At 37.5% G+C, this 72,089-nt stretch overlaps 3 protein-coding genes and 1 pseudogene across 3 annotated transcripts; 2 read left to right on the plus strand and 2 right to left on the minus strand.

Moving 5' to 3' along the window:
- The first annotated feature begins 19,479 nt into the window (after positions 1–19,479).
- Positions 19,480–20,477, plus strand: DEFB113 (defensin beta 113). Its single transcript, XM_036318425.1, has 2 exons — positions 19,480–19,537; positions 20,245–20,477. The coding sequence occupies exons 1-2, from the start codon at positions 19,480–19,482 to the stop codon at positions 20,475–20,477; spliced, it is 291 nt and encodes a 96-aa protein (XP_036174318.1).
- Positions 20,478–24,927: 4,450 nt separating this feature from the next.
- DEFB114 (defensin beta 114) lies at positions 24,928–31,112 on the plus strand. Its single transcript, XM_036317369.1, has 2 exons — positions 24,928–24,985; positions 30,967–31,112. The coding sequence occupies exons 1-2, from the start codon at positions 24,928–24,930 to the stop codon at positions 31,110–31,112; spliced, it is 204 nt and encodes a 67-aa protein (XP_036173262.1).
- A 12,216-nt stretch (positions 31,113–43,328) lies between these two features.
- LOC118660757 (chromobox protein homolog 1-like) lies at positions 43,329–59,081 on the minus strand. Its single transcript, XM_036318426.1, is given in 4 exon segments — positions 43,329–43,699; positions 43,702–43,725; positions 43,728–43,873; positions 59,050–59,081. Coding segments are annotated over 4 exon segments (573 nt in total).
- A 3,502-nt stretch (positions 59,082–62,583) lies between these two features.
- On the minus strand, positions 62,584–63,450 carry LOC118660758 (annotated as a pseudogene).
- Positions 63,451–72,089: the final 8,639 nt, after the last annotated feature.

Genomic DNA, 72,089 nt, shown 5'->3' on the forward strand with positions numbered 1-72,089 from the left:
CTTAATATGTGTGGTCCCCTACTTATTGCTATGTATTTTAACCAAGGTCACCTCTCTGAGAAAGGTTGTTTCCCCAGGTGGGGATTTTTCCCTGGAGTTAGGGATTAACAGGACTGAGGAAGGGAATATATCAGTAAAACCGCTTAACTAAGTGCCAGGCAGGTAGTTTATCACTTTAACTATGAACAATCACGCTTAAGCTGCATAATCCTTATTTAGGATAATCTCCTTCAGTTACTTCCTTGTAGCTTAACAGAACAATACAGTAGTGACCTTGGAATGGAGATAACAAACGCCCTAACCGTTGGAATGGAATGGATAGGATTAAAATCAACTGGTATAAATACAGATGTAACAGGAGAATAAAGACAGAACCTGGCTGGAGAACCTGACTAGAGAACCTGGCTATGCTGCTGATCAACTGAACGCTGTCTCTGTGTCATTTCTTCTTCACTGACTCCATCCACACCTTTGGGAACCCCTGGACCTGCTGGGGCAGGACCCCAACATGTAGCCCTGATATTTGGAAGGCTAGCAATTGGAATCCATGCCAGCAAGCTCAGTGTACATTCGCCATAACCTATAATTAAGTCATTACCTCCTTCCCAGAAACTGTTCTTACAGAACTTGTAATAGAGGCCATAAAACTCTGAACAGCTCACTGCCCCTGGAGGGAGAGCTATTAAGGCTGGCGCCAGGCCAAATCATCAGATATGGCCTGGAGACCTCCAACACCTGAGGGCCTTCTTGCAAGGCTTTCAAAAAGAACCGGAAGCATAATCCATATTTGCAGGACAAAGACAATAGGGAGATATAAAAAGAAGGCCCCTGCATGTCGCAGTACTCGGATTTGGAAAGCTATTCCCTGAGTCCGCAGGCGTAATTAAACAGCGTCCCTCCACTTCTTTAAAGCGTCACTTGGTTTTTCATGGGTCTTCAGCAACACTTTAATCCATGCAATCTTTTATTCAAATGAAATTTCACAGGAAAACACCAATTATAGGTGTGCTTATCCCAGCAATTTAGAACTTGCACAACCATTATTATTTATTGTATTTTTATGTATTAAAAATTTATGGAAATTGTTTCCTCTCTTCTATTTAAGTCTGTATATAACATCTTTAATTTTGTCTCTTGGTCAGGTAAAGGCTGAAATATTTGCCTTGTACAAAAAACATTTGCTAGAAACCAAGATGGCGGCATAGATAAACACTGGAAATTGCTGCCTCTCACAACCACTTCAAAAATACAACTAAAAGACAAAATGGACATCATTCAGAACCACAGGAAGGCTGGCTGAGTGGAAATTCTACAACTAGAAGGAAAGAGAAAAACACACTGAGACTCAGAGGAGCTGCAGAAGTAAAGTGCAGAGGTACGGAGGTGCACATGGAAAGGGCTGGCAACTGAGGATGAGGTTGACTTTTTCAATTGGGAGGGAGTCTTAAGCTCCCAACTGCTCTGAACTCCAGTTCCAGGTGAGTCTCTGGGGACCCAGACTCATATGGGGAGAAACTGCACTGTCTGGCATCCGGCAGACCTCAAGGGTGGCTTTCTCTCAGAGGTGTTGCAGCAATTACCGCCGGACACTGAGACCCGGGGCCTCTTAGGGCAGGGCTGAGGATCAGCCATAGCTCTTTGCTCCGCCCTGTTGATTCCCTGAGACCCTGCCCCACCCAAGCTGTGGGCAGAGGCTTTTGCATATGAATGGCCTGACCCTTTAGGTAATCTAAAATTACCTAACAGCCGAAACTGGTTTGGCTCAGTAGATAGAGCGTTGGCCTATGGACTGAAGGGTCCTGGGTTCAATTCCGGTCAAGGGCATGTACCTGGGTTGCGGGCACATCCCCAGTGGGAGATGTGCAGGAGGCAGCTGATCGATATTTCTCTCTCATAGATGTTTCTGACTCTCTATCTCTCTCCCTTCCTTTCTGTAAAAAATCAATAAAATATAAAATTACCTAACAGACTGTAGCTGGGTCAGAGACCCAGAATTTCCCAAAGACGGCCCAAGGCCCCACAGCAGCTTGCATTGCTTCATAGCTGGGCCTAATCTGGGCTCCTCCAAACCTTAAACAAAGAAGAGGAATTTGAAGATCTCTCCATAGCTCCTGCTGGGTAGCCTCAGGCAGAGGCTAAATTAGCACCTCCTTAGAGATCCAAGAGCCAGTGTACTCAGTGGTCAGAGTGGGACCATCCAGATTACAACTCCTCAGATCCATAAGGGACACACTCAGGGGGCAGACACAGTGAGCACCAAAGCCCCATTGAAGCAAGTCTTGCCCCATAAGGTCTCCAGCACAGAAGTTCTCCCATTGTAGATACACCTGATTCTCACAGCCAGTTGGCCTGGAGGTCAATTCCTCCCAGTGATACCTACAACAATCAAGGCTTAACTACTAACAAGACTGTGTACAAAGCCCACAAAGGGATGCACCGAGAGTGTCCACCTCAGGTAATTGGGGAGGCTGAGCCACTGGGCCCTATAGGACACCTAGCACACAAAGCCACTCTATCAACACAGGGAAGCAGCCAAAATTCAGAGACAAAGAAACAGGTCACAAATGACAGAAATGGAGGAAAGTAAAATACTGGATATAGAGTTCAAAACCAAACTTATAAGGTTTTTCAAGAATTTTCTAGAAACCGCCGATAAATTTAGTGAGACCCTCAAGAAATCTAGTGAGACCCTCGAGGTTACGAAAAAGGACCAACTAGAAATTAAGCATACAGTGACTGAAATAAAGAATATTATACAGAGATCCAACAGCAAACAAGAGGATTGCAAGAATCAAGTCAAAGATTTGAAATACGAAGAAGCAAAAAACACCCAACCAGAAAAACAAAAAGAAAAAATAATCCAAAAATATGAATATAGTGTAAGGAGCCTCTGGGACAACTTCAAGTGTACCAACATCCGAATTATGGGGGTGCCAGAAGAAGAGAGAGAGCAAGATATTGAAAACGTATTTGAAGAAATAATGACAGAAAACTTCCCCTACCTGGTGAAAGAAATAGACTTACAAGTCCAGGAAGCGCAGAGAACCCCAAACAAAAGGAATCCAAAGAGGACCACACCAAGACACATCATAATTAAAATGCCAAGAGCAAAAGACAAAGAGAGAATCTTAAAAGCAGCAAGAGAAAGACAGTCAGTTACCTACAAGGGAGTACCCATACGACTGTCAGCTGATTTCTCAACAGAAACTATGCAGGCCAGAAGGAAGTGGCAAGAAATATCCAAAGTGATGAATAGCAAGAACCTACAACCAAGATTACTTTACCCAGCAAAGCTATCATTCAGAATTGAAGGTCAGATAAAGAGCTTCACAGATAAGAAAAAGCTAAAGGAATTCATCACCACCAAACCAGTATTATATAAAATGCTGAAAGGTATCCTTTAAGAAGAGGGAGAAGAAGAAAAAGGTAAAGATAAAAATTATGAACAACAAATACATATCTATCAAAAAGTGAATCTAAAAATCAAGTGAATACATAATCTGATGAACAGAATAAACTGGTGAATATAATAGAATCAGGGGCATAGAAAGGGAGTGGACTGACAATACTCGGAGGGAAAGGGGCATGGGGGTGCGGGAAGAGAATGGAAAAAAATCGTACACCTATGGATGAGGACAGTGGGGATAGTAAGGGCAGATGGTGGGGTGGAAATGGGTGGAGAGGAGCTATGGGGGGGGAAAGAGGAACAACTGTAATAATCTGAACAATAAAAATTTAACTAAAAACAAACAAAAAACAAACAAAAACATTTGCTGACCCTTATATAAAAAGAGTCAATACAGTTTCCAGGAGGAAGCTATGTTTCCTGAAACATCAGTCTTTGCAACACCTGAGAACTTGTAGAAATGCAAATTCTTGGGGTTCAGACCTACTCAATCAATAACTTTCCTTGGTGGTGCTCTCCATGTGATTACAATGCACTGAAAACTATGCTAACCACCGCCTCAGAATGTGCTGAACTACTGAATTCTGAAGCAAAATGTGTTAGTGAACTTGTACAAACTTTTAGAGACCCCTTTCATTAATCACAAAACATACTCAAGTAGGAGAAAAAGATGCCAGGTAATATTTCTCTTTCTTTGGAGAAGATCTGGGCAAAAGAAAAACATAAAAAGAATCTTTTAGATAAAGAAATTAGAATTTGTTCTTGCCTATTGGTTTGTCAATAGGTGTTGTTTGACCTGTTTGTTTGAACAAAAGCTCATATTTATCTCACCAGGAGAGTTATATGAAATAAAGGCAGCTGTAAAACTGTTTTTAACATTTCTCTTTGTGGAAATTTTCATACAAATAATGCTCTGCCTTCCTCTTCTCCCCAGTCCCTTCCCTCCCCCTTCACTCTCCCTCTACTTTCTCATAGGAATTTTAAGATTCAAAAGATTGAGAAGTGGTAAAAAGACAAGTGCTAATAATTTGTTTAATGCTCACACATAATTTGGGCACCAAATATTGCCATGTTGTATTGAAATGGCAGTATTGATTTTCTTGCTGATTCCATGAATATATAAGTCAACTGAAGAAATATGAGTAAGACAGCCTCAATGTTCCCCTTAGCTTTGATTGAACTTCAGATAGATTTCTTCCTGAATATAGGCCCCTGACCTCATCTTTCTTATTGAATTTACTTTAGAAAACTTGCAATTGTCAATTCTTTCTCTGTTCCTTTGAAATATATGTAAGTCTTCTCCCATACTCTTGTCAGTTTTACAACACAAGAAATGTTTTTCTCAAGGACATGAGAACCATCCCTTTTAAATGTACATTTCAAAGAACACAGCACTCTTATCTCTCAGTCTTTGTGGGAGGTTGAGAGCCTCCCTTTAATGGGTGCCAATTATCAAACACCTAATCACAGAAATGTATTTGTAAACTCAGGGATAAGTCAAAGTGCTCAAGGTAACCCACTGATTAACTTCCTCCCCCTATTATCCTTCAGTGTTTTTGCATTTGCCCACACCAGAGTTTAAAAATCCTCCCACTTTTTATTTCATTGGAATTGAGCTCAGTCTCTATTCCCTATTGCAATAGTCTTGAATAAAGCCTTCTATGACTGTTTAATTCCGTCTGATGCAACTTTGACAAATAAAAGGACAGAAATTGGAATTGTGGGCTTGAAGCATTTATTTAAGTAGAATTCTCCCCAATATGGTTCTGACATCAATCAGACTGAGGATATTATTTAGAGAAATTCCCCTTTATGGCAGAATGCTGAAAATGCCTTATGAGTTGCATATACATGTTGTGAGAAGGCAATGGAGTTTATGATAATTTTCTTAGAATGACCAGGCAAGATATTAGGCAGAAGAAGATATTTTAGGGCAGAGACAACTGTATAGGTTTAGATTACCAGATATTCCTAAAACCTGGCACAGAGATTGACAAAGAAAGACCCTTGATAAATTTTAATGAATGAGTGAATGGATAAGTGGATGCCTACATAAATAATGAAGAGCCAAAGACCCTACCTTAAGAAATACATTTAATTTAGAACAGAAGAAAGGATAAGAAACACATAGTAAAGAGCTAGAACTTTACTTTGTTAAGATAAAGGTTACAATCATTATTCATGTTGTGCCCAGATTTCAAGGTTCCCAGGACCCCCAGGGAGCCCGTCAGTCCGATGCAAAAGCAAAGAGTCCTTCATTTCGAACTAGTTCGGCTCCCCGACCACACTCACCGATACAACAATGGTAAGCCCAGTGGCCGAGAGAGAGCGAGGCCTGATGGGATTGTGGGTTTTATAGTAAGGGCAGGGGAGGGGACTGTGGGCCCCGCCGATTGGCCAGGTGCGAGTCAGAAATCCTGGGCGTGGCCAGCAGGGGCCTGGGCTTCCGGGAAGAAGGCACTCTCCTGAGCACATGGCAGCCGCCCCAAAACTGGAGGACCCAGGGCAAGATGGAGGGCGCAGTCCTAGCCCCCCCTCCAGGGCGAGCTGAGCCCGGGCTCCAGGGGCCAGTCCGGTTGCTGGGGGTCCAGCAGATCGACCAGTTCCAGCCCAGACAGGAAGTCCATGTCCTCCATCTCGTTCCCGGGGGCGCCGGCGATCGCCTCCTCCTCCATCTCCTCGGGCGAAGGCACACGCCCCGCCCTGCCACTGCTGCTGCCGCGGGGTGGGTGGCAGCCTGCATCAGGCTCCCGCCGTGGGCTGGGGAGTTGGTGCCCAAGGCCGCCAGCAGCATGGTCAGGCCCCGCAACGACTCGCCCTTTCAATTCATCTTTCACACACAACTTTAAAAACCAAGGATATTTCTTTTGACTCAGTCTACATTCTCTCTGCCTTTAAGCAAATTATGTGAAAATAAAAAAATTAATAGGAAATTACTGAAAGTAATGCAACGGTAGAAAAAGCTGACGTATGGAAAGGTTCATGAGTATCCATTTTTCTCTTCCCTGCATTTTCAAAATGAGGACAATGATACCTTCCTATTGGATATAGATAGACACAAGATTACTTACCTATTAAATGTACAAGTTCTGTGCTGCCATGTCCATGTTATATTTTCCCTTTTAGGGGCATTTCTCTCATCCTTCTAGTCTCAGGTTTTAATTAGGGGTGTTAACGTAAAACAACATTCAAATCTAAATAATTTTTATGAGTTGCCCTAGCTGGTTTGGCTCTGTCGATAGAGTGTCTACCTGCGGACTGAAGGGCCCCAAGTTCGATTCCAGCAAAGGGCACATGCCCAGGTATGGGCTCGATCCCCAGTAGGGGGTGTGCAGGAGGCAGCCAATCAATGATTCACTCTCATCATTGATGTTTCTATCTCTCCCTTTCCCTTCCTCTCTGAAATCTTTTTTTTTTAAAGTATATTTTTTAAAAAAGAAAGAATTTTGTGAGATTATTTGAGCCAAACTATTGACAATTGCCGGAAGCAGAATCTCAAGGTATTGAGATAGTGCTCTGCAGAAGGGCAGTTTTTCACCTTGTTTCATAAATTACAATCAAAGGAGGAGACATAAGTGGGTTACCTGAAATCCACTGGTGATTGATTAGGGAGGTGGGAGAAAGCAAGGGGTGGGGGACCTCTGGGATTGGATAAAAAGTAAAATGATAGACACATGTTTCTTTTACACAGGTGGGTATAGCATAGTTAACAGTCAACAATTAACACGATAATGAGGGACTCTGACATCTAGCCCGGAAGCCCTGAGGGGTCCAGAAAAAGGGAAGTTGCAAGTTACCTTGACATTTCACAAGCATGTTATCTTAGATGCAAAAAGACAATAGGCTCAGTAAAGGTTGAAGTTGATTTTTGTCAGGGGAGATACTGGCCTAGGACATGACAACCCACTATAAAGTGCTTTTTAATGAAAAGGTTTTAATGTCAGACCATTCTTTGGGTTACTTTAGGTCTATGAGTTTGTAAGGCCACCATGCAGGCCTTCCCTCAGTTAGTCAGGTTAACATGTGGTTCCTTTTTGTCCACAGGGGTCAACATTTTCTTGCAATTCTTGCTTTCTGAGCACAGTAACATGAAAAGTTCAGTTTCTGACAACTGTGGTTAAAAAAAAAAAACCCACAGTTTTAACACTGCCATTTAAAGTTGGTTTGGTGCTTTTATCAATCAAACAAACTTCCCCATTCCTTGACTCTCTGATAGGTTAGGTTCTATGAAGTTAATACACAAATAAATATTTATATACATGAGAACTACTGGAAAATAATATTATTGGGAAGGAGTTCTATCTCAGTCTTTCTTTTTTTTATTTTATTTTATTTATTTATTTATTTTTTAAATATATTTTATTGATTTTTTACAGAGAGGATGGGAAAGGGATAGAGAGTTAGAAACGTCGATGAGGGAGAAACATCGATCAGCTGCCTCCTGCACACTCCCCACTGGGGATGTGTCCACAATGAAGGTACATGCCCTTGACCGGAATCGAACCTGGGACCCTTAAGTCCGCAGGCCGACGCTCTATCCACTGAGCCACATCAGCTAGGGCTGTAGTCTTTCTTAATGCAAATCCCACGATTAACTTCTTCTTTCATTTGGTTCAGTTTGGTTTCATATGAGATCCATTAAAGTTCATTTTTATACATTAACACTTAATCACCTGTATGACTCAGAGATTCCATCTGAAGGATGCTGGAGAATCACATGAAGGTGTGTAACAATTAAAAATACTTTTGAGTAATTACTATTTTAATCATGGTAATGTGGAAAAAGTATTTTTATATTCTCTGGGCTTTAGTTTTCTCATTTTTATAATAGGGGCAGAAATAATAATTTACAACTATAAATTGTTTTAACTAACTAGAGGCCCGGTACATGGATTCATGCATCAGTGGGGTCCCTCAGCCTGGCCTGTGGGGATTGGGCAGAAACCATCTGTTGCTCGGCAGCTCTTGCGTTGAGCATCTGCTCCCTGGTGGTCAGTGTGCCTCATAGCTACCTGCTGGCTGGACAGTCACTTAGGCTTTTATATACATAGATGTTTACTTGTGATTCCATTTTTAATCAAAATTTACTTTTTAGATCTTTTTTTAGGTTTACAGAAAACTTGAACAAAAATACAGAAAGTTCCCATATACTCCTTGATCCTGTCTGCACATGCATAGTAACCCCAATGAAAGTGAACATGGCGGTACATGGGAATGCTTAATAGCCATCTCAGACAGTTTAAGGAAATTTATTTATTTCCTTAAATACATTGAATTTATTTAAGGAAAAGGGAATGGGGGATGGGATACCTAAAGGGAAGGGTGGCACAGCACCAAGCCACAGGGACATTGGGTCAATGATGGCAGCAACCAGGAGCTGGAGTTTCATCCTTATATGAAGTCATTGGTGATGTAACAGGACAAACAATGGGTCCATGCTGACTCACTACTTGAGCCAATTAAGCAAAGACACGGTTGAATCATATATGAGCATTTATTCCAATACTTCCAGCAATATGGGAGAGCAGAGGTCATTCACAAAAATCTGCCCTGCACCCCACCATAAGCCAGCTGCAAATATTGGTAGAAGTGCAAAGATTACATGGGAAAATAGGCAAAGGGGCAAATGGGCAGTTTACAGATATGCAAAAAGGGCTGGGGGTCTTCAAAGGGCTGGTGATTCTGGTTTCTGCTGCAATGTTGTTCATCTTTCCATGATAACAGGCAACTTAAAATGGAGAGGGTGGGCTGCACTTCCAGGTGAGCGTCCAGGTTTGGAGTGCGGCTGGCAGCCAGGTTAGACTGTGCCTTCTTTAATCAGAATAAAACAATCACGCTTAACAGAGCATGATTCATATTCCTTACAATTCTAGCTGGTTCCCCAACACTTTATTTCTGCCCCTATCCATGGGAAACTTTTGTCATCGGGGTTTGGGCACTGAGGTGATGGGCTTAGAATGTGGATGGAATGCAGGTGTGTGATGAGGTGCCTTTAGGACAGTCTCAGTTCCTTATAAGGCCTGACTCCTGGCTTGCAGCAAGTTTATCCTGGTCTTTTGTTCTCTTGTGGCAGCAAGCTTACAAATGGCCTTTAAGGATTATATTGCCCTGCAGTCCTAGCACCCATTATCAACATCCCTCACCACATTGCTACAATCTATGAACCTATACTGACACATTATTAAGTCCATAGTTTACATTAGGGTTTGGTCTTGGTGTTGTGCATTCTGTGATTTTGACAAATGTATAATGACATGTATCTGCATTATAATATTATACAGAATGGTTCTACTGTCCTAAAAATCAGTCATCTGTGCTCTGCCTATTCATCCCTCCTTCCCATGGCAACGACTAAACCTTTTACTGTCTCCATAGTTTTGCCTTTCTCAGATTTTAAAAATCATTTCTAAAGGAAACATCAGCACTTTTACTTCTAAGTTATCTAGTTTAGGGACTTGGGGCCTAGTTTATAAAGAGTAAAGAAGGAAGAGGTTGGATTAGGTTCTCTAAAGGATACAGCATGAGCCAATATATATATTAGTGAAATTCGTGCACATTAAAAAGGAATTAATTGCCCTTTATTTTATTTATTTATTTATTTTTAAAGAAGCTCTTTTTTTTTTTTAATATATTTTTTTGATTTTTTACAGAGAGGAAGGGAGAGGGATAGAGAGCCAGAAACATCAATGAGCGAGAAACATTGATCAGCTGCCTCCTGCACGCCCCCCACTGGGGATGTGCCCGCAACCAAGGTACATGCCCTTGACTGGAATCAAACCCGGGACCCTTCAGTCCGCAGGCCGATGCTCTATCCACTGAGCCAAACTGGTTCTGGCCTATTTACCCTTTATAATAGAAGTGTCAGAGATGAAAGAAAATTAGTAAAATGTATATGAAAGTCTTCCTCAGAAGATTTTCAAAGTCTGGGACATACCACAGTAACCAGAGTCAAGTCCCCGCCCACCCACAGAGGCCTCGAAATCATGCAAGACCCAGACCCAGCTGGCCCCACCTCCGTCAAGCCCTGCTGGGCAGGGGGTGCAGCCTGAGGTCGCTCGTCAAGCCCTGCTGGGTGGGGGGTACGTTCTGTCAAGCCCCGCCAGGTAGTGAGCACAGCCTCAGGTCCCACAGCCCAGGACCAGGGCATGGGGCACAGCCTCAGGTCCCCTGGCCTGGTGCCAGGTGGCAGGCAAGGCCTGAGGTCCCCTGGCCTGGCGCTGGGGCGAGGGGTGCGGCCTGAGGTCCCCCATCAAGTTCTGCCAGGCTGGGGGCACAGCCTGAGGTTCCCCAGCCTGGCACTGGGGTGGGGGGCACTGTCTGAGGTCCCCTGTCAAGCCTCACCAGGCAGGGAGGCGCAGCCTCACGTCCCCTGCCCTGGCCCAGCGCCACACAGCCTCAGGTCCCTGCTGATTGCTTGTTAAGGCTCGGTTACGGGAACTCAGCCTCCACTGTGGGTGCAGCCATCTTGACCATTACGGTGTGATGTTTAATTTGCATATTCCCTCTTCATTGAATAAGATATTTGTATGTCAGGCAAAATGAAAATGTTCCCATTCTCATAATAAGGGTGTAGGGTGACAAAAAGCACATACTTCTACCCTTCCACTCCTCTACATTCATACACAACTGTAAATACACAGGACTGCATAGGTTCAGGTCAAATTTTGGTAAATATGAAGTTTATTAAATGTTGTAAAAGAAAGAGTAAACTTTAATTGAAAAATAAGTTTTCTTTCAAAGAAAAGAAAAACAATATCTCTTTTTCTTCCTGATAGCAACTCTGTGGCCATGACTCTCAAAAATGTCTCTCTTTTTATGTCTATTTTCTCCTCCCCTACACTTGATTTTTCCTAATGATGCTCTGGGCAACTTGCATAGTGACCAAAACTATCACTGCCCCAGAAGGCGAAGCACAGACCCACACCAAGTATTTTAGTAGTGCGCTGCCTTTGTCTGCCAAGCTGGAACTGTTGTCATGAGGCCTGCAGGTTCATTCCATAGAGATCTTCAGAAGCAGCCATTGCCTTACACAGCTTCACCATGGCTCTCTCTGAACTGCTGGTTTACCACAAAGTGTATGATTTCAGAGTCCTAAGATGCACCCGATGTAGATACTCATTGTCAATTTGAGCCTCCATCATTTAATACAGGAAACCAATGCAATAATTACCATAAGACATTACAGTCATAGGCATATTATGTATTGGCCTGACACGGGCATATTTTCCCTGTGGGCAATTGACATGGGAAGTCAAGTTAGAAGAAGTTTCCTTCTGAGCAAAGAATAAGAACAGTGGGAATTAGAGGAGGAGTTTGAATGTTAAGGAGCGTCAAAATGAAGGCCTGATACTTTCATATCTAAAATAAGTTTACTGGTAGGAGCAATATTCATATCAACATACACATACTCTTAGAGAACTACTTTTCCCAGAAAAGTTATTTGACAGGCATGATTAGTTTTGGTCTCAGGTGGCTTTGCTTCTTCTATACTTTCACTTCCAAGTATACATGTTTTGATTAACTCTGTCTTGTTTTAGATATATTGGTACAGAGAGATACTAAACAAAGTGCTTCAGACATAGGTCTTAATGTCATAGTCTCTAGAGTCAGATGGCCCAAGGCTAGTTAAGTCATATTTTTTGCTATCTGTGTAAACTTGAGCAGTTACTCAATTTGTCTAAAGTTTTGGTTTCCTTAAAATGTAATGGAGGTAGTAACATCTAGTTTTCTAGTTTGTAGCACAGTGCCTGGCGTATATTAATCAATTAGTGTAAACTGCAATACTTATGTGATAGCATATTTTAATAATCTACTTGTCATTGGACACATTTGTTTCTTTAATGCAATGGCATATCTTTAATTCAACAAAGAAGGACGATGTTATACTATATATTTCAGGGAAAAGAAAGCTATTTTAACCAGTGTTGAACATATGAGTTGAAAGTTTATGTCAAATCACGTTGGGATGATGTGATCCTACATGAGCACTGAGATTGTAGGGAGCTGGTTGTGAGACAGAGGGCAATGGACCAAATGACCTAGCACAGTGGTTCTCAACCTGTGAGTCGCGACCCCTTTGGCAGTCGAATGACCCTTTCACAGGGGTCGCCTAAGACCATGCTGCATATCAGATATTTACATTAAATTCATAACAGTAGCAACATTAGTTATGAAGTAGCAACGAAAATAAATTTATGGTTGGGTCACAACATGAGGAACTGTATTTAAAGGGCCAGAAGGTTGAGAACCACTGACCTAGCAGAAGCAAGCAGCCTGAGAAAGGAAACAGCTGAGGTAAGTTACAGTACAACATTACAGCTGCCTCTTCTCAAAATCAGCTTTTGTTGAATTTATATTTGACATTTGTTTAGCCATAAAAGAAATTATTTCTTTTTCTTGAATCATATTGAATGATTCACTATTTATTGGAAATAGTAATTTAGACCAGAATAGAGAACAACTTTTGATGCCATTGATTCATGTTTATGTGTGTTTGTGTATATATGTGTGCCTTGGCAGACAGCCTATACACATTAGATGTTGCATCAAATTCCAGTTAATCAACAGCAGATATCATATACTCAGAGCTGAAAGACACCAATTCAAAGGCCAAGTAACATAATCTTTCAAGGTTTGGGCACAAATTATTCAGATGATAACATTTAGTTATTTAAAAAAACAAATTCAGAAAAGGATATTGATTATTACTGTTTTGACTTCTGGTTAAAGATGGTAAGAAAATTCCAAATTTACACCCCTTTTCTTATCTCTTTCAGAACTGTTTTGTGTATATATCCTGTTTTTTAAATATATATCTTTTCCACATTCATGGTTGATACTTCATATCGCTAGGCAAAATCATACTTCAAAAACAAAAACAAAATTTTTAGAGATATCTGGTTCTGTAATGTAGTAGAGAGAAAGACAATAAAGGTCCGTTATTGCTGTAAATATCAGACTTTTTAGATAAAAAGCAATTTTAATTGTTAATTATTTAGTTGTGTTTTTAGAATGAGATAGCTTTACATACTAGATGAAAGAAGAAACCAAAAGTTAGAGTGGTGTTATAAGGAAGAGGTGAGGCAGACCAGTGTGGGTAGAGGTAGGGAAAGTACAACCAAAACCCAGCAAAAGTCTTAAGTTTGACACCTAGGCTGCCAGAGACATAGTCATAGTTCTATGCAAGGCAGAGAATTAGAAATAACACTGTTCATGAGAGTGACATGGAGAGTAGTTGTCACCCTGGGAGTGTATAGGATGCTAAGAGAACATTGATAGTCCAGTTGGGAACCTTGAAAAATGAGTCACTAAATTGGAAAGAGGAGCCCAGACTTCAGTTGGAGCAACAATGATAGCAGTAGAAGCACGGGAGAGAATGATCCCCTGCTAAGAGAAGATGAGAAGTGCAAAATCACTAAGATAGTCATGGAGAGCAGAGCCATGAACAAACAGCGGAGTTGTAAGTAAATTCCAGGCAGTGAACATTGGCCACTTCAAAGGAGAACATACGGGCCATCAAGCAGAACACAGAAGCCACAGCAGGACCCAGCAGGAGACAAGAGAGACTTGTGGGCTGTGAGTTTGAAAGTAGAATGCCTGTGGTTCAGAGACAAATTGTTCAATAACTTTCACCCACATACTTTTTATTATGTTTCCACAATTAACTGTGCAACCTGGAGCAGTAGTTTAAAAACCAAGGGTAATAAAGTTTTTAAAATGAAAACCGGAGATTCGGAGATCAAAAGCTTGAAACCACTGCCCAGTAGAATGCCAGGGAAATATTATGAACAAAACAGCCTTAGATAGCAGCATGAAGGTTGTCTTTCTTTTTTCATTGAGGTTTGTTGGTGAAGTGTTTCAGCTGTAGTCCTGCTCAATAAACCATAGGTTCAGTGGTCTTCTAAAATTGGGTAAACTAAACTCTGAACCACACAGGTGAACTATAAATATAGATATGTCTTTTATCTAAAAGTCTAGAGGGCTTCATACATATATTTTCATTGTTTCTTGCTTTAAAAAATCTTACTAAACATGGGAATTGTTATTTTAATGTTTTCCTTCTTTTGGGCACATGTAGCTGCAAATAACACATTTATTGGAATTTTTTCTTGCAAATTCATTCTTGAAAGTTTTGTCCAGATTGCTGTGTATAATCCAAGGAAATAGTAAAGTAGTATGGATTAAAAAATCGAGGATCAATTCAGTAGGACATGGCTAAACTTGTGACGAAGAACATTAAGATTGAAAAGAGTTTGGGTTGTGGCTGGGTAGCTCAGTTGATTAGAGTGTTTTCCCCATACACCAGCGGTTCTCAACCTGTGGGTCGCGACCCCTTTGGGGGTCGAATGACCCTTTCACAGGGGTCGCCTAAGACCATCAGAAAACACATATATCATTACATATTGTTTTTTGTGATTAATCACTATGCTTTAATTATGTTCAATTTGTAACAATGAAATTAGGGGTCACCACAACATGAGGAACTGTATTAAAGGGTCACGGCATTAGGAAGGTTGAGAACCACTGCCATACACCAAGGTTGCTGGTTTGATCCCCGGTCAGATCACATACAAGAATCAACCAATGAATGCACAAATAAGTGGAAGAACATCTCTCTCTCTCTCTCTCTCTCTCTCTCTCTCTCTCTCTCTCTCTCTCTCTCTCTCCCTTTTGCTCTCTGTATTAAAAAAATCGATTTTTAGAGAAGAAAGAACGTGGAAGAAGTTACAGCTAGCCTTCAGATTATGGGTGAAATAGTAATTTGTTTTGTTCTTATATCTTTATTTTACATGGCTGCTTTATTTTTACTGATAATATCTCTTCCTTAATACATATTCTTTTAAAGTATTTTCCTTTGCATATTATAGGGAAACAACATTGAAGAGATCTGTATCTTTTCCTAATTGATTTTTTCTCCCCTTCTGAATTGCTACTCACCTCAGAGACTAGAAGAGAGAGAATAAGTGAAGAGTTTCATTTTCCTCACAATTGTGTAACCAAAACCCATGTTTAAATTCCAGCCCTTTATCCCAACTTTCGCCACAACAAAAGCATACATTGGTAATTGGTGAAAGAATAACTGTTATTACAATGCTGCACCTATACTAGTAATCTATTGTTAGCACCACGTTCTTGGAGATACTCCTCTTCATATGATGACATGGTGAGAGGACAACACAGATGCAGTAAATGTGATGTACTCCAGGGCCCCGGTCCTCACAGTGGTCCCCAGGTGATTCACATGCACATCAGAGTTCAAGAAACAATGTTTTAGCAACACATCAGAGCTGCATCCATCTACTAATCAATGTGGTTCTTTTCCCTCCCTCCCTCTTCCTCTTTTCTTCTCCTCCTTTCCTTTCTCAAACATTTATATTCATCTCTCAACTAACCTGAAATTTCCTCTGTGGGAGTTTCTGCTTTAATTTTTTGGGCATTAGATGGCAACATTATTGGGAGATGCAGAATGTCTCCTAAAGTGCACATGTCTCATGAGTTAAAAGAAACACTCTGCTGTAAACTCCCATATGGCACAGTAGGCATATTATCTGATTGTTCCTTAAGAAAGCACAGAGAGTCCAACCCAAGGCTGACAGGAAGCAGGGAGGAGAGGACACACATATCAATGAGTCATAACATCAGGAACAGGCTCTCCTCATTTGGGGTCAGACCTGAGACGTAGGAGTTTAGGCTGGTTCAGTGTAAGAACTAGCAAAACCACGGGGAGAGTAAACAACAAGGAGGACAATCGATAGGCAGCTCAGAGAGACGCCTTAGCTAAGTTACTACCTGTCCCCTCAGAGGCCACTGTAGTAGTCTCTGAAATTACTTCCCTCCAGGACTCTGATCTTTCTACTCGCTTCCAAGCCGTCCTACCAGGAGCCAAAGGGAATTCATAAACTCTTAAATAGCTCCCATCAAACATATAATCAAATCCACCACTTCACCATGACATATAAAGCCCAAAGAGATGGAGCCCCTGCCGCACCCTGACCTCCCTCTACCACTGCGTCAGCTCACGGGCCTAGTCTTTGTTCCTTACACACATTATTGTTCAAGACAGCCATTCTAGGTGATTTGGGTATTTAGTAATAATAGTGGTTAAGAATGTGGGCTCTGACAATAGACCACATTCAATTCCAGTTTTACCACTTAGCAGCTACCTGGTTGACTTCAGGAAAATTACTTCAATTTCTGTGTGTCAGTTTCCTCCTACGTGAAATGGGGCTCAACATTATACTTACCTCCTAGGGCTTTCATGAGGTTTAAATGTGTAAGTTACATAAGAGCCTTTCACATAATAAGTATTAAATAGGTGTTTTTAAGGTGCAACAGATTAGGCATAGGGAGAGGCTGAGCCTCTCAGACTCATGGTTTCTAAAAATCCTATATAATAAGAAAGGAATATGCTAATTAGCCATTGCGCTATAATGCGGAGAGCTACAGGAGGGGGCAGGGCAGCAAGCTATGAGGCAAGGGAAGGGAAGGGAAGGGGGAACTACAGGAGGGCGGCAACGACCTACTGGTGCATGGATTTGTGCACAAGGCTACTAGTATAAATATATATATGAACCATCAGTAACTATTGGCGTTTGCATGAGAGCTTTTCATAACTGAAAGAAGTAAAAATTTTTGCAGAAGATTCAGCCATGGACATCTAGGTAATTTTTGTTTTCTCAGTAACTATATCTTCATTAAAATTTTTTTATTATTCTTATCAATTTCAAAATATCCAAAAGTACCAATTAATCTGTCATAGGTAGGTAATGGATTCTTTAAAAATATTTCTTTAATTTTTTAAAATATATTTTCATTGATTTCAGAGAGAAGGAGAGGGAGAGAGAGGTAGAAACATCAACAATGAGAGAAAAACATTGATTGGCTGCCTCCTGCGTGCCCCCCTCCTGGGGATCAAGCCTGCAACCCTGGCATGTGCCCTGACCAAGAACCGAACCTTGAGCTCCTGGTTCTGGTTCATAGGTCGATGTTCAACCACTGAGCCACACCAGGTAGGCTTATAATGGAGTCTTAATCTTTACATGTAAAGCTTTGCAGTCATTAGTAATTGAAATATACACATTTTTTGAGGGTTGGGGCATGAAATAATGCCTGGTGTGTGGTAGAGAAGAGCTAAGAATGGAAATGCATCCTGGGTTTTGCAAGTCAAACAGATCATAATATTGTTTTAGGCTCTTGTTTCTGGAATGTGAAGGCTAAGACCCAGTGCCAGAGCAACAAACCAAGATTTTATGCAGAAAAGTGGTTAAAAGAATCAAGTTTTTATTGAAAATTCTTGTAAGGGAACAGCATTACATTTGATATTTTCTTTTGGCCTTCTCTCTCCTTAGAATCTGATATCACTAGTCCCAATTTCACATTTAAGCTAAGAAGGAAAAGCCTTGTAATTAACAAGAGTTTAGATGATATTCCAACTTGATAGGAGTGGCTTATTTTAATTCCTTTAACACTTTAAAAGTATTTTAATTGATTTTTTAGAGAGAAAGGAAAAAAGAGAGAGAGATAGAAACATTGATGAGAAACATCACTAGCTGTTCCCAGCACACCCCCTAGAGGGATCCAGTCTGCAACTTGGGTATGTGCCGTGACTGGGAACTGAACCAGTGACCTCTTGGTGCATCGGACGATGCTCAACCAACTGAACCACATTGGCTGGGAAGGAGTGGCTTATTTTAAACAGCTGAAATGGACACAATTAAATGAAGCAAAATGGACAATTTTGCCCTACATCACCTTCTTATCCATGACGTCACCATAAATGTGCCCAGCTTTTTACTTTTCTATTTTATTTTTCATACTTGCTGTTTTGCTCTGCAAATGTAAATAGGTCTTATTAAATGTCCAGCAGATTTTTCATGGTTTGGCTATAAATATACAGACAACTTTTGGATAAGGAACGAAGCAGAGAAGTAACAAAAAGATAGACTATTGCTTTTAAAACTCAGACTATAGAATATCCTTATAATTTGTTTGTCCCCAACGACAGAGGGAGTTAGAACATAAATTATTAACTTGTAAAGATACATCTTTTTGGATTTTTCACACTCAGCCTAATTGTTTATGTCTATATGTCAATCACATATCAATAATTTTTCATAAATGTCTACTTATTCCTTACCATAAACTGAATCTTGAGGCTCAGCTAGTAAATATGTATCCCAAATATATAGCTACTAAACAGAAGAACCATAGCTCAAGTTTCGTTTTCTGCATCTAAATCCAGTGTTCTTTCAGGTTTTAGCACACTGCTTTCCCCTAAGAATGAGGTAATTCTATAACTGATTCATTTCATGGTATGTAAGGAATTATACTGATTATTCTTACAGCATAACTATGATAATTTTTAATATAGCAGTACTAAAACTATGTTCTAGAAATAGGCTTTATTTGTAGAAAAATTAAATTTCAGTAACAATGTCTGGCTCAGGCCATGAGTAGAGAGAATAACATCGCCTGATAAACACCCATTACTCAGTTGTGAGTGAAGAAGGAGAAGGTTTAGCATATGGACTCTGGCATCACATTACATTAGAGCCCATCCCAGCTCTACCAATCACTACATAGAGGATTTAAGGCAATTATATAATTCCTCTATGCCACAATTACCTCAACTGAAAAATTAAAAAAAAATTCCTATGTTATAGAAATTGTCATGAGGATTAAACTAGTTAACATATGTAAAGTGCTTAGAACACTGCCTGGCCCATAATATATGCTTGAAAAAACATGTGGTCAAAAATGTTAACGATGCTGATTGTGCGCTTTTAGTTAAAGAATTTAGAAAGGCTTTAACCCCGCTCTGCTTGCAAATTGAAAATGAGTTCACATTTGTCTCATTGAGGTCAGAACAGAAGCAAATCCTGTAAACTGCCTGTTGCTATTTCACAATAGTTACCTGAGTTTGTGTTCAATCTTGAAAGGTGACATTAATCAGAATATTAATTACCCCGAGGAGGCTATAAAAACAAGAGTTCATCTTTCTTTTACCAAAGAATAGCACACCTCTCAGATATTTTGAGCTCTGCCTCAACTTCACTGTAGTAACTTTATCAGCAATGAAGATACTTGGTATTTTCCTGACCTTTGTCTTCACTGTGTCTTGTGGTCCATCAGGTAATGATTATTAATATAGAAAAAGAGGGAAGGGCAAAATTTTTGTTATAACTGCTTTGCTCTAAAAAAATAAAACAAATAAATGATTGTTAGGAAACTGCATATACGTTTGTAATAAAGTTCACTGTATTTTGCATGGGAGAAGGAAAGAGTGAAACTGATAGTTGATAATATAATCGGGGGGGGGGGGTTGTCCTCCCAAGATATATAATTAAACCTGTTTGCTGTGTTCTTTGATGAGACTATGATTCCTATGTCTTTCCCACTGCCTTCTCTTTTTAAACACAATATAATGCACTGATACTGATTGTAGCTTTCTATAATTATCTAGCCCCGCAATTTGTACTGGGGAGAAGGATGTTGGAGGTAGATGGCTCTTTAGAGCATAAAACATGCAGACTATTTTTTCCACATCCTTTTTTCTCTTGAGGAAGTATGCACAGATTAGATATTTAAGGCTATTCTATTTACAAAAAAAAATTGCTAGTGGCAAAAGAAAAATTGTTAGATAATAAGAATTTATACCAATTTACTGGGGATAAAATCACAAATTTTAATACAGTTGCATGGGCATAATTTCAGAAATGAAATTTTTTAACTCTATACTTTAAACAACTTTATTTACTTATCTATTTATCATCTGTCTGTCCATCTATCCATTCAAGTAGATCAAACTTGGATTTGTGACCATGGCTACTTTTTCTTAGCTTCACAGAAGAAAACAAGAGAAAAAACAAGAGAAATTACAGAGAGAAAAACAGAATGTTACCTTGTCCGTGGTGCTTGCAAGACTTCATGCAACACCTGGGAATACATATATAATTACTGCAATAATGAGCCCTGCTGTGTTGTACGGGAATATATAAGGCCAGCCACTGAACCCAGCACTACTACAGCTTATACCTCTGATTCTACTACACCACACAACGCTACTTTGTAACAATATTGTTATTAATAAAGAACTTTGTACTCTCTTTAAATCTATTTTCCCATGGGTGTCCTCTGACCTCTTGGATTGCACAATGATAGCATGGCAAATAATTTGGCAGTTCTCCTCCATGCACTTTTCAAATACCCTCCTCCTTAATATGTCCCTTCATATTTGTTTATTTGCCCTGACAGTAGGCTAATTATTTTCATATGATTGTTTAGGTTATCAACCATCAATCGTGGTTTATGCCACCTTTCCATATTTTTAGTAAAAATGTGCATGGGTTTTGGACACAAAGTCATATACATCCCAATCACATAACAGGATAATATTGATAATGTGAGAAAGAATTAATTAAACAAAGCTCAACAAGGAGTAAAATGTGATAAGAAAAAAAAGGAAGTTAAAACATTTTAAAGGTATTTTTTTATGATAAAAAAGTAAGAAAATTCAGAATAATACAGAAATGTCCAAAAATAAAAAGAAAAGTCATTTCTAATTCTACCATCCAGAATTTTTATCATAATCAACTCTGAATATAGGCAACCAATCTAAGGGTCTTCTCTCCTGGTCCTTAAGAAATTTATTTAATTCCTTCATCTTATAATTCAGTATTTGATGCTTCTGTTCTTGAATCTGTATTCAATGAACTCATTGTGTTTCCAGCTTTTCACATTCCACATTAATTCTGTTATAATATTGAATTAATGTTAATATAAAATTTCTTATGAATTATAAAGATTTCCTTCAGTAAATGCTTGATATTCAGAATTTAAAATCTCCAGTGAGTGTTTTGTTGTTGTTGTTGTTTTTTACCTATAGCTATTGCATAGATCTGGATAATATAAAACTTAGGACCAAATTACAATTTAGAGGAAATGAAAAAAAGTTTAGTGCTTTGGGGGAGAGGGGTGTAAGAGGAAAGAATAATTCCCAATTTAGTTTTCTTACTTGAAAAACATTACTGAACAATGTAATCATTCTTAGAAAATATCACAAAAGGTGCAGATTTGAAAGACACAATAAAATAAAATAAAATAAAATAAAATAAAATAAAATAAAATTCATTAAATATAAAATGAACAAACAAAAAACAATCAACAAAAAAAGCTGGTTCTTTTAAAAGGTTAAAAAAAAATGTTTTTTAGAAATCTCCAAACAGATGGCTAAAAAAATAATCAGAGAAAGCACAAGCGACCGATATCAGGAATGGAATAAGAGAAAGTACAGATGCAACAGATACTACAAGAACAAGAAGAGAATATAATAAACAATACTTGATCAGTACTTTGGTTAATTATTATAAAAAGACCAAAATCCACAAATGATGTAAACTACCAAGATTCACTCAGGAAAACAATTTACAACTTGAATAATTTTATATCTTTATTTTAAAATATTATATGTTTACAAATCTTCCCACATAGAAAATACCAGGTATTGATTGCTACACTATTGAATTCTTTCAAATATCTATATATATAAAAAAGGCTAATATGCTAAGTGTCTGACCAATCAGTCAACCATTTGGTCCACCACTCAACCAGTCACTATGATGCACACTGACCACCAGGGGGCAGACACTCTGACCAGTAGGTTAGCTTGCTGCTGGGGTCAAGGCAATTGGGACTGGGTGAGATTGGCTGGACACGCCCTAGAGCCAACCTCCCTCCTGTGGTCCCTCCCTGGCCTCTAAAATATTTCTTCTAATTAATTTCCTTTCAATGTGCACGAATCCATGCACCAGGTCTATAGTTTAAAAATAAAAGCATACACATTATACATAAATACTTCTGTACAATATAATGAGAGACTATTTCCCAAGTCATATCAGTAAAATAAGTCAGATGGAGAAAGCAAAATAGCATGTGACTTCACTGTATATAAAATCTAAAAAACAAAGTACATTAACAAACAAAACAGAAACAAACTCGTAGATATAGAGAACAAACTGATGATTGCCAGGTGGGAGGGGGTTGAAGGACTGGGGGGGAAAGGTGAAGGGATTAAGAAGTAGAAATTGGTAGTGACAAAGTAGGCATGGATATGTAAAGTACAGCATAAGGAATATAGTCAATAATACTGTAATAACTATGTATGGTATCAGGGGGTACTAGACTTATCATGGGATCACTTCCTAAGTTATGTAAATTTCTAAGCACAATGCTGTACAGCTGAAACTAATATAATAGTGAATGTCAACTGTAATTTAAAAATTTTAAAAATGTTTTAAAAACAACATTTGAAGGCAACAAGATGGACTATATACTGAATCCAAAGAATTTAAAAATTAAGATAATACAACTAATAATTGAATTTAGCAAGGTTGCTGATGCAAGACTGTGGCAACCATGCCAAATGAGAGCACAGAGGCCTTGTTAGTCACACACCAGGGTGTTCAAGGAGGTTTTGGCATGAGCCTCAATGGGATGTCAAGGACTCTGAGCCTGAGAATCATAATCAGGCTAAGATACCATGAGCAGGTGCAAGAACACATTTGTCTAAAAGAAATCCCAAGAGAGTAAGCAAGCATATAAACAAATAAGAAAAGACTTTATCAGAAAAAAAAGTATAAAAAAAGAAAATTTTCCTGATTTGAAGAAAGATACAAAGCTCACCTATGCCAGGCATAACTTATAAAAAAGAAATTCAGACCAGGAAACGTATGACTCCTAATATTCAGGATATGAAACATAAAGAGAATATCCTAAAAGTGCCTGAAGAGAAACATATCAAACCCTTTAAAGGGAGCTTGCCTAGCATTAAGTTTCTCATCATGATGCTAGAAGTTAGTGGAGCAATAATTTCAAATGATTTTACACCTAGAACTTACATCCAAACAATCAAATATGTGGGCACAATAAAAATGTTTTCCAGGAAGGAAATGCCACTTTAAAAAAATCTTTTCTGAGAACAAGAAAAAGAAGGGGGGGGGGAGGGGACGGGGGTGGGGGTGGGGGAGGAAAAAACAAACAATCAAAAATACCCGAGATCTAGATAACAGTAGATCTTTGCAGGAAGGCAGGTTCAGAAAAATCTTAGAATGAAATAGGAGTGGGAATAGCCTATGATACTAAGAGAAGCAAAATAATAAGGAATGACTATTATTTATATTGTTGCCCATTATTATAAGAAAACAACAGGGAAAAAATACTTTTCAAAAATATCATTATCAAAAATAAAACAATTAAAACTAAAAGACTTGAAAACATTTGAGAAAAAAAAAGAGAAGGAAACAATATTAAAAGAAAATAATAATAATAAAATAATAGAATAATACACTTGAGTTTGAAACCAAGAACATTTGTCTTTGACTAGCACAGTGTTGTCATATGAGACATTAAAAGGCAATATAGTTTATACTGCTTATTGTATTACAATCTTTAAATATCAAGTATGAATGTTTCAATTCTGGTTATACAGAGAGTGCAAATATCCTAGGCAAGATGAAAGCAAGTATGAAGCAAGAAGTGAATGAGAAGTGGAAAGTGGGGAGGAATTTTGGAGTGAATGGCAAGGGGAATAATATCTTCATTTTAAATAGAGACGTACTTAAAAGTTTGATGATAAGTTAGAGAAATCTTCAAAAATTAATATAACTTGCAGCAAATATTTAAGAACAGCACAGTAGAGAGTGTAAGTGATCTAAATCTGCATTTTTCATATTGAAAACCAAAAGACATACTCTGTGGTTGCCAAGCAAAAACAAAATATAAGCTAAATTCTCATTCATATGTTCATAGTAACCAGAAACTTGAAAATAGGGAAATTGAGATGGGAAATTATTTCTATTCATTACAAGTATTTTTCCCCCAATAATTATTGTGTGCATATATTACTATGATAAAATTTAAAATAAATGAAGATTAATTGGGCTTTTCTAGGTTAAAAAGCAGAGCTCCATAAATATTCAAGTTCCATCTGAAAAAAAAAATAAGGCTTAATATCTAGACTTTGGTCAATGAGTAATTTGGAGAAATTGACTACATAAGTAAGGATTTAGATGAATGGACATACTGGTAAATTTACACACCAAATTAGTAACTAGAATATATTTTGAAAAGTAGCTATAAGTTTAACTGACATGGTAATGTTCAGTTGTTTTGCATCTAAAACGATAAGTAAATATTTCTCTTAAACCCATTTTATGCAAGACCCTTTGTGTTGATGTTTTATTGATCACCATTGAGAGAAAGATGTCATATTTACAGCCGTTTCTACATAGAGATTTCTCTCTAAAGATTGCAAGTTAATTGCAAGTGTTTTCAATTTGGGTAATTCTGCCCACTGGCCTAGTCAGTGGAGCAGAGATAAGTGCACAAAAAAATAAAACAATTTCCGGATAAAGAGAAACTTTCTTTCATTCAAAACTATAAATAGTAAATGTCTCTTACCTTTTAGAAAGAGCTCTGGTATCTAGAGTTTGTTACCAAATCTTTCAGGAGCTTCTTTCTTCAGAATGAAGATCTATTATTACCTCCTCCATTTTCTGTGTTTTGTGAGCTTCATCCTACCAGGTAAAAGGTGCTTTGGTGTGTTCATATGTAGCATTCAGATTCTAGCTGGAAATACTAGATTATGAATTAGAAAAATGCAGGTTCTTAACACAATCTTTTCAATGAAAAACATCTTTTGATTATGTTGAACCTTGGTTTTCTCATTTGGAACAGTGTTATATAAATGTACTTTAATTATTTGATTTTGAAAATTAATATGCAGATAAAATGAGATGATCTTTTGCCTTACAAAGACCTTAATTTCTTTAGATATTCAAATTATTAAGAAAATACTAATTTATTAAATTTATTTTTGAGATTCAGAAGTAAAGTCTTCATAATAAATTTGCCACAGGGAAGATGAATGGACTGAGAACAACAGTATATATCTTTTGGAATATCAGTAATAGAGTATAAGATGATTTAGGATATAGCCTCAGAATATGTTGGACAATAAGGTACAATAGGAATAAAGTAAAGAAATAATTTCTCAAAAAACCTTGTTGAATTAGTTAATGCATATAGTAATATAGCAATGGTTTTGTCAATCAATCAAAAATAAGTTATAGAAAAATATATTGTAATGAAGCCTTTGGTGATGATTATATGATAATATGATATTCTCAATAGCTATAGCCTCTAGGCAACAGTTCTCAACCTGTGGGTCGAGACCCCTTTGGGGGTCAAACGACCCTTTCACATGGGGTCGCCTAAGACCGTCGGAAAACACATATATAATTACATATTGTTTTTGTGATTAATCACTATGCTTTAAGTATGCTCAATTTGTAACAATGAAAATACATCCTGCATATCAGATATTTAATTACGATTCATAACAGTAGCAAAATTACAGTTATGGAGTAGCAACAAAAATAATTTTATGGTTGGGGGTCACCACAACATGAGGAGCTGTATTAATGGGTCATGGCATTAGGAAGGTTGAGAACCACTGCTCTAAGGCAATACAAACATAACAATGGAGATGTAAATGTACATCTGGAGGTGTCCTAATTTGGCCCTAGAGTTGAAAATTCAAGAGATACATTATGTATTAGAAAAAGAACTGAATTCAAACTTAGAAGATCTACTACTAGCTGCCTACTTAATAGCTTGTGAAACCTGCCACTCAGATTTTAAATGAATTGTCAATGTCCATAACAAAAGAGAGAGAGAGAGAGAGAAGAGAATACAGAGTATAAGGAGAATCAATAATAACCACAATTTTAAAAATAAAACATCTAATATAAAATACTGTGCATGTTAATTACACTCACCTCAAACTGCAGTTAAGATTTAGCAAAACAATGTATTGGAAAGTAGCCCAACAAACTGCAAATGAGACTATCAACTTAGATAGTATTATTGTTATCACAGTCATTGCTATTATTAATAATGAAAGGGACCTGATTAAGTGAGGAACTCAAATCTGACTAGGGAAGGTGTTGGGGCCCATGGTGCTAGTGTGTCAAGCGATCAATAACCCTCTAACCTAGAGTGCCTAGTGATCTCCTGAGCAAAATGCTAGACACTGAGAAAACAGAAATAAAAGCCAGTAATGCTTTGGGCATACTTATAAGCTCCTTAAAAGAATCAAGTAAATTAATGGATTTGCTTTATTTCAAAGGTTTATATAAGTGTGCTTTAAGTAGTAGGGATGGTGAAATTATGGCAATTGTGGAGGTTTGGGAAAATGTCCCAAATTTTCTGATGAAAAGCTTTAAAATTGGGAATAAGACACTTGTATTTAGAACTTGGAAAGTGAAGGAAAAAAATAAAAGAAGTAAATATTAGTGTCCAGTATGTGCCAAACACTATGTTATAACTTTTCATGTAGACATCTCATTGGACCTTCTAGATAACATTCTCAAGTGACTGCTATTGCCTCTTTTTTTAGAAGAGAAAAATGACATCCCAGGGGATAATTTTTCAAGGTCACACCTAGATGACTGTGTGTGATATGTTTAATACGAATTCAAGCTTTTCAGATCCCAGCATATTTGTTCTTTCTTCTTCATCATACTTTCTATAAAAGGCACTGAGATTAAAGAAAAGACTGACTAAATAATTTGGTCAAAGGCAGCGAGGTCACGTGGGAAGAGAGCTGCACGTCAGAGTATCAGGTCTGTACCATCAAACTGTTTTTCCTCAGTATTGCAGAAACCTATAAGATAAGAAACTAAAACATGACCACAAGCTTCCCTTTACCTTTTGATCATTCAAACAGATATAAGTTATAATGCCTACTGGAATGGATAGAATGCTCCTATTTGGTCTAGAGCAAGTTGTTCTAGAACAATTTATAACATCATGACCTTTACATGATGGTACTAATTGATATAAAATTTCTTCAGTACTAGAGATCCAGTTACCCAGTCAAAGGATAAGAGACAAGTATAACCTTTGACAAATTCATGATGATGCCTCAGGAATAGGAAAAAAAAAAAAAAAAAAAAGGCTTAATTCTAAGATAAGAATAAGAGGTGGATAAGAGATGGGAAACTGAATGTGACATTTAATTCTCAGTTATCATCCAACTTTAAGACATATCCAAGTCAAGAAAATTGACAAATAATTCCAAATAGAGGGAATAGAATTATGTTATTTAAATTTTCCCAAAGTAAATTATTTCTTACATTCAGGTTGCAGCTTGGAACATCATTTATTAAACATATAGAGATTACGTTATCAAAATGGTATTACTAATAATTCTTTATCTATGTAAACATATTCATTTTAATAGAATTCTATCTTAAAAATTGCCACTCAACTTTCAATTTTCACATTACTCTGTAGTTACAAAATAATTAAGGCTCCTAGACACACCTAGATCTACTGTAAGCAGCATCTAATTTGAGCTAATATTCAGACACCTATTGAGTACTTTTCATGTCTCACTGTCCAACTTTTTCATTGTAGAGACCATAGATTAAATATTTAAAGTGTGGATTCTGTACTTGGAACAATGTAAGATTAAATCCTGAATTAAGCATGTATTAGTTTTGCAAACTTGGGCAAATTATTTGGTCAATTAAAGCCTCATATTTTTATTTTAACAACATCTAACTCAAAGTTTTATAATAGTTAAATGAGATATTTATGCAAAATATTTACAATACTTGACATATAGGTTTTCAACAAATGAAAACTATTTTCATTAGTATTTGTTTTTTGAGCTAGACTATCAGGTTCTATTTCTACTCAAGGACAAAACTCATACAACATTTTTTTGCCTTGTTCATGTTCTTTTTGCATAATTATGATGAATGCAATGAAAAAAAATTAAGAAAATGGAGAGAAATTTTATGTCCATTAATAGGAAGACAATATTTTCAAGAGGTTGATTTTTCTTATCTTTATCTATAAATTCAATGCAACCTCTAAAAACAGTAGTAATTTCTTTGGTGGATATTGACAAACTTACTCTACAATTTATATGGAGAGGCAAAAGACACAGAATAGCAAACTCATTATGAATGAAGAACAGCCCTGGCTATGTGGCTCAGGGGATAGAGTGTCAGCCCATGTTGTTCAGTGAATAGAGTATCTTGGTGGTAGGTGACCTCGACCTACCTAGGTTGCAGGTTCAATCCCCAGCCCAGTCAGGGTATGTGTGGGAAGCAACCAATTAATGTGTCTCTCTCAGACCAATGTTTCTCTCTCTCTCTCTCTCTTCCTCTCTCTCTCTCTCTTTCTCTCCTTCTCTCCCCGCTTCCTTTCACTATCTCTAAAAATAAATATCCTCTGGTAAGGAATAACAAAAAATAAAATAAAATAAATAAATACAATGGTAAGAAAAAAAAAGAGAGAAGAACAAATTTGGGGTACTGATATTACCTTATTATACTTAACTTATTATAAAGCTACAGTCATCAAGACAGTGTGGTATTGATAAAAGAATAAACAAATAGATCACTGGAACAGGTTAGAGAAATCAGAAATAGACCCTCATAAATATATTCAACTGATCTTTGACAAAAGAGCAAAGGTAATACAGTGTATGAAAGGCAGTCTCTTCAACAAGTGAAGTTAAAACAAGTAGACATCCACATGCAAAAAAAAAAAAATCTAGACACAGACATTGTATTCTTCACCAAAAAATGACTCAAAATCAATTATAGCCCTAAATGTAAAATGCAAAACTCTAAAACTCCTGTATGATAACAGAAGAAACTTAGATGTCCTTGGATATAGCAGTGGCTTTCTAGGTACAACACCAAAGGCATAAATCATGAAAGAAAAAATTAATAAATTGGACTTCATAAAAATTAAAAACTTCTGCTCTGCAAAAGACAGTGACAAGATGATGAAATGACAATTACAAACTGGGAGAAATAGTTGCAATAGACACATGATAAAGGACTATCATTCAAAATATATAAAAGACTCTTAAAATTCAACAATAAGAAAATGGAAAACCCACTTTTAAAAAAATGGACCAAAATTCTTGAAAGTCACCTCACAAACAAGTTATACAAATGGTAAATAAGCATATAAAAGGATGATCCACATATATGTCATCAGGAAAATGCAAATTAAGACCACAGTAAGACATCATTTCACACCTATGACCGTGGCCAAAATCCAGAATACTGATAACACCAAATGATGCTGAGGCTATGGAGCAACAGGAATTCTCATGCACTGCTGGTGGAATGGCAAAATGGTACAGCCAATGTGGAATGCAGTTTGGTAGCTTCTTACAAAATTAACTGTTACCATATGATCCAGCAATTGTGCTTCTTGGTATTTACCCCAAAGAGTTGAAAACTTATGTCTGGACAAAAACCTACAAATGGCTGTTTACAGAAGCTTTATTTATAGTTTCCAAAACTTAGAAGCATCTAAGATGTCCTTTAGTAGGTGAATGGATAAATAATATTCCATCTAGACAATGGAATATTATTCATTGTCAAAAAGAAAGGAGTTAAGAAGCCATGAAAGACACATGGAAACCTTAAATGCATATAACTAAGTGAGAAAAATCCAATCTGAAAAGGCTATGTACTGTATTATTCCAACTACATGACATTTTAGAGAAGGCAAAACTATGAAGGTAATTTTAAAAAGTCAATGATTGCCAGAGTGTTAGGGGGAGAGAAGAAGTAGAGCCCAGAGATTTTTAGAGAAGCACAAGTACTCTGTATTAGATATATAATCAATTTGCCTGAAAGCATAGAATGTAAACTATGAACTTTGGATAATTATAACCTGTGAATGTAGGTTCATCCTTGGTACCTGGGTAAAAAAAAAAAAAAAGTGTGATGTTGGTGAATAATGTTGATAATGGGGAAAGCTATGTATGTGTGGATGTAGGGGCTATATAGGGAATCTCTGCATCTTCCTCTCATATTTTTGTAAACCTAAAACTATTCTAAAAAAGAAAATCTTTAAAAAATAAAAAACATAAAAGAGCTATTATTAATTAATGAACAATGAAAACATATACTAATAACATAATAAGCAAACTATGTGAACAATTAAATAGAGAAATAAATGAGAAAAAACTGTTCAAAACAGAAACCAAAGGCATAAAAATTAAAATTGCAATTTATTTTGGGGCAAAAGTTACATACATTGTTAGTGATAATATATAAGTAAAAAACTCCGAACTCTCTCTCTTTTACAGCTATCTCAATATGTGTCATGTAAATATTAAAATATGCAATGCCAATTTGTTTATCACAATGCTAAAATGTTAAAACTTTCAGTATGACCTAGTTGAAAGATTGAATAAATTCTCTTGTAATTAATTTCAAGGGAGTGTATTTTGAAGCTCTAAAACATCTTTAATCTTTGTTAAGAAGAGTAATATATGACAAAATTTAATTATGTGTTAATTAAAACAAATTTCAACCTTATGGGGATATGTAATATTTTAATGTCTTATTTTTTGATATTTTCCAAATTTGTTACAATGTACACATAGTATTTTTGGTAATCAGAAATAATATATTTGAAATAAGAGATCAGTAATTTCGGTTATTCTTCTTTTACTATAGCTACTTGTACCTTGGTGGATCCTGAGAAGTGTTCAAAATCTTTTGGTTTCTGTAGGAGACGCTGTTTTAAAACAGAAAAGCAAATTGATATATGTTTGTCACCAAGTAAGATTTGCTGCTTTGAGAGGGATTTTGAAGATGATTAATCTGGAAAGGAAGATGGACCTCTAACCAAAGAAATCATGTGTTCACCAATGCAGAGAGAGATAGAAACATAAGTAAATAAACACATAAACCAATGTTGATATCTTCCTTTGTAGGCACTATTTATGTCTTCAATGAAATGAGATAGCATCTTTTTTATTGTGTCTACACTAGAGGTTTTGGTAGAGGCATATTATGGATAACATGTTTGCTTCAATTTAGGACCACTTTTGACATGTTATGGTTCAACTAAACTTAAACAATTAAACATTTCCCAACTTAACTATGATCTCATTAGAAATTTGATTCATAAAAATTAACAACCATAGGCTTATCAATTATCTAGCTGTCATCAACATGTTAGTGATGTTAAATGACAGGACACCTAAGTAATGTTATGAATACATAAGTAACAGCAGAGCATAGAGATACCCATTGGCCTTTCCTCTCTTCTCTCAAGTTTCTGCTCATTCAAAAAGGCATGCTAATTGAACACTATCTGATTCTAGTATTATTAATCTGGGTTTAAATACAATCTGAACTTTGGCTAAAGAATTTAGACTCAAAATATTAGCTCAGAATTTTCTTAATTAGTTCTGGATAGCATAGGAAATGCATAAGGTCTGTTATTTCAGCCTCAATATAAGCAATAGACAACCTAAATAGCTCTGTAATGCTGAAGTTAGGGAAGAAACATGGAGACTGAAATTTTTCCAGCTAAAAACAAGGGCTGAAACAACCCTTTATTAATAGTCTACCAGCTTCCCAAAAATATTTGTTAATTATCATGTCCTTTTAAACTATCTGAACTACTGGTCCAAGATTATTGCTTCCCCCCCGCCCCCCCAATTAGAAATCTGGTGAAACTAGTGGGAATTTCCAACTTAAACAGCTTGTAACTGGTCAGGCATCATTTTTAGCCACCAGGAATTTAGATGATGTGTATCTTTAAAAAATGTTTAATTCATGTAGAATGTACAAGTTAGAGGCAAGGAGGATAACCCAAACCTACACAATCACAAATCAGATACCATGAGGATTAAATTTAAGTGTTTCTGAAGAGAATAAAGAAAAAGCTCTAGGGGCAAGGAACAAGTTAAAAAAGTTAAGTGCAATAACACATAAGGCAAAAATAATTCAAACTTTACATTAAAACTGTGAAAAAAGAGATTTTGGATAGTGGTGATGGCACCATAGTAGTTTAAAATAGAGCAACTAAATGGTGAAGTGAAAATTCATGAAAAAATTTACAACAAACTAGGTGACAAGATATGAGGACTTACATTATCATATAGATAGGAAGAGAGAAAAAAATCAAGAGCTTAATGGCCTTTGTGGAATCTATATCTGTGTGGGAGAAGTTCGATGAAGAAAAGCAACCTTTTGATGGTTCTGAGAATGGAAGATCCCCAGAGTGCCAACAACATTCACAGGAAGGATAGCATGCCAGTTTGATTCCAGCAGCTATAACTGGGAGGAATTTTCCAGTCTAATGGTGGGTAAGTGAAGCAATAACAGGCAATGACTGCCAGGGCTGGAGAAATCTATTCCTCTGAACTGAAACTGACAAGACAGGACTTATATTAGAAAAACAAAACAAACAAACAAGAACAACAAAACTCCTGGGAGTGTGTGTGTGTGTGTGTGTGGGAGTGGGGGTGGGAGGGTGGGGAAGAAGTGTCCAGGACTAGGAAAATCGCAAAGGGAAACTGAATTTTTGCCCATGCCCACTGTCAGTGGCAGATCCATGTCCAGAATGAGCATTTCTCAATATCCCAATTTAGGGTGTCAATGACTGACAAAGAATGATGTAAAAAATACACAGTCCTACAGCTCTAACCGAGGTATTGGCTGCATCATGTACTTGCTCATTATATTATATTTCATTGTGTTGTGACATTTGTAGATGCTCCTTCCACAATTAGCTTTCAAGTAAATTATAAGCATTAGGAAATATTAGATCATTTTCCTTTAGCTCTCCTCAAATCTATAATAGGCTATAACCATAATAGATATTAATCAATAAATGTGAGAAATTAATAAAACATGTATTCAAGATATTATGTCTAAAATAGACAACATTTTTTATTTGAAATTTTATGGTTTTGGATTCATTTTAATGTTGAGCTGTAAAACTCAGAGATTTCTGGAAGAAGGCATTACTAGTATCAATATTAGAGGATTTACTATTGACTTAGCATTTTCTTAACTCCTGGACAAGTCACTAAACTAGTTGTCAGTTTGCTCATTTAAAAATAGTCATACAAATATATTATCATTAAATAAGTACAAAATAAGCTATGAACCTGCTGGAAGCCGGTCCATCCTTGCTGCTTGACACAGTCACTGCAGGAAAGAAACATCTGCACAGCATATGTTTCAAGGGACCTGGCGTATATAGCATACTGTTCTTAATATGTTTGCTCCCCTTAGTGCTATCTGTTTTAACCAAGGTCACCTCTTCGAGAAAGGTTGTTTCCCCAGGTAGGGATTTTCCCCTGAAGTTAGGGATGGGATAAAATCCCTTAACTAAGTGCCAGGCGGGTAGTTAATCACTTTAACTACAAACAATCACGCTTAAGCTACATAATCTTTACTCCCTGGAATGGAGATAAGAAACGCCCTAACCTTTGCAATAGAAATTGACAGGATTAAAATCAACTGGTATAAATACAGATGTAACAAGACAATAAACACCAGAACTTGGCTAGAGATCCTGGCTAGGCTGCTGATCAACTGAACGCTGTCTCCGTCCACACCTTTGGGGACCCCTGGACCTGCTGGGGCAGGACCCCAGCATGCACCTATATTATTTCAGTCCTCCAAATGGGAATTTTAATCTTTATCTATATACCTCCCAACTTTTTAAGATGGTCCTTATATGCACATCATACACAACATTACAATTTTTTTCTTAGTTTCTATCATTCTGATACAACAAGATGACTTCCCGTGCATGGTAGTAAGAGTGGGTATGATGAAAATTAATTAAATTTTTGATTCATTTTGAAAGTAGAGACAAAGGAATTGCTGGGGACAGAATGTAAGAATGTGACTTGCAACCTTGCAAGCCAAGGGTGATCTTAGTTGTGGTTTTTTTGTTGTTGTTGTTCAGGTAATTGTAAAAATAGAGTTGCCATTAAATGAGTAGAGAAACTGTGGGAAGTATAAGTTTAGCAAGAGTGTGCATGTCAGGAGTTCAGTTTGGGCATGTTAGGTTAGATATTTAATAGGAAATGTCAAATAGGCAGTTGGATATTTGTCTAAAGTTTAAACGAAAGGCTTCAGGATGGTGATTAAAAGCTTAGAATTGCCAATGTCTAGATGTCATTTAAAGTCATGAGATTGACCTGAGATCTCATGGGAATGAGTACAGATAAAATTTCCGAAATTAAATCCTATATTTTTGGTGTAGCAAAATTCAAAGATTGATGAGATGAGAAACCAATATAAAAGACTAATATGAAGTAACCAGAAAGTTAGGAGACAACTAAGTAATGTGATATCCTGAAACTCCACTTAAAAGCATGAATCTATTATTGATAATAAGCCAAGTAAAAGAAAGACAATAAAATGACCAATAAATTAGTATTTGAAAGTGTTAGAAGACCATTACTAGAACAATTTCAGCGGGGTGAAAGAGGCAAAAACCCTGTTCATGAGAAATTGAGAGGATGGAAATTTAATAAAAAATATAGAAAACTATTTTGAAGAGGTTGGCAATAAATGGAACAAAAGAATTGATGTAGTAGCTTGAGGTCAAAATGATGTTGAGAAAATTTTTTTCAACACTTATAACTGGAAAATTTAAAACATTAAAAGATTTGTGGAGAAGAGAAAATAGATCATTAACTAGGCAAAAAGTTTGGATCCAAATAAAAAACGAAGATGTCATCCTTTGCTGGACTCATGGGATCTCAGAGAATTCATCCAGAGCATAGAATTGAGGTAAGTCCCACTGGTAAAACTGGGGAACAGTGATTTTGGAAGTTGATAAAGTTTTCTAATGATTGCCAAAATCTCTCAGCAACATAGAAAGCCAGGTCTTGAGCTAAAACTTAGAAAATGGGAGAAGGTTCTGGTAGCTTCAGAGGTGAGGAGAGAGTATAAAATAATTTTGTAAAAGAAAAGTGTGACAGGAACCAGGAAATGTAATATGACTGCCAGAGAGCACTAATTAATTACTGGCAGTAAATTTATTGTGAAAATAGTCAGTGTGTTTTTGTTCTCTCATCATGTGGGAGTACAGACATGGTGTAAACTGAAAAAGGACTTGTTCATTAGATCTGGAAGTCGGTCACTGATTGTTGGATCTCTTGACTCAGCAGAAATAAAAAAAAAATATATTGATACTAGAGGCCCAGTGCATGAAAATTTGTGCCCTTGGGAAGGGGGGTCCCTCAGCCCGGCCTGCACCTTCTTGCAGTACAGGACCCCTCAGGGGATGCTCACCTGCCAGCTTAGGCCCACTCCCTGGGGGAGTGGGCCTAAGCTGGCAGTCAGACATCCCTCTGGCAGCCCAGGGCATCCACAGTCGGACATCCTTAGCACTGCCACCACTGCTGCTGCACTCGCAGCCATTAGCCTGGCTTGTGGCTGAGAGGAGCTCCCCCTGTAGGAGCACACTGACCACCAGAGGGAAGCTCCTGCATTGAGTTTCTGCCCCTTGGTGGTCAGTGCGCATCATAGTGACCAGTCGTTCCCAGTTGTTCTGCCCTTAGGGTCAATTTGCATATTACCCTTTTATTATATAGGATTGGGATATAAGTATCTGGAAAGGGTTCTCTAATGAAGTACAGCTGTAGATATTCAGCTATAATAACTATAGAAATTAATCATTTAATCTTTTGCTAATTTATCACTCCATTCATTCAAACATTGTTAAGTACCTAGTATGTACTTTAGTATACAAAATACTGGTGAGTTGTCTCCTTGCTGTATCCTCACAAGGCCTTTTCTCTGTGCATGCACATCTCTGGTGTCCCTTTTTCTTTTATAATAACACAAGTCCTGTTGGATTAGGGCTCCCCATTTTTACCTCATTTAAATTTATTTAACTCTTTAAAGGCCCAATCTCCAAATAGAGTCATATTGAGAGTTTGAGCTTGAACAGAAGAAATTTAGAGGACCACAAATCAGTGCATAATAAAAATGATAAAATATGGAAAGCAAATAAGTTCCATGAAATGAGGATATAATTTTCTAAAGGAATAAAGTTTAAGCTATGCACTAAAGATGGAGCTGCAATACAAAATGTCCCATTCCTGATGCAAAATTAGGGGGCAGTTCCCAACACCATCTTCAATTATGACACCAATTGTAAGTTCAGGCACCCCAAGACCACCTACAGTTTTTATTATTCTCTAGGAGGATTCACTGAACACACTGAAAGCTGTTATATTCATAATTATGATTTATTAGGGTGACAAATATAGCTTAAAATCAGCCAATAGAAGAGGTAAATGGGACAGAGTCCAGGAAAGGTTCCAGTATGGAGATTCCAGTTATTTTTCTCAATGCAGTCAGGAACGTTGTTACTTTCCTTCAATAGCAATGCATGACGATATGTATGGAGTATTGCCAACAAGGAAGGTTTACCTGAGTTCTAGTGACCAGGGATTTTATTGGGGGTTCATCAAATAGGTATAGTTGACTTTCCACCTGGCTGATCTGTCCCCAGCTCATCTGATGTTTGAGTTTATACTACATTACCCAAAGCCCTCAACTGAAATCATAGTCTTAGGCTGTCCTGTGTAACTCAAGATGCCATGTGAAACTAGACACTGCTCTCAGGCATGACATTCTAAAGGGTTAGAAGAGCTAGAACACAGGCAAGGCTTCTCTTAAAGCATTGTTAAGTTCTTTACCACACAACCTCTAAAGCATCGATGAGTTCCAAATTTCTTATTTTACACTAAGGAAACTGAGGAACAGAGAGTTATGAAACAGTACAGCCTGGTTGTGATAAAATTTGACAAAGAATCAAAGATCTTGAACCATTCTTCTGTACTTTTCTTTTATCACAACTTTATCTTTCTAAAGTAATAAGAAGGCACATTTAAAAGAAGGAATATACCAAGAAGAACCAGGCCAAGCTAACAAATTATAATGATCATGGACAGATGCATATTTAAAAGAGAGATAAAAAATTACATAGATTTATTACACAGTTCCTTCAAATAGCTTCAAACTGATAATAAACTGTATTTATTGGGTTCATTGAGGTTTTTAAAAATTATTGATGAATGGAAGGCGGTGAAAATAAGTGCCATTATGATTCATTGTGAGGCCATGAAAATGAGAACTTAAAATGTCAAGAAAACATGACACTACTAAAGGAATACAATAATTTCTCAGTACCTGACTCCAAAGACACAAAGATTAGTAGTTTACCTGGTAAAAAATTTCAAATCGCTGTTTTAAAAACACTCAGTTGACTACAAAAAACACAGAATGATGATTCAACAAAATCAGAGAGTAATACGTGAACAGTTTAATAGAGAAGGAATAATCAAAAGAACCAGACAAATCGTGGAGCTGAAAAAATACAATGACTTAAATGAAAATGCAATAGAGAGCATCATCAACAACATAATGAATCAAATATAAAAAACTGTTGGGGTCCAGCCCCAGCAGGTCCAGGGGTTCCCAAAGGTGTGGATGGAGTCGGCAAAGAAGGAATGACATGGAGACAGTGTTCAGTTGATCAGCATAGCCAGGTTCTCTCTTTATTCTCTTGTAACATCTGGTTTCATACTATTTGATCCTATAAGCATGCCTCTAAAGTCACATCATGGTATGTTTTGGGTCCTCCCTTAACCTTCTACAGTTCCTTGTTTCATGTCCATAGTTTCTTATCTGACCTTTGCCAAAAATCCTGTCTCTATCTAATTCTGTTGATTTTAATCTTGTCTAGGTTAATCTCTGTGTTCCATTATAAGGGCTATTCCAAAGTCACTATTCTACTGCTCTACTGATAAGCTACAAGGAAGTAACTGAAGGAGATTATCTTACCCAGTAAAGGTTATGTCTTCCCAGCCCCACTGGCTGCTTGTCTTCCTTGGGACTGCCCTGTGTCAGTGGGTCTCTAGGGGTATAGGCTTTGGTGCTTTCCCTGGGGATGTGGACCCAACAAGTCCCAAATTTATTGCCAACAGTCTTAGTACAAGTTCTTCATAAGTCCTTTCTAGGGAAAGTGGCCCTGGCTAGCACACATAGCGCTAAGAAGGGGAGCAAACGTATTAAGAACAGGTGCCTTGAAACATATACTGTGCAGATGTTTCTTCCCTGCAGTGACTGTGTCAAGCAACAAGGATGGACCGGCCTCTGGCACGAAATATTCTATGATGTAGAAAACAGGGCCTTTAAAATTATCCAGCTTTAAACTGTCCAAGGGACTCAGAAGAATTCTAGGAAGGTACTCAAAAGTACAAAGGTGGTGAGGGAGTACCCTGTATTACTCTTTAAAGAACAACAGCAAAAAAATATGTAAAATAATTATGAAAAAAATCAAAGTTATATTCACTTATATTTTCCTAATTCCCAGTGAATTAAATATTTTGGATAAGTATATTAAACTTTTGTATTTCTTCCCTCATGACTTTCTTTTTCATTACTATCTCAATTTTCTTTAGGACTTTGTATTTTAAAAATAATTTTGTTATATATATATATATATCTGTATATATATATATATATATATATATATATATATATATAAAATAAAAGAGAAAGATGCTAATTAACCATACCTTCGCTACACCCAAGCCACGCCCACCAGCCAATCAGAGCGATTATATGCAAATTAAACCAACCAATATGGCAGCCCACAGCCATGGAGCTGGATCAAGCAGGAGGCTTGGTTGCCATGGCGATGGAGGAAGCCAAGTTTCCCACCTGCTCTGGCCGGCTTTTGCCTCCGCAAAAGGCAACAAAGTTTATAAGAGCTAAATAAATCCCAGATACCTGCTTCCAGCCAGCCTCCAATGGGAGCTTGGGTAGCTGGGGGCTGTGGCCAGCCTGTAAAGAGCCAGCAGCCCCTCACCCAGACTGGCCAGGGACCCCAGCAGGATCCTTCACCCTGAAGGTGTGTGGCCAGCCTGAAAATGACTCTCAGCCCCTCACCTAGGCTGGCCAGTCACCCCAGCGGGGACATCATTGATGTTTCTATCTCTATATCACTTCTCTCTCTGAAAGCACTAAAAACATATTTTTTTAAAAATCCCAGTACAAAAAAAAATAAATAAAAATAAAATAAATAAAGAAATAAATAAATCCCAGTACTATGGAATTTCTTAGACAACTAGTTATAAAAAATCAAAATAACCCACTGGGGATGTCATAAGCCCTTTACATTCTCATGTTAAAGAAAAGCAATGTCCAGCACTTTTGCGTCAGGCACTGCTAAACAGGATTGTTATCTTTTGATAAACATGAATTACCAAATTCATATCACTGCAAGGAAAGGAATATAAAAAGGTACACTTTCTACCATCCTCTTACTAAAAGACGCCAGCTGCTGATTTGACTCTCTTCAACCATGAAAATTGTGGTTTTTCTCTTCATTTTATTTTTCTTACTGGTCCCATTGCCACCAGGTAAAAATGGAAATATTATTTGAGTAGGTGAAATATCTTTCTGGAGAGAGAAGTCATGTTTGATGTTAACTGGGGAAAAAGAGCGACTGGATTGCCAAAGGAGTGGTTTGTGATGGTCGCAGGAATGAATTTCGAAGGGACTTGTGATCTTCCTAAAAAGTGAGGCTCCTTGTTAGTTATATCATTGTGTGGGAAACAGTTTAAGGACTTGAGCAAATGCTTTGTTCTCAGTATGGGCTGGCTGGTGAAAAAGATGAGTTAGGTAAAGTATCAAAGTATAATCATTTGAATCCCTGGAAAATAATGGGGCATTGTGTGTAGTACAGGAACAGTGGGTTTTCCACTAACAAGAATGATAGATTTGGCTAAATTCTGTTGCATAATTTACTTTAAGAATTCTCATTTTTAAAAGTTTGGTGTTTTCACTGATTTAGAGTCTAAAAACATCTTATTTTATTTTGTTTTATTATATATACTAAAGGCCAGGTTCACAAAAATTTGTGCACTCAGGGATCCCTCAGCCCAGTCTGTGCCCTCTCGCAGTCTGGAAACCCTCAGGGGATGACCACCTGTTGGCTTAGGCCTGCTCCCCGGGGGATTGGGCCTAAGCTGGCAATCAGACATTCCTCTGGCAGCCTGGGAGCCCTCTGGAGATGTCCACTTGCCAGCAGGAAGCAGGCCTAAGCTGCAGTCGGACATCCTAGCACTTCTGAGGAGACGGGAGAGGCTCCCACCACTACCCTGTACTGGCAGCTGGCATCCTGGCTTGTGCCTGAGCAGAGCTTCCTCTGTGGGAATGCTCTGACCACCAGGGGGCAGCTCCTGTATTGACTGTCTGCCCCCTGGTGGTCAGTGTGTGTCATAGTGACCAGTCATTCTCAGTCGTTCTGCTGTTAGGGTCAATTTGCATATTACCCTTTTATTATATAGGATAGAGGCCTGGTGCCTGGGTGGGGGCTGGCCTGTTTGCCCTGAAGGGTGTCCAGGATCAGGGTGGGGATCCCACTGGGGTGCCTGGCCAGCCTGGGTGAGGGGCTGAGGGCCGTTTTCAGACTGGCCACACCCTCTTTAGGGTGGGGGTCCCCACTGGAGTGCCTGGTCAGCCTGGGTGAGGGGCTGATGGCTGTTTGCAGGCTGGCCACAGCCCCTTAAGTGTGGGGGTCCTCACTGGGGTGCCTGAACAGCCTGGGTGAGGGGCTGAGGGCCATTCAGGCTGGCCACACACCTTCAGGGTGGGGGATCCTGCTGGGGTGCCTGGCCAATCTTGGTGAGTGGCTGATGGCTGTTTGCAGGCTGGCCAAGCCCCTCAGCAGGGACCCTCACCCCATGAGAGTGTGGCCAGCCTGGGTGAGAGGCTGATGGCTGTTTGCAGGCTGGCCACAGCCCCCAGCCACCCAAGCTCCCAGTGGAGGCTGGCTGGAAGCTGGTATCTGGGATTTATTTATCTTCTATAATTGAAACTTTATTGCCTTGAGTGGAGGCCTCAGCCAGCCAGGGCAGTCGGGAAGCTTGGCTTCCTCCAATGCTGGGGCAACCAAGCCTCCTGTTTGCTCCAGCTCCATGGCTGCTGGCCCCCATATTGGTTGGGTTAATTTGCATATAGTCGCTCTGATTGGCTGGTGGGCATGGCTTGGGGTATAGCAGAGGTGCAGTCAATTTGCATGTTTCTCTTTTACATTATTATTTAAAGTATTACATATGTCTCCTTTTTCCCTGATTGACCCCCACCTGACCACTCCCACCCCTGAGAGCAAGCCACCACTGCCCCAGTGTCTGAGTCTATTGGTTATGTTAATATGCATGCATATAAGTCCTTTGGTTGATCTCTAACCCCCCCTCCCACAACCACCCCCTCCCTCCCCCTGCCTGCCTTCTCTCTGATGTTGGATGGTCTGTTCAGTGCTACCTTGACTCTGAATCTATTTTTGTTCATCAGTTTATGTTGATCATTATATCCCACAAATGAGTGAGATCATGTGATATTTATCTTTCTCTGACTGGCTTATTTTGCTTAGCATAGTGCTCTCCAGTTCCATCCATGCTGTTGCAAAGAATTCCTTCTCTTTTTTTATTTTATAACTCTATATAGTTTCATTAAAACAAAAACTTACAGTGTTGTATGAAGTTTACATTTAGACAAAGTTTTCACAGAAATCTAACACATGCCTAAAAGGATTTTACAATGAAGGTCTAGATGTAGGTCTGGATGTCAAGAGCTGACAGATTTCATGAGTCAAGACAGCATTTTGGGTATTAGTTAATTCTTGGGATAAAAAAAAAAAAAAAGAATTTTTGTTTTGTGTCTTAAAGTGAACCACTGCCCCAATCTGAAAGTGAAAGTTTAATCTTCTCCAGAGACCAGGGCTTTTGAAATAATCCAAATCTTGAAGTGATTCAATATATTTCTGCTGTCAGTGACTGAACCCTGCCAGTCACTGATGAGGCTGACCTGATCCCAGCCAAGGAAGCCAATGTCAAGTGCCCCCAGGTCGTCATATCCTTCTATGGGGAAAGGCTGACATGGCATTCCTATCCCTCAGAGGATGATGACAAAAAAGATGACAAGAATTAACTCTCCTGAGCTCCAGCCCCTGTCCCAATGGTTTCAGAGTTCAAAGTTCAAAAAGCAGAGAGGCTCCAAGAGTTCTTCCGTCCTAAAAACATGGGCCCCTCTCTTCACTCTCACACCTCCTATACCATCCTCTTCTTCTCCCCCCAAATACCTCAGCCAGGAGCTTGGATGGACAAGCTAATATCTATGGCTTCATAATTAGAAAAGAAAGGGTCTTGTCAATTTCAAGAATTAGCACCTCTAAGACAGAATTATCTGCCTATATATATGCTCCAATAAAAGACTTTCCCTTCTCAACTAATTTCCAACCCCCCACCCCTCGCCCCAAATGGCAGCTTTGGTAACTTATCAACTGGCTTAGTCCTTTGTTGGGAACAGAATTAATCTCAGACAGGGAACACCTTGGCCTGTAAGTTTCAGGCACTTACCGCTTTTAAACAGTCTCTCAGAGTCCTCAATTAGATTGCCAATTACATTTTTTAAAAAGAAAATATTCTGGACACAAAAGCAATTCATTAGTTGTTTCTTCTTTTCATTGTTTCGCCCTTTCCCCAACCAGCCCCCAAATTGTGATAAAAACAATCCTACTCATCTCCCTTCCTGCCCCATCCCTCCCACCCCCAAATAATACAGCAGTAATAGCCAAAAACTACACACATGCTACACTGTACAAATGCAGCTCACACTATTGGGAAGAAGGCTGTGGGTTGTGGAGATGCTCTTTGAAGATCTACAGTATCTTTCTGCTCTCACACATACCCTTCTGCAAGTTTTGTCCTTCATAGAAGGCAATTCGCTTTTCTCAGCAAAGTGCAGAATGAATTGCCTTGAAACACTTCCCCTCCTTCCCCTCCACGTGGATAGGTATGCAAACTATACAGCATGGAACGGCTTCAAAGCACTTGGGCTGCTGTAGGGCACAGAACTATACTGGCTCTTCAAAGGACATCTTCTCAAGCCACTTCTATGATATCAAGACAAGTAGAACTCCCTCCCCTCCCCACTTGAAACCCACAGTCAGATGTGACAGCGGCTGGTACTCAGGAGAGTTAATTCTTGTCATCTTTTTTGTCATCATCCTCTGAGGGATAGGAATACCACGTCAGCCTTTCCTCATAGGATATGACAACCTGGGGGCACTTGACATTGGCTTCCTTGGCTGGGACCAGGTCAGCCTCATCAGAGTTTTTCCATTTCATCAGGAACATGAGCTCTGCACTGGAGTCTGTAGCTCTGATAATCCGTTCCGGCTCCAAACCCTGGGCAAAGCTTCGAGGCTTTTCTGGCTCTTCTTTCTTCTTCTTTGGTTTGCTCTCCTCGCCCTTATCTTCAGAATCAGAGTCAGCTTTGCGCTTGCCTCCTTCTGATTTATCTGTCTCCTGTGCTGTTTTCTGTGACTGTAAAAACTCAGCAATGAGGTCGGGCAATCCAAGTTCTCTTCTGGCTCCACGTGTTGTCCTCATCTGAGAACTCCGTCCACTTGAGGAGGTACTCCACTTTGCCCTTTACTTCTCCATGGTCAAGAACTTTTTCCACCACATATTCCTCTTCCTCCTCTTCTAGCACCTCCTCCACTTTCTTCTTGTTTTTTTTCCTTCCCCATAGTGCCCGTCAGTTGTCTGGTATAAAGGGTGACGCTGCTCAGAGCAGCTCTCAAGAGCACAAGAGGAATCGGTGCTGCGCTACTGGTGCCCCAGTCGGGGGGCCAGAGGAGTGGCGCCCAGAAAAACAACAGGCCGGGTGGCCCCATTCAGCCCCTCACTGAAGCAGCATACTGCAGGCCCAAGACAATGGCCCTCTCCTTAGCCCAACAAAAGAGCTTCTCCAAATTTTTTCTTTTTTATAGCAGCGTAATATTCCATTGTGTAGATGTACCACAGGTTTTTATTTTATTTATTTTATTTTATTTTATTTATTTATTTTATTTTATTTTATTTTATTTTATTTTATTTTATTTATTTAGTGGCTCTATTACTTCAGGCCCAATTATGTAGCATTTCATATGAATCAGATAATGAAATGAACATGACCATTGAAGTTACTGATACCTGGGTTCAGACTGGTTTTCACTACCTATTGACTGTGTAAATCTATCAGGTTATTTAAACCCCTTTGGCATCAATTTCCACATCTGTGAATTAAGTGTAGTAATTAAGTTTACCTCACAGAATGATCATGAGCATTAACAACATGTAAATATGCAGAGTGTCTAATATAGACTATGGGATATATGAGGTTCTTCCTAAATATTATAATTATTTTTGCATTGTATTGAAATATCTTGAGAGATAAATTAAGCATTTAGTGCCTCATTTTACAGGGAGAAACTATTCTTCTACAGCTATTATAGGAGACAGTGGAGGCAATATTTTCCCAGTTGAATTTTCTGGGGTTGGGTTGTGTACCCTGTTTTGTAAATTATTTGTACTAACGGCTTGAGTTGGATTAGCAGCCAAAAGAGTGTGTCCTGATGAAGATTATTAAATGAGCTATTTTGACACATTTCAGCTACTTGAAATAGGAAAAGTATTTTTCTTGTGTACACAAATACACTGTATAAACACATACACAAGGAAATAATTTCACTATCCTTAAAAACAAACAAAAGAAAGAACCAAAACAAAAACTCTAGGGGCTTCCAGTTTAAGAGTGGCCTAAACTTTGATACTTTAATATATGAACACCAATTTCATGTCTTAGCAGCACAGATGAAAATCTAGCTTTGAGTGAATTTTAAAAATCAAGTACTTAAGAATTTTGGATAAAAGATTCGAATGGTTTGTACTATTTTATAATTAAAATAAATTGAAAATTATGAGGAATACTAGTATTATTATACTAGAGGCCCAGTGCACAAAATTCATGCACTGGTAGGGTCCCTAGCAGCTGCCAGCTGCCAGCCGGATACTCCCTCTCTTTCCTCAGCCTCCTGCTGCCACTGGGGCCTACCACCCTTCCCCAGCCCCCTGCTGTAGCCTCCAGCTAGCACCTCCCTCTCTTCCTCTGGATGACCCTGCCCCCTGGTTAACTCCCAGACGAACTCCTAGTTGAGGGGACACTTTGCATGCTTGGTTTTATTATATAGGATTATATTCTTTCAAATTCAGGACAAATTGAATTAAAAACAGGTTTTGTTTTTATTAACCCCAAACAATATTTTTTTTCTTAAATAGAGAAGGCTAGTATATAAAGCAACCATATTTGGATAATAAAATATTAACTCCAATTATGCTATATAATAAAGAGGTAATATGCAAATTAACCCTCATGCCCTCACAAGATGGCTGCCTATGACCAGGCTGACAGGGCAATTAGTGAGGGACAACCAAATGACTGAACAAGCAGGCTGCGTGGGGCAACCACGCCAACAGGGGGCAATCAGTCCAGCAGGGGGGGACAATTAGGGGCAACCAGGCTGGCAGAGGGGGGCAGTAAGAGCCAACCAGCGTGACAGAGGGAGTGTAGTTGGGGGCGACCAGGCCAGCAGGGGGGCAGTTAGGGGCAATCAAGCTGGCACACAGAAGTAGTGAGGGGCAATCAGACCATCAGGGCGGGGCAGTTAGAGGTGACCAGGCAGGCAGGAAGGTGAGCGGTTAAGAGCCAGCAGTCCAGGATTGGGAGAGGGATGTCTGACTGCCGGTTTAGGCCCGATCCCTGTCGGGCCTAAACCGGCAGTCGGACATCCCCCAAGGAGTCCTGGATTGGAGAGGGTGCAGGCTGGCCTGAGACCCCTCCCACAACCCCACATGAATTTCATGCACAGGACCTCCAGTATTGTCATGATTTGCATGTGTCCCTCATGCCTTGGTTTTAAAAAATATGAAAACCTTCATGACATTTTAAGTATCTTCAGAGACCCAAGAAACTTGAGTGTATGCATGGTCTTATCTAAAAGTTGAAAAATTTACAATTCCTTCTTATGAATAAATATGAATTTTTATATTATGCAATAGCTGTTATCTAGAGGGAAGGTATTTATTGTTTTTGTTAGTAATGGAAAAATGCTAATTTATAATTCCACTTAAATAATGCTATTCTTTCTCTATACTGGTGCTTGACAGCTGTCATCTTCTGTTATTTGTATATTCTAATAAGTGAACATACATGTTTCACACTCCTGGTGTAGGACAGTGTAATTTTAGGATGCATTTTTGATCTGGTGAGATAATGTCTTTCCCCTCTAGCATTAAAGGCAATAAATAGCATCTTTCTAGATAATACAAATAAGGAAACATCGTTAATTTATACAGTGGAATGGCGATATCACATGGTCTAAATTATTTGGCAAGAAAATTCATATTATATGGGTTTAACTTATTTTTTCTTATAAAGTCTAGTTACCCAAAGTAACAGAAATTTTATGCTAACATAACTTCACTGAAATCAGAGGGGATCAATATATTGGGTTATCAGTATTATTTACCATTGTGTCCTATATGTTAAGATTGCTTTTACTTTGAGGGTCTCCCTCCCTGAGTGGCCCATTTAAAAATGCAAATAATTCTTGAAAAGGTGAAAGATTAAGATAATGCACTTATGAGTGCATTAGTTGGTTTATTTTGTGTTAATGTGGACTTGAGGACTTTATAGAGGAAAGGACTCAGAAAAGGAGACATGAGGAGATGCTGAGCAAGTTAACCCCTCTTCACTGTGTGTCTAAGGCTGGTGGTGAATGGCATAGCTAGTACTCCCAACAACCCCTTCTTCCCTGACTAGCCTCAGGTCATTGTGTGTGTTCAAAGAATCCCTCTTACCCTAGTGTCTGCTGGGATTCTCTCTATCTTTCCTGTAAGAAAGAGTTCTAAAGATAAAAGCAATATAACAATTTAAACAACTAATTTTTCCATGTTTTAATTCTAAAGCCCAGAATATGTGTGTTTGATTTCTTTTGAATTAAGGAAAAAAAATTAGTTTGGTAGGTAGCCACAGGGATATATGATGTCTGTTCCAAAACCACTCTGGTCTAACAATATCTATTTAGAAATTTTTATGAAAAACTAAGCTTTAGCCACTAGTTGGTCCAGCTAAAAGCTGGAGAAGAAAAACAGACAACAAAGCTAAAAATATCACAAAACAATCATTGCCAGCAAAATAAATCACTTCTTCAATCTCTACAACAGGGGAGAAAACTTAACATATGCAGATGCTATAATAATTTTCATGTCAATGATTGCTTAATAATTAATCAGCTGATTATTAATTACTAGAGGCCCGTTGCACGAAGAGATTCATGCAATAGGCCTTCCCTTCCCTTGGCTGCTGACACTAGTTTTCCTCTGGCACCTGTGACCCAGGCCTTCGCTCCGGCCAGAGCCTTCAGTCTTCGCAGCTCTGGATGGAGCCTTCAGACTTTGCTCCACCACTTCACCCCTATGTATGCAAATTAACTGCCATCTTTGTTGGGTTAATTTGCATACTCTCCTGATTGGATGGTGAGGGTAGCAGAGGGACGGTTAATTTACATGTTTGTCTATTATTAGGTAAGATCATCTCAACAAGCTTGGGACCTGAAGACACATATAATAATGCAATGATTTCTATGCTTTTCTTTCCTTTCACAGTGAAATGCGCCATGAAAGACACCGTTAAGTGTTTTGTCACGTATGGCAAGTGTAGAGCTCAGTGCCATATAGGAGAAAAAAAAATTGGTCTCTGCTTACAAGGAACAGCCTCCTGTTGTAAATAGATGTCTGAAATTAAAATCAGCTTCCCTGCAAAATAAAGCACAGTGAATGTGACTAATAAATGGAACTGAATTATCATCTACTCTTAACATGGTGTGTGGTGCTTTCCTGGTCACACCGCATCACTTGAGGAACTAGGTTCTTTCCTAAGGATCTAGCAATAGCCGAAGATATTCAATATATAGGGTTGTTCTGTGGAAACATGCCATCATTTTGGATGTAAGTTCTTTATTAATTGGCAGGAAAATGCTAAATGATACAAAAAAAAACCCCTATTATTATCAGGATTCTTCAATTCAAAGGTATTTCAACTTATCAGAACATTTCTCCAAGTGAGGGAGGAGTTGAAAGACACCAAAGAAATGAAACAAATAGGATCTTCAGCAGGTTATGGATCAGGGGACCTGATTCAATGTGAGCAGGAAGTCCTAACATCAGTTACATCCTTCAGTTTTTTGCGTTTGTTTTCTCAAATAGGGAACTTAAAAAAAGAGACCATATTTAAAACTAACTGTAGATGTATGGCAATGAAAACAGGCAACAGGGAGCTCTAATGAAAGTTGGAAGAGTTCCACAGCTAACACCTAGAGAGCAGGGGACAAAAATTCAGTCGATCACTACAAATGATAATTCTTGCTCACTAAAAAACATTAGAAACTTTATTTACAGTCATATATCTATATTGTATATTAATGTGTGGTTTTGAAACACTTTGTGATGGAGAAATGTTTTTGACTGACACAAAATGTCTAGGAGGTAATGCAGTGTTCATGGAATATATCAGGCAACTAACAAGAGAATTGTACTTAACAGCACAAATACTGGAACCAAATTACCAAGGTTCTAATTTGGGGGAGTGATCACTGTGGGATTTCTTAAGTAAATCTGATTTGTTAAGTAATGTTTTGAGAGTTTGTTTGGCCATATAATTAATTACACAGTTATTCACGACTGAAAAATAAGCTCTGTTGTACAATGAATACAATAAATTTAAACACAGATTTGAATACATTGCAACAGCTGGAGAAAGAGGGCAAAGTAAATGCAGAGTTGAAAAAAGAAGCCATATCGGAAACTAAGGAGCAGCCATAGACAATGAAAACAGGTAATTAGGGAGGTCTGATGACCATATGTTTATGTTTAGCTGCTAGCACTGTAAATAAGCTTAGGAGACCGACTTTTAATTAGATTGACCTGGTAGCCAAGTAATAAATGCTTAAACTTTTATTTCTTTTTATCTGTCTCTTTTCTTACACATAAAACTTTCCAGATTCTCTTTAGCAACTGAAACTTTTATAAAGAGAAAAGAAAAACCAATTCCATAATTCCTCAAGGTTGTATAATTTACTTCCAAACCAATTTTCCTTTGAGTACATAATCCATATAAAGAAAAAGTCACTCTCTTATAACCTAGACTATTAATTTCAAAAACTTTCATAAATAAAAACCCATTTTACACAAAACTTCATAGTTCTTTCATAGGCAAACGATTACAATTTAGGGCAGTGGTTCTCAACCTTCCTAATGCCGCGACCCTTTAATACAGCTCCTCATGTTGTGGTGACCCCCAACCATAAAATTATTTTTGTTGCTACTATAATTTTGCTACTGTTATGAATCGTAATGTAAATATCTGATATGCTGGATGTATTTTCATTGTTACAAATTGAACATAATTAAAGCATAGTGATTAATCACAAAAACAATATGTAATTATATATGTGTTTTCCAATGGTCTTAGGTGACCCCTGTGAAAGGGTCATTCGACCCCCAAAGGGGTCGAGACCCACAGGTTGAGAACCGCTGATTTAGGGAGTTTAAGAAACTACAGTATGAGCTGAAATTAATCTGCACATGCACACACACACACACACACACATACACACATATTTATATGTGCATAAAGATAAGTAGTTAGGAAAGCAGATGGATGGATAGATAGATAGATAGATAGATAGATAGATAGATAGATAGATAGATAGATAAATAGATTAGATAGATTTATTATTCTATAGGCAACATTTGTATACATTTGTATTCACCAACCACTTTCAATCAGTTTCCTACTGGATTCCTACCCAAATAAAACTGGGTAACATTGGCATAGACAGTTTTACAAAATGTTCATAAACTGAATACCTCTCAATATCACAGTGATGGGGCACATAAGTAAGTAAGTAATTATGCAAGTGAATTAATAAATAAAACATTGCTTGTCTAATCTGCATTTTCAAGTAAGTCATATGCACCAAGGTCCACCAACAGAGAGGTCTAGTCAGCCACGCTTGCTCTATTCCAGCTCTGATTTCAGAACATTGCTCATTACTGCAAGTTTGGAGGAAGCTACAGGTATCACAGAAAACCACTTGCTGTGAAGCTAGAAACCTGTTGTCATAGTAACTATTATGGATACCTCATAAAGAGATCATCTACTTAACCTAACAGCAGCCACTGAAGAATTTAGTAGTGTCAGTTATAATAAAAAAGAGATAAATCAAGAGGCCGTTGGAACAATACAGATGAGAGACAATGATGACGCAGAGAAGATTCCTGCAGTGAAGATAATTGAATGAAAATTAGTTATACCCGGATGGTAGAATCTGCAGGAGTTGAAGATTGAGTTTATGTGGAAATAAAATAGTCCAGGAGGTACTCACAGACAGTGCAGTAGACCCTCTTGCTCTCTACTAGGTAACAGCCTCACTTGCTCACACCAGGCAGGACTCTAAGTTTTGCTCAGGGATCTATTTACAATTCCATAAACCAATGTAAATATCAGATTGGAGATTGACTATCAAACTTAACTTTCTGTGGAAAGTTCATTTGAAGTGACTTTGTAATGAAGTCATGAATACCATTTTAACTGGAATCCCAAGGGATAATTCCTAATCACAGCCCCTGGCTACTTCTTTCACAAAATTTCTGCCAGGGTTATAAATTCAGGTTTGGACATTCCTTTTGCTATTTCTAAAATCACCTTACATGAACCTCGATAATTAACTATCAACCCTCATCAGTTTCTTAAAATTACTGCTGAATTGGAGTTTCCATGTCCTGGAATTTTAGAACAATGTTTCTTTCCTTTATGTCACCTTTGGTCTCTGATTTAGAAATACAGATGGACTCTGGACATGCTCCTTGGTTTTCATGTTTGGACCATGGAGGCCCATAGGTTCTAAACACCAAGATAAATTGTCTGCAGCCCCCATTTCTCTCCGTGTGCTTTGAGCAGTACTAAAGAACTTATGACATTTTTCATCTTGATTGGTTATATTGTAATTGCCTCTTATTTTTGCTTCTTGTTCTAATAGTTTCCTACAATAGTGTCACTCCAGTTTCACCAGACTAATTTTTAGAAAAGGAATTTTCTAAAGTCACTCCCATGCTTAAGCATACTAATGATTCCTCATTTCTATATAATAGTCAGTTTCACAATGGCCTGTTCTTCCTAATCTTACTGTCAATTCTTCACATCTAGTGACATTCACAAATCCAAGACTGTCCTTGCATTTTTAAAAATACTCTTCCTTACTTTCAGTGTGTAAAATTCCTCATTCTTCAAAATATATTATGATTGTTGTCTCCTATGATACTCTTCCTGCTTCATCATTGGATTAAGCAAATACTTTAAACCAGTTTTTGTTATTGTTGTTTTAGATTTTCTGGATAAAATAATATTGGTGTTATGATTCCTATTATTGTATCATAAAAATATACTTCTCATTATGTCTTTCATCCTAAAATTAAAAGTTTCTGATTGTGGCATTAAAAATACTACATCCCTATGAGAAATCTTTTTAGAAAACCTTTAATGGTTAAAAAATCATGTTTTGGTATCCTCAGAATATTTTGACTAACTAGAATTCTATTATATAAAACCTTAGAAAATTTATATACATATATATTTATTTTATAGCTGAGTTATACACTGTGCTACCCTGACAACATGTGCATACAGCATTTCTGACTCCCAGAAAACTTTTCAGAGTTATTTCCTTATGTGTTTTTCTCTGGTACAAGATTACCATCTCTTTTGGGATAGAGATCATGTTTAGATCATTTTACTATTCCTCCATATTTGGATATCAATTAGTTAGTTGAATAAGTTAATAAATCCATTGCAATATTTATCATAAGGCTATATTCTAAATAAAAGAAGCATTTTATATGCCTATATTTTTGATTGATTTATAAAATCTCTTTGGTTGGAATATTTCTAATAGTATAGTTATATCTAGTAGGCTATATCTTTACATCAATTTTTGAAAAATTGTTTCTGCAAGTATCTAGTATTGATATTTTTGAGAAATATCACTCTTCCCATATTTGGGTTGGAAAGGAGGATTGTAGAAAAAAGGGTGACATCTCTAGAACACATATTCTTTTTCAACCAACAAATTTCATCAATTTTGATGGAAAAGATACCCTTTATAACCTATCATTTCAGAATCTCTTTAGAGACAATCCTCTGACTCCACTATAGGTTCCAAATCCTACTAGCACATATAAAATAGAAGTCATAGTTACCAGGTTTCTGGATGGTGGCTAAGTCCATGATGACTCATTAGACTTTCCATTCTAAACAAAAATTAAGGAAAATCACAATTAAAATTTTATGATTTCACCTCATTATGTGCATTCTCATTAGGTCTCCAAGAATTGCAATATCTCCATCTAAGTATTTCCAATTCTTTTAATACATGCACTTTTCATTAAAAATGAGGGATGGATTAAATACAAATAACTAGAACTTTACCAGATTGTGGGTATATGTGTGAAAATATTGTATTAATTGCCAAATATCACTGGTTCATGTCTCTCAATGGCTTTTGAGTAGAACTTTAGTAGTTACAACCAAGACTCCACAGAAATACTTAGGAATCTCAGAATGACATGAGACTTATTCATGGAAACAGCGTCCTCCGATTCTTCTTCCAAGTCAGGCTATCACTCTTCTTCCTTACTTTTATGCTGCTTGTGCTGACGACCAGGCCTCGCCAACATCAGTTCTATTATATTACAAAGGTCAGATCCTGGCTTTGTTATCCCAGGTTTCTCGTCTCTAAAATGAGTGGGTTGACTGGACAAGCTCTAGTTCTTATCTGACCTAAAATTCTATGACTATAGATTTTCCCATCTTCCCATGTAAGGGCAAGAGATGAGAGTAGGAGTATGAATGTGTAAAGCTTTGAACTGAAATGGGAAGCCCATCCTTTTCCAAAACAAGGTAGGATAACCATAAAACAGAATGGATAGTGGCAGTGTGGTGGAGTAGCAGTTTGATAAGGGTTCTAATGGACCCAGAGTAAGAAGAGTTTAATGAGAGATTACAAGGGTAAGTATGACAGTGAGTTGGAACAATAATGTAATACTAGTACTGAATGAATGAACACTTTTTATATACTGTGAGCTATGTCCATATTTCAGTCTTTACCATGCAGTTGGTTCTATTATTATCTTCTACAAAGATGGAAACTAAAACTTTAAGAGATTAGTAATTTAGTCATACAGCTAATAAATTAAAAAGCTTGGACTGGAACCTATGTCTAGTGTATAGTTAAAATCCAAAATACTTGGAGTATGGAAATGTGTAGAAAGAGAAAAGGGAAAGAAAATGGGGGGGGGGAGAACAAGATAAATCTTTTTAGTTAAGAAACTTTATCTATAAATCTCTATATACCCAAAATATCAAATAAAATAGGCTGTAGATTAGGCACTCAGAAAATAGTGTTGACAAGCTGTTCCTGCTACACACACAACACACACAGATATGCACACACATGCAGGTGCACATATGCACACTAGCTCAGAAAGAAGAGTCACATAAAATTTAAATTTATTCATTATAATGACTCTAATACTAATCATAGAATTTATTTTAGCAAACCAAATTTTTTAATATGCTTAATTCAGCAGCTGTACAAAATGCATCTTTTGTGTTCTTTGGGCTTCACACAAATAGCCTAATCAGGCACAAACAGTTATCTGTGGGTGGTCATGGTCCAGGTTTCATACTTGTTCATTTTCCAAATAATACTTAAGATTAAAAGATATCATGTGGTGTTTTCAGTTCCTGCCCCATTTGATGCTTGAATTCTTTCTAACATGTTCCCACCAAGTAGTTACCCAACTGGTTCTTGAATAACAGTACATTTACAACTTCCCAGAGTAACTGATTCCACTTTTAGTTGATCAAAAAGGTCTAAAAATCATCTTCCCCATGATGGGCCTCAAACACTTTCCCTGTATCTTTGATATCTTGCTTCTATACTTTGAGGTTATATTTAAGAAGTTTAAATGCCTTCCCATGTCCAACTTTCAAATATCTGAAGACATCTTGAAAGTCTCTTTGTATTTGATGGTTTTTTTTCTGATAAACATTACTTTTTCTTGTACATGTAATAGGGTTTTACATCGTCATACAATTTTGACAGGATTTCCATTGCATTCCATTCTCTTTATTAAAATCAAATGCAAGATTCTACTTGCATTTGACTAGTGACAAAGCACCTTCCCTGTTGGTATTCTCTTTATCTACTCTTACAGTCTAACTTAATTATCACAATCAAAAGCATGTCTCTATCTAGGGACAGTTAACGATTCTTTCACTAGGTTAGCAAAGCTAACATCTTCTTTCTCATCTCTCTTCCAGACACCACTTAACATACAGATCAGAGAGCTAAAGCAAACCGATAGTACCTCTTCTCAAAACTACATCCATTTCAGAAATAAATTTTGCTATTTTGCTATCATCTATATTTTGTGATGATTTTCCTGCAATTACATAGATTTAATATATTATATACATATTATACTAGTGTATAACATATGTTTTATGTGTAAATACACTGTGCAGTACAGTATTAGTCAGGCATATTTTGGAATTGTACATGTCTTCTAATGTCATGTTGTTCCATATGTCTGATAAAGCCTATTAACTCAGACCCACGCCCCTACCACAAACTAGAGTTGCACCATTCCAAGAAGTTTAACGTTATCTGTCCTCTACTGATGTGAATTCTCTACATTTAATGACTTCTTTGGGCACGGTTGCATTACTGGGGTATCTTTCTTCTACCATATGGAGCTTCCTCTCTTTATCACTCCCCGTGCCTTCTCTTCTTTCCTGGTTAGTTGATAACTATCAATATTGTTCAAGACAGAAAATAAGTGAAGCTGCTATGGCGCAGGGGTGCCTTGGATATAAAGCTGATTTACAGCAGAGAAGGCTGGAGGGCAACTCACCCCTCTTGGCTTAGACTTAGTGACAAACTGGAATGAGTGGGTTTGAATGAGTCATCCCTAATCTACATACTGGTAAAAGGTTTAACTGTGCTTATTTATCACATTGCACTATAGTAGACACGAGATTATAAAGTTTTCAATGATTTTACTAATAACAGTCTTTACTTTAAAAATTTTTTATACCTGAATAATTTAGGGATACAACCTATAAATTATCTTTATATTTTTCCTTGTGCATTATTCTCTATGCCTGCCAGCATTACATTTCCCTACCTCTCCGAAGACACAAACTTGTCATAGCTTCAACATCACATGGAAGCTTAATCAGAGTCAAGAATAATGTCAGAAAAATATAAAATGGCATCTGGTGTAAGGAGCCACAGAAAGGATAAAAGGGAGAATTAGAAAAGTTTAAATACTGATTGGATGATCTAATGTATTTGTAAGAGAAAGGGTTGCTTAAGCATTAGGGTTCATTTTAGGTAATTTCCTGTGATTTTTTTCAACTCTTCAGTTTGGGGAAATGAAGTAGAAAAGAAAGAAAAATAAAGTTAAGTCAAGACCTGGCCTTTAAGGAATTTTTCTCTCTCACAAACCATGTGGCTAATCATAGGCAAGGGGTTAGCCATTTAGCAGTTTTGGCTCTCAGCCTCTCCACCTATGAACCAAAGAGTTAGAACGAGTGACCTTAGGTAGTTGTTTTCTAATTCTAAAATCTATATTTCTAAGAAAGTCATTTTGGGACACAACTCTGTAACAACTCTGACATAGGCATTTTTTCTCTCTGAAGATACCGAGATGTGTGTTTCTATAGATGCCAGGCTTGAATTAGCTCTAGATACTGGCCCATGTGCTGAATGTGAGTTTGCTGCTAGAAAACTGCTGTAAGGGATTGTTTTCTAGGGAAGAAGAAATAATATGAAAAGTAAATTGAATTTCCCCCTGACCTTGGCCTCCCTTTCACCTCAATTACAGCCAGAAGAAGTGGACAAGTGAACAAAGGTTCAAGGAGACCTGGGTTTCAATGGTGTTTTGAAGGATCCTGGGTATGTGCGTACTCTGTCAAATATTGGCCCACATTTTAGGGCCAGCATGCCGTTCCTGTAATCTCATCTGTGTTGGAAAAGTGACAGTAATGCACTGGCCACCAAGCTGCCAGGAGTGCCCAGTTGTACTCTGGGGAAGTCATTATCATAAGCATTTCTTAGATCTCAAATAAATCTTGTCTAAGCATATTAAAAAGTCATGAACACTGTCCAATAATATCATAGCAGTTATTAAACCATGTCAATCTTTCAGATGAGGTAACTGAGGTCTGAACATATTATATCATTTATTCAAGTCTACAGTTAGTGGGACAGCTGAGACTGTAAACCAGAGCTGAAATTAGGTCAAGGATTCTTCCTGCTCTGTTTTGATTTTGTTTTTCTGAACAAAAGAAATCAGGTCATATGAGCATTAAAAATATTTTTTCTGATCTTCCTGATCTAATAATTTACTGATAGAAACTTTACATATATGGGAGTCAAATAACTTTTTGTAATGTCTTTGCTATCTCAAATGCAAAGCAGAAATTATTTTGAAGATGAAATGTATAGAAATGAATTAAGAAGAAAACTGGTTTGTTTTCTTTCTTTACTGTAAGTTTGTGGGTATTATTTTAACTATTGCTCTTAAAATTCAATCTCATAAAACCTAAGCTGTTTTACTACAAAGAACCTATAAGTTAGAAGAACAAGCGACAGGTTTTAATAATTCTTTGTATTTTAAAAGAACTGATACCTTTTATCCTATCATTTTTCTCCTGCTTTTTAATCACTTACATTTTAAAGAGATTTTACTGAAATTATTTTCATTACTTCAAAAAGATTAAAACAAACATGTTTCTCTATGATGTATATAATAAAAGTCATTTATAAGACCTCCTCTTTTTATTATATACATTTTAATAGAAAAGAAAATTTAACTCAAAACAAATTACCAAAGAATAAATAATTCTGCATTATTTCCAATGATAAGAAGATTGTCGTTGATGTTCACCACAGCAACTTATTAAATGGTCTACGAAACTGAAGAGATAACTTTCTAGAATCCAATCTTAAAGATTAGAGTCCAGAAGCATCGGCTGATACTACAAACAAGATTCCAGCTTTGGAGCATTTGGAGTGAGCAGCTCCTCTTGCCTCAGCTACTGGCACAGATGTAACCAGACCTCCGTCTGGTGTCACAGGGACATCTTATAGCCGCAGCTTGCCTTTCCCCAATCCAGCAGGCTAGGAACCTGTGATGCATTAATAAGTCATAACTGGTCTTCACATCAAAGTTATAATATCTGCACATGGATATGTGTGCATTCAAGCTCACACACACATGCACACATTCTCATTATAATCAAAGAGACTGCAAGAAAAAATTTATTTATTTACATATATAAAATTAGATGAAAAAACACACACATATATTTATAAATATATACATGTGTGTGTGTGTGTGTGTGTGTGTGTGTGTGTGTGTGTGTATTTTTTGTTAATCCTCACCGAGGGTAATTTTTCCATTGATTTTTAGAAAGAGTGAAAGGGAGGAAGGGAGGGAGAGATAGGAAGAGAGAGAGAGAGAGAGAGAGAGAGAGAGAGAGAGAGAGAGAGAGAGAGAGGCATTGCCAGGGATTGAACCTGAAACCTAGGTACATGCCCTTGACTGGGTATCAAACCTACAACCCTTTGGTGCATGGGCCAACATTCTAACCACTGAGCGACACAGGCCAGGGTGAAGTATATTTTTAATAGTAGAAAATTTCCTAGATGGTTCTTATTACAGCTTGCTTTAAAATAATTTTATAGAAAAAGACATATATTATAAAGAAAGGAATGGTTATGATTTTCTCCATATTGTCTATATTCTATGATTACCTATAACTCTAGGCATCACATCAAACAATGTCAATTACATCTGCATTCAAAACAGACCTAAATTGCTTCTTTCAACAAAGGAAAGATAACCATAAATATTCTCTTAATTTATTTTCACTGCAACACTATTCCCACTGATGACACATTTTAACTACTTTTTTACCAGCATCTTTAACTCCTTTGCTCACTGACCCTGAAAACCTCTCAACCTTGGATTCAATCCGGCCTTCTAGGCCCTATGGCTGCATGCTGCTGCAGAAAATGCATGGTCCTTACCAGGTAATTACCCTCTAGCCATCATTCAAATGTTCACTCCTATCCTCACTGCTCAAAACCAGACCTGCTACCTTCCCCACACTTCTCAAGGCCTCTAGCCTTCCACCAGCACCACTACTTGTCTACCACTTGGCAAGGAAAAGTGAAAAGTCTACCAAGCCTGAGCTCTTCTAACAGTTCTCCATGTTGATCTCCGGCTTCTTAGCATTGCCTTCCTTCCTGTCTCAGACAATGAAGAGTGTCCTCCTTCCTGAAGCTAATCAACCTCTAAGAAAAGTCACCCTCTAGCTTTCCTCTAACACCTCAACAATCATTTTCCTCTCTCTACTATGTTCCTGCCTTTACTGAATGAACCTATTTAAATTTCCCCTCTTTTCTATAAACTCTTCCTTAATCCTGTTTCCATCTAACTCTTCTCTTTTTCATCATTTGTGGTTTATCCAGGTGAGAAATTCACTTCCTTAACTTTCTCTTAGATTCCTTTCTAGGTGCTATTATCACCTGGTTCTCTACCTGGCGCTGATGTTGATTCCTTTGCTGAATTCTCTTCCTCCAGATATTGCTAAAAATTAATTCTTTATAAACCTTTTGTTCTAGGTCCGTAAGAGACACTATAAGAATTCATTACTAAGCAGGATATTGCTAAATAGTCTTACTTGTCTATCTCATGAGACCTTTGGGCAACCATGCTTATTGGGTCTCCGGACTGCTTTACAGAAAAGAAAGAGTAATGCATTTATTCATCCATACCCATCTCATATTGGTCAAAGGTTTTGCCTGTAACTCTCCCACATTTTTAGCTAACACATTTATGATGATTAATAAGGGTCCTGTTGCATCCTACATCTCCTGTCAGGAGATTCTCTGGAACACGAGGCAAAGGGTTCAACAACAACAAGATTCCTAGGTGCGGGGATGTGGTACTTTCTTCTTAGTACCTATCACAGTTGTAATTACATAATGTAATAATTCCTTTAACTCCCCTCTTAGCTAAGAACTCATATATATCCTATGCTCAACTCAGTGCTTAGAACACAGTAAGTATCCAAGTACATATTTATCTATTTTTTTAAATTATGGTTTACATTCAATATTATTTTGTATTAGTTTGAGGTATACAGCATAGTGGTTAGACAATCACATACTTTACAAAATGTTCCTCCTGATATTTCAAGTACATATTTATTAGGTGAATTAATGAGATGGACAAGTAGCATTTGTACTTATTCAAAGAGTTGGTTTAGAAATCTGACAGCTATGACTTTTCAGTAATATTGTGTGATCTTGAATTTTCAAGGCTCTCTTTTGTCATAAATAATATGTTGCTAATATGCCCTGGCTGGTGTGACTCAGTTGGCTGAAGTGTCATTTCATGCACAGAGGAGTCATAGGTTTGATTCCCAGTCAAGGCACACACCCAGGTTGCAGATTTGATCCCCAGTTCTAGGCAGGTTCCGGGAGCAACAGATTGATATTTCTCTCTGAACTGGTGTTTCTCTCTCTCCCTTTCCCTTCATCTACATCTAAAATCAATCAATCAATCAAACAATAATAATATGTAGATAATATGATTGCTTGGGTTTTTAGATGAGATAATGCAAACCTCCTTGTTCTGGACTTTGTAAATAATAAATCCATTGTTTTAAATATTTATTTTTGTTATAATTTTTTTGTGATTATTGTATTTAATTTTAATTTTTAGTGTTTTTCCAAATGATAGATGTACATGTTCCTAAAAGATAAAATAATACTTTCAATTTTTAATAAAAAATAGTACCTCTTATCCCGCTATTCCCCACTTGTAAATTCCATTCCTTAATGCATTTCACTATTTAATCTATTATTATCTCTATATTTCTATATAATACATTAATACTAACACTTTTAATTTTTTAATTTTCTATAATAAATAAGGGCCTAGCCGAAACCGGTTTGGCTCAGTGGATAGAGCGTCGGCCTGCGGACTGAGAGGTCCCAGGTTCGATTCCGGTCAAGGGCATGTACCTGGGTTGCGGGCATATCCCCAGTAGGAGATGTGCAGGAGGCAGCTGATCGATGTTTCTCTCTCATCGATGTTTCTAACTCTCTATCTCTCTCCCTTCCTCTCTGTAAAAAATCAATAAAAAATATATTAAAAAAAATAAAATAAAATAAAATAAATAAGGGCCTAAAACTCAAAAAAATCTTTCAACATTCAAAAATTCTCCTCTTCTTATTCTCTCAAGAGTTATATAATAATTTTTTAAAATCTCCTTCTCCGCTGATTATGTTATAATTAAATAATGCTCTCAGATATTAATAGCATACTGTAATTAATAACATACTGAGAAAAAAATGTGATTATATATTAATTCTTTGTGTTTAATTTAGAATAACAAACACTGATATTCATTTAGAAATTTCTTATTTACATACTGTAATATCTCAGACAACAGCGAAAACTCATTCAATGTCCTCAAACATATGAAATAATCTATCATTCCAACTTACTTTTTTGAGTCATTTCTCTTGGATGGTCTTATTCCAATTCTCCTTTCTTAAATGACTACACACCAGTATTCCTAGGAATCCTAGGTTTTCCTTTTAATATCATATTGGGAATTTTCTTTATCTCTCCTCTCTTTTGAATTTCTTGATTCTTGGTCTCACTCATTCCTTCTCTTTTATGTTTATGTGTTATTCTTTTTCAGTGATGGATTATGCCTTCTGTTAGCCTCCTGAATGGGTAAATAGCAAATAAATATTTTGAAACTTTATATGCTGGCAAACATTTTTTTTATTTTAACATCATCTTTAATCTATAACTTGGATGGGTATAAAATTCTTACTAAGAAATTATTTTCAATCTTTTCCAGTATCCTTTCAGATAGTTTAGTCCTCTGTGATTTTATGTAAGTAAAAAGGGAAAAGATCTTCAGTATGTGAGAATGCTAAATTATAAGATTATTAAAGATATAATTCTACTTTCAAAAGTTAAACCTAATTGAGTTTTGAGTGTGTTTAAAAATGTAAACCAATCAAAAATTTGCTATTTAGGATGAATACCATTTATTGTATTATCTGATGGGAATTCACATATTTATCTTTCACTTTTTATTTTGAAAAAAATGAAGCCTAGATAAAATTGCAGAGTCCAATAAATTTCCAGATGCTCTGCTTTAGAAGTACTAACTGTAAACTCACTACATACACTTTCCCTCTCTTTCACTTTCTGTTAATAGAGGTACAATATGCACATATATATATATATATATATTGCTTATTTATTTCATTATATTTTGAAACCCCTAAATCTGAATTTTTAAAGTATATTTTTATTGATTTCAGGGAAGAAGGAAGAGGGAGAGAGAGATAGAAACATCAATGATGAGAGAAAATCATTGATCAGCTGCCTCCTGCACGCCCCACACTGGGAATGGAGCCCGCAACCCCAGGCATGTGCCCTGACTGGGAATCAAACTGTGACCTCCTGGTTCACAGGTCAATGCTCAATCACCAAGCTATGCTGGCCAGACGGAATCCAAATGTTTAATTAATTCAAGCGGTGTTAAGATTATTCAAAGGAAAATGTCGATATATCTAGAATTCTAGAATGAATCACAAATGCAGAAATAGCTGTAACTTATTGACTTGGCTGTTCTGGAAGATATATGTTCCGGGTAAATTCTAAATGAAATAGCAGTTCCAAAGTCCTCTCTTTAAAATTATAAAAGTAATAAAAAATAAACAAATGGCTTAGATTTTAGGATTGAGGTAACTAAAATCAGATTGGTTATCTAAAATGTTTATCTTACCCATAAAATTGAATGTAATGATATGCTGACCCTTTTATAATAATAAAATGGGCCATTTTAAGAATTATCAAAGCTACATTTAAGGAAGAGAACACAAAAGGAATGTAAAAAATAACCTTTTCTTTCTAGGATTTTCTAGGCAATTAGCAAAGAAAGGAGGAAAGAACAGCCTGAATTTTAAATTGAGATTGGCCACATGAGATCAGCTTTCCACAGTCGCAAAACACAACCCATATCATCCCTACTGAATGTTACTAAAATTGAAAACATGGAACAAATATAGTTGTAGAAAACTCTTTCAGAGAATCATATGTATTAACTATATTTCACTTAATATATTCCTGATTCATTAATGCCTTAGTGTGTGTTTATATTTTAAAGTAAGAAGTCTTCCTACTATTTGTATACATTGCATCTCACAGACTGGTCTTTGGTTTCCTGTTCTTCTTCTGATTCTTGTGACCATTTCTGGGAATTCCGTGAACATTGTATTTGAAATGAACATGAAGTAGGAACAACAGCATTTCTAAATCCCTGAGGTGTGATTGAATAACAGTGTGGTGATTGCTGGAGGGAGAGGTTGAGGGGAGTAGAGGAAGAGGAGAGTAAAAGAGGGAATAAATGGTGATTAAAAAAATTAAAAAATAAATAAATAAGGAAAAAACAGTCCTGGAGGTTCCTTCTGGCTTGGTATTTGTACAACGTTGCCAACCTTGGCTTTTGATCCCATTAAAAGTTAACTGTATTGCACCAGTTTGACCCCAACTTTCTCCCAATGCTGGTATCAGCAAAGCATAATTTCTCTTTTTTTTAAAGCCTAAATTCTATCAATCTTTATTGTCATCTGATTGGTTAAAATTACAGCTAATCTGTGATTATCTGCAAGGCTGATCATTTGCTGCGGTAGGCCAGTTAGTAATTGAGTATAAAGGGATAGGCCATCGGGATCTGATGAAAAGGAAAATCAACACCACCCACTACCGCTAATCGGACCTTTGAGTGTTCTGAAAGGAAGTGTGGAAGGAGATAAACTTGTGCTACCAGCTCTGTGTAGTCACGACAATAAAAATATCGGAAAGAATATTTTCAGGAGTGAAGCTCCCCAAAGCCTTTGGGTGTGCCTCCCCCATAGGAGTTGTGGTATAAACTGAAGGTGCTGAATGCAGGCAGTAGCAAGGTCTACCACTCAACCATAAAATTTTCCTCTGCACCAATAAAAACTGCTTCACTTCCACTCCTCCAAAACATTCCCGTATCTGCCATCTACTCCCAGCTGCATACTGACTCAACTGTACCAGCAGGTCTTGGCTTATTTGTGAGACATTCTCTTCTTATAATTTGCAGTTTCTAAGGCTTCCTCTTTAGCTACCCCGACCTCTGTGCTGAGCTGGGAGGGTTTCACTTCCAGGACTTCCTCAGCCCTCTAGAAACCTGCAGGCACCAGCTTTAATCTGCACCCCTGGGGACAGGGCAAACCGCTAAAACCGGCTGCATTTCAAAGCTGGCCCCTCCATGTGCAGCCGCACAGCTTACTTAGGTACTTACTGACTTAATAATTTCAGAAGAAGTTGCAGGTCTAATGATCCTTCACCTCTAAGTATTTCAGCATATATCCTCATAGAACACATTATTATAAATAGTCATAGTATGCTTATAAAGTTAAAGAAATGTAAAATGATGAGATATTATTGTCTAATACAAAATTGATATTCAAATTTTATATTGTTTTCTTTATTAAAGAAACACTTTTATTACTACTCTTTAATACATAGACACAAAAGCTTTTCTTTTAGGTATTTCTACTTAATCCATCCATGTACACATTGGTTATTGTACATATTTGAGAATTAATTTACATTGACTTAAAAATACATTTTACAGCAATTTACCACAACAAGGATCCAATACCAAATCACACATTGTGTTCATTTTCATAGCTCTTTAGTTTTCTTTAATCTGATACCACTTCTAAGCCATTCTTTGTCTTTCCTGGCGCTGATCTTTTCAAATAATACTTCAAAATTATTTAGGAAAAGTTATTTGGTAGCATATTCATCCTGATGAGCATCTGATATGAGTCTTTAATTTTGCTTAAGTATACTACCTGAAGTGTTTTCTCTAAAGCATCTTAACGAGAGGCACATAATGTCAGTTTTCCCCATCATCGATGATGTTCTATAATTACTTGGCTACAGGGATGTCCTCCACATTTCTGCTGGATTAAAAATCTTAAAAAAACAAAAACAAAACTTATTCTTTTGAAAACTTATGATAAGTAGGGTAAAACAACAGATATAACTCAGGGTTGCCAGAAACATAACTTCCAGTAGAGACTAGATTTCTTGATTTACTATAAAGTCTCAGACTAAACATTAAAGACTTATGCTTAAATTGGAAACAAGTTAAGGGCATCATTACAGTAAATCTAATCATATATGTTCCCAGTTGCTCAATTGAAAATTTCCTAAAGAAGTGTGCTCCTTGTGTTGTTAAAAGCTATATCTTATAGCTTGTTTAGGAAAAGGCCCTTCATATCAGTATGGTGTCTTCTTCTATTTGCTGCTTAAAACACAAGTATGACTCTTTCTCTTTTAGGCCCCAGTGACACTGTAACTGACAGCTACTCTTAAAAGATGAGTGCATATCTCTTTCTTAAAAATCTCTTTTCAAGGAGCTGCCACGTCATTTTAATACAATTTTATCAGTAAGGGGCTATCTCATGAAATAGCCTTCATTATACATTCACACATTCAATCACACCAACATCACTTTTCAAATACCACCTCTTACAAATGGACACTGTTCACTTTCTTAATAGTAAAGGCATGACATGTGATTTCCACCCATCAGTGGAGATTTCAATCACCCAGCATACTACAATTTCACGCCAAGTTAGCACCTTCATCGGGGAATGAAATTAACAGAACAAATCCTGGCTAATTGTAAAAGATGCTAATTACACACTCACCCTGTAAAATAGGCCATGAGTGATGTGTGTCGAGCCCTGTAGGAAGTCATGAGCACTTGGAAACGCAACACTTAAGTAAAGCCTAAAACTGCTTATGCAGAGAGAAATGGAGACCAGACAGAGAGCAAAAATATACACACGGTCAAGGACATAAGAATGTGCAGAGATTTTTAAAATCTCATTTTAGAACGCTAGCCAGACTAGTGGGGACTTGGATGACTCCAGGAATTCATTATGAAGCCTTCACTCTCATCCCCAATGCATATCTCCATCTGATCATGGTGAGAACCGGTCTTCACTGGTTAATCGCTGTTCACAGCTGGGACAGGAGTTAGCTGTGAAAGAGGTGATCCCCGTTCAGCTACTCCCGGGGAGGGGGGTCCACGTTACAGACTGGCAGTAATTAACTCCCCTGCTGGTGGTGGGCTCTGCAGAGAGGCCAGGAGCTGAGCAGGTCACAGGACATGAATCCTGAGCAGGCATTTCAGAAGCTGCCAAGCCTCTCCTTCCTGCGTGGTGCCCACCAGCTGGTGGAGGTGAGAGAGGAGTTAGCCCTGTCACTGTCAATCTGCTACCCCTCTCTGGATGGGAGACTCTTTTTCCCAATGTTGTCAAATTGTCACCTCTCGCCAGCACAAGGCTCACGTTAGGAAGGGAAACGTGCTCATTCATAATAATGCTGTTTAAGTGTGTGTGTGTGTGTGTGTGTGTGTGTGTGTACGCACAAGTTTAACATGCAACATGTATTACCTTTTCCTACTCCTCTTAGCTCTTCTGAAGATCTGAGCAATCACTTAAGATTCTATACGATTAAACCCAAATTTAAAAATCCAATAGTTCAACTTTTTCAGTTTGTCTGATAAATCCCCCACACTAAATTTGCTATGAAAGGCAATTATCACATTACATTTAATTAAAATGTCCCTGACTAATGGCTTGTGCAAACCACAAAGAAATTATACCATTTACAATTGCAAAGGTAACCCAGAGAAAGAGATTGTTTGTGGTTAATTTGTGTAATGATGCAAAGGTGATAAAATATTAAGTCCTCAAAGAGGCAACATGGAAATTCTCCAAAAGATAGCTTTGTGACACCATTTAAATCTTCAATCTGACAAAAAGGAAAAGGAAAGAGAGAGGAATAAGAAAAATAGAAACACAAAGAAAATAAAAAGGACAAATGAAATTCCCAACTTTCAAATTATCTTTTAACAAAAAAGAATGAATTAGTAATAAAATGTGTTTATATCATCATTAAAGGAATGTTATATAATCTTTTTAAATACAGAAAAACCATAAAAAGGAAATATTATGTTTTTAGAGTTTTATTTTTATCACAAATAATAAATTCATAAGATAATGGTGACTGCTCACTTCATTCCATGACTATTGTTCCCAGAATGGTTTACATGTTCTGACATAGTCTATATCAATATCAATTGCTTGATTTCATTCCCCGGTGAAGGTGCTAACTTGGCGTGAAACTGTAATATGTTGGGTGATTTAAACCATATATATATACACACACACATATATGTAATGTAGAACAGAATATTGTAAAAATTAAGTTACAAAATTTTTATTAAAACATTTCTTACATACCGTTATGTTGGCTGGGCCACAAAAATATTCCTTGTGGGCCACATGTAACCTTGGGCTGCAAGTTTGACATGCTTGGTGTAGAATAAACATATCTCTGTTCTCAGTGAATTAGTTGAGACTAATCTTATCCCAAAAAATCATTCCACCGGTCTTACAGATATGTGACGTACTGTTGATTGCAGAAACTGAGCAACAACAACAGAACTTGGAAACTAAGAATCACAGAATCATGGATTTCAGTTCAAGAAGATAGTTTGATCATCTATTACAGAGTCACGTTATTTTGTAAATGGGAAAACAAGGTTCAAAGAGAGATAGAAGATTACACAGGTGGCAAATGGCAAATCCAGGGCTTGAACTTGAGTCTACATTTAATTCAGAATTTCTTTTGATTACTCTCAAATTAAAAATTATGTATTATTTCAGAATATGAGAGATGCTAGAGAAAAAAACATACTATCAAAAGTTGATGGTCATGGAATCTTGATTTTCAATGGCAGTATTTGTGACAGTTTCATAAGGCCAACCCATTTACACACTGACCCAACAGGCAGCACCCCTCACCGCCCCCGCACAAGACCATCAGAATTCAGTGTGAGTGACAGGCTTCTTTCTCAATGAATTGAGAGGTATTATCAGTATCTGGGCATTGTTTAAATGGAAATTTTCATCCTAGAGGGTTTTTTTGTGTGTGTTTTAATACGATCTCTAGGAAACTTGCTAACCATACTTTGTTCTCAGCCCCTATCTGGCAAGGTCAGGGTAAAGTTTGATCTCTCATTATCCATTTATCATTCAAGGTCCACCTGGGACGAAGCGCCCTTTGCCTTAGGGGCCGTTACATATACAGAAGATACAGGTATCAAGCTGGCAATTCCTCAGCCAACTTTGTCTAAAGGTAAATAAATGTAAATACAGGTTCTCAAATAATTTAATAAACCATTTCTTCCTCTCTTTTTTTCACTTCCTGTTAGGCTTTATGAGTTTTCAGTCATGTATGTACTAAATTTATTGATGTTCTCTAAAAAAAAAAAAATAATGTTTTTACGGTTTACTCTACAGTACATGATAAAAACTCATAGCATTTGGACTCTCAGAGCTTCACACAGAATCTCAGTCACCTGAAGATACAGGAAGAAAAATCAATATCATGATTTGTGTTCCCTATAATAAAGTTTTATTTTATTGTTAATATGCAAGCAAGTAAATATTATCTAATCCACAGTCTTAATAAGGAAAACAAATTGCAAAATGCTAATATATCCTTGTAATATGTATAAATTAAATCATATTAAAATTAATAGCAATTACATTCAGTAATAACTTTATAATTGATTGATTGCTGAATAATTATTTATAATGTTCTTGTTGCTGAATGCCTGTTTGACAGAATGTTGTCAATTCTAATAGAGCAGATTGGGTCAGACTTGATTGGTGCCTTAATTATTCTTTACTCACATGTTAGGGGGTTGCTTGTTTTTTCTGCATTGGCTATACACACTGACTACTTGCATAAATCCCAGAGTTATCTGACTTTATATTTGCTCTGGGTAGCTATGGAAAAAAACTTAATGGTAGAATGGAACATATAATTTGGGGAATTAGGTAAAAAGTTGAACTTCTTCTTAAATTCCCATTAATTTTACTTACGATTAGAAAGAATACTCTCTGTAGAAGGTAAAGCACTGTGTCTGCTATCTTAGCTTCAGCCTGCCTCTGATCCCCCGCTCCCCCACACCAGCTAAGAATAGTTTGTGTTTGTTTCCTCAAAGATACTGAAGGGCTGTTTCAAGCAAACCTACTTGTGATTTCTTGTTCTGACAGGGACCAGGACAACAGCCGTGGTGTCCATCTCATCATCAGTATTTCTGTCGGGGAAGGAAGGGTGCCAACGCTGAGCAGTCTGCGCAGACCTCTCTTGGCACCGGCAAGCGTGGTGCTGACAGCTTCTTGGCTCACGAACATTTCCAACATGGCACATAACCCACGCCCTGAGGGCCTACATGGGCTGCACCTACGTGTTTCTTCTAGCTTAGCATTAAGTAGAGTCATGTATGCATAAAATGCTTTAACAAATGTTCGGTAGCCAGTTCAGCTGTTGCAATAACTACATTCTTCAATGTAAAAAGTGTACGTCAATGGCCAGTTGAGAGATGACTTTTTCTTTTTTCCTAGATGAAATAGTAGTGGCCCATTTAACCTGGAGGACCCTGCAAGTGATAATAGATGGTCAGAGCTGGCTAGAAGGCTATGATTCATGGCTATTTCAAGTAGATGAGAGTTTATTTCAAGTAGATGGGACCTTAGGTATTAAAGGCTCTAAGGCATAGGCATTTTACTTGACATTGGCTTAAATGTGTGACATATATGCTGCGCTTTTTTCCTGCTAGCTCTGTTCCTCACAGGGAAGTCATACCAATTCAGACTTTTCCAAACATTGGTAGGTTTGGGACTGTTAGACTGGATGAGGGGGAAGATACTTCATTTACTCAGCAAACTGCCATCTAATTTTAATGCTTTTTTTTTTCCCCTACCAGGAAGCTTCAAGGCTTTGTTGAGAGTGATCCGAACCAGAGATCAATTAGTGGGTAATAACCCTGTGAAATCCCAGAGTCGTTCAGACAAAATAATCTGCACCTGTTCAATTTTGAAGTAGCCAAAGATTCCTTCTGCAAACGAGGGATCTATCTTTGAGTAACTGTATTTTCTTGTTGCTGAGATTACTAATGTGTTCTTTTTCCATATCCAACTTGCTACATATCCAACTGTTTTTGCTTCATAGCCTTCCATTTATTTTTAGAATGCTAGTTATTTTTTGAGAAGCTAATTCAGTTTTGTTTTAATTTCTTCTTAGATTACGCTTTTATTTGTTGCTTTGGGGTGATCTCTTATTGGGATCTTTCCATTAAATTAATTCTTTTTTTTATGGAAGCCTTATTTGGGGAAGGAATCTCTTGGCTAATTTGTGGTTTTTCTCTCCATGCCTACTCCTCACTGTTTGTTTGCTTTGCACCTCAGGATTCTCAAGTGAAAACCAGCTCTTACATTTCTGGTTCTGAATTGTTGTCTTCAGAAAATACAACCAGCCTGGCAAGGTGACTCAGTTGGTTGGAGCATCATCCCATACACCAAAAAGATTGTGGGTTAGATTCCCAGCCAGGGCACATGCCTAGGTTTCAGGTTCATCCCCTGGTTGAGGCATGTATAGGAAGCAACTGATTGATATTTCTCTCTCATGTAGATGTTTCTCTGTCTCTCTCTTTCTCTCTTTCTCCCTTCCTCTCTCTCCAAAATCAATGAACATGTCCTTGGGTGAGGATGAAAAAAAAGATGTAACCAATCCATTTCCAGAGTCAGTTCTTGGTGGAGGGATATTCATGGTCCTTCCTTGACCCTCCAGAGATATCGTTCATTATAAGCTACAGATCCTAACCCCAGACAAAGCTATCTCCAACCTCCATTTGCAGACCTAGTGCTCTGTTCCCTCACAGTGAGTGGAATATTGTTAGAGCTGCTTCTTGTAGGAATTAAATAAAAGATGCTAAGAATCACTTCCAGTAGAGCAGCCCTATAGGCTTCCTCTTCCAGTTGCTCTTCTGGACGGTCATTTCATTTCTGCTCCTCAGATAAAGATATTCTGCTCATAAGCACGGGTATGTCTTTTTAAACATGTACTAATAATGTTTCATCTGTTGTGTGTGTTCTGAGTATGGGGATTCAGTGTGAATTATCTATAACATATTTATCAAAAGAAAAGCATTTTTAAATATATTTTTATAACTTGGTACATTACAATAATTTTTTTCTACTGCAAAATCCAAAGATCAGAAGGAATACAATAAAAGCATATTTATCTGAGCATGGGGTTTCTAAATAAAAGTGTGGAGAGACATGGAAAATAATTGGTAAAGTTGGTACACAGAATATTTTACAGTTCTAAGATATTTAACTCAGCCTTAGCTGGTTTGGTTCAGTAAATAGAGCATCAGCTGGAGGGTCCTGGGTTCAATTCTATTCAAAGGCACATACCTTGGTTGCAGGCTCAACCTCTGGCTTCAGGTGTATGCAGGAAGCAACCAATCAATATGTCTCTCTCACATAGGTGTTTCTCTCTGTCTCTCCCCTCTCCTTTTCACTCTCCCTAAAAATCAATGGGAAAATGTCCTTGGATTAATAATAACAACAAAAAGATATTTAACAAAAAAGATATTTAACCCATAAATACAATATTTTAAATATCAAAACATACCTATTGGGATCTATCTATCATCTATCAGTAGATATATATAATGATTATTATTTAAAGGATTCTGAGACTTGAATATGTAATTCCTGGGTGTATAATTCTTCAACAAAAAACATGCTCAGAATGCTATTAATAAAGTACAATTGTCTTTATCTTTTAAAATATTTTAATCTATAAAATACCTTATCTTTTTCTGTAAAAATATTTTAAAGCATCATCAATTAGTTTTTTTTATACAAAATGTTGGTTTTAAGAATCTAATACCACACTAAATCATTTTATTGCTTTAGTTAAAAAACCCCTTAAATTTGTAATATGAATATTCGGAATAAGCCATAGTATTGTGGTAGGCAGCTAGACAGACTTGCAAAGAACAAGAACTATGGCCAGTTATAGAAAGTCACTGGGGCTGAAAGCTCCGAGTGCCTAACAGGCAAAATTGGGAAAACAAGGACCTTGTTCCCAGGGCAACCTTTCCTCCCCCAGCGTATTGCTGGTCAGCCCCAGTGATATTTCAGCTGCAGGCCCAGAAAACCAGTAAAATCAAACAAGTTGATGCCATGGCTGACATTAAAATTGGCTGCAATGACTGGTGACCCCCTCTCCTTCTGCGAACCAGTCAGTAGAGACCATGACCCAAAAGAACACATCTGGAAAGCTGATGAATATTCTACTGGGAACCTCCCCTGAGACTTTCAGATAAATATCCTCAAGACAGAGGATCCAGTGTGGCTGTCTCTATGGAGCACATGGAACATGCCCATTCCCTTCCCTCTTTCCTTCCCCCAGGGTATTTTCCTTGCCTCTTCTCTTTCTCCTAAACTCTAAGGGCCCTACTTTTGCCTCTGTAACTTATTCCCTGAGCTCACACAGCCCAGCTGGCTCACTTCTTTTGTGACCAGAAAGGGAACTTGACCCTTGGCGGGTCTGCTAGGACCAACCAATAGTGTGTGGGTTCTTGACTTCATGCAGGAAAAAGTTCACAACAAAAGTCCAGGTGACTATGAGGGAATATTTATTAAAGTTGGGGTCAGTTAAACAAGGAAGGGCTTAGCATAGAAGAAGCAGCTGGGCTGGGGGGGCGGA

This window comes from Myotis myotis, unplaced genomic scaffold, assembly GCF_014108235.1.
Source record: "Myotis myotis isolate mMyoMyo1 unplaced genomic scaffold, mMyoMyo1.p scaffold_m19_p_7, whole genome shotgun sequence".
Taxonomy (NCBI): Eukaryota; Metazoa; Chordata; class Mammalia; order Chiroptera; family Vespertilionidae; genus Myotis; species Myotis myotis.

Coding starts and splice junctions, on each gene's coding strand:
- DEFB114 (XM_036317369.1), top strand. CDS start 24,928: ATGAAGATCTATTATTACCTCCTCCATTTTCTGTGTTTTGTGAGCTTC. Junction 24,986..30,966: donor TGTGAGCTTCATCCTACCAG/GTAAAAGGTGCT, acceptor CTTTTACTATAG/CTACTTGTACCTTGGTGGAT.
- DEFB113 (XM_036318425.1), top strand. CDS start 19,480: ATGAAGATACTTGGTATTTTCCTGACCTTTGTCTTCACTGTGTCTTGT. Junction 19,538..20,244: donor TGTGTCTTGTGGTCCATCAG/GTAATGATTATT, acceptor ACTTTTTCTTAG/CTTCACAGAAGAAAACAAGA.